This window comes from Cyrtonyx montezumae, unplaced genomic scaffold (assembly GCF_038088225.1).
Source record: "Cyrtonyx montezumae isolate F1298 unplaced genomic scaffold, pur_monq_1.0 scaffold_12, whole genome shotgun sequence".
Taxonomy (NCBI): Eukaryota; Metazoa; Chordata; class Aves; order Galliformes; family Odontophoridae; genus Cyrtonyx; species Cyrtonyx montezumae.
In genome coordinates, this window is record NW_027071848.1 from 11,053,506 (window position 1) to 11,124,905 (window position 71,400).

At 41.7% G+C, this 71,400-nt stretch overlaps 3 protein-coding genes across 3 annotated transcripts; 1 reads left to right on the top strand and 2 right to left on the bottom strand.

The window, feature by feature from the left end:
- Nucleotides 1-5,468: 5,468 nt before the first annotated feature.
- Nucleotides 5,469-13,178, top strand: BIRC2 (baculoviral IAP repeat containing 2). Its single transcript, XM_065730024.1, has 8 exons — nt 5,469-6,818; nt 6,919-7,018; nt 8,168-8,246; nt 8,951-8,996; nt 9,849-10,091; nt 11,202-11,456; nt 11,588-11,629; nt 12,434-13,178. Exons 1-8 carry the CDS (start codon nt 5,945-5,947, stop codon nt 12,625-12,627), a joined length of 1,833 nt encoding a protein of 610 aa, XP_065586096.1. The 5' UTR covers nt 5,469-5,944; the 3' UTR covers nt 12,628-13,178.
- Nucleotides 13,179-19,295: 6,117 nt separating this feature from the next.
- Nucleotides 19,296-34,577, bottom strand: TMEM123 (transmembrane protein 123). The gene is made up of 6 exons (XM_065730032.1): nt 34,478-34,577; nt 30,527-30,598; nt 29,197-29,250; nt 24,597-24,782; nt 23,111-23,264; nt 19,296-21,186 (listed from the first exon to the last, which is right to left on the bottom strand). Exons 1-6 carry the CDS (start codon nt 34,545-34,547, stop codon nt 21,162-21,164), a joined length of 561 nt encoding a protein of 186 aa, XP_065586104.1. The 5' UTR covers nt 34,548-34,577; the 3' UTR covers nt 19,296-21,161.
- A 20,275-nt stretch (nt 34,578-54,852) lies between these two features.
- Nucleotides 54,853-59,303, bottom strand: MMP7 (matrix metallopeptidase 7). The gene is made up of 6 exons (XM_065730340.1): nt 59,176-59,303; nt 58,436-58,659; nt 58,182-58,330; nt 56,285-56,410; nt 55,595-55,756; nt 54,853-55,027 (listed from the first exon to the last, which is right to left on the bottom strand). The coding sequence occupies exons 1-6, from the start codon at nt 59,293-59,295 to the stop codon at nt 55,005-55,007; spliced, it is 804 nt and encodes a 267-aa protein (XP_065586412.1). The 5' UTR covers nt 59,296-59,303; the 3' UTR covers nt 54,853-55,004.
- Nucleotides 59,304-71,400: the final 12,097 nt, after the last annotated feature.

The following is a 71,400-nucleotide window of genomic DNA, read 5'->3' on the forward strand; positions in this document are numbered from 1 at the left end:
TCTGATGAACCACGTGTTCCAAAGAAAATTTGCTGTTTTTTTTTTTTTTTTTTTTTTCTGGCATGCTTATTTCCATCTTAGATCAATTTAACATGCAAAACCTCCCTCTGTACTGCTGGAAAGGGGTCGGTGCTACCGATGAACTGCAAGTAGCAGCTTCGGATTCTAAATTTAAAATAATTAGTATTAGCACAACTGATAGAACACACTGCACAGCAGCATTCGATACCTTTTGGAAGCTGAAAAATGTGAACATTAGCTAATAACAGCTCTTTTGATTTTTGAGAACAAGCACAGAGTTTTATAGGTATGTTTAGATTCACAGAAGAGCAGGCACAGGGGTCTCCGTTCCCTGGCTGGGTTGCGTGGCTTCCTGATGAAGTACTAGGAAGCTTTGGAGAACTGTTTTGTCTCTTGCTCCTAAAGCAGCTTGGAATTTAGATACTTTATGTAGTTTCTGTATAATGACATCCAAGGAGGCCATAAATACAATTGAAGTAATACATTTGAAGTTCTAGGGAGTATTTTTTCTTCACCTAATTGAATGTTTTCCCCTGTCATCCAGTATCACTCCTAAGAGATAATAGCAACTAGGGGTACATTCTTGGCTAGAATTACAGACCAGAGAGTATAACTGAAATTGCAGATTATGTTGTATCTTATCCTCAGCTGCACAGATATGATGAACTTGCTGCTTTCAGCTGCTTGTATCTCCAGAGAACATCTGAGATTAAAATCAATGTTAATATTTGCACATACAAGTGAGGGGTTTCCTGCCTCGCAGCCCAGTGAGTTTAGAAAGGATGAGCTTATGTAGTCTAATGTCCCAGCAGTCAGCCCTCCAGGCATAAAGGAACCTATTCTTCAGGATGTGCAGCCTCTTCAAGGACATCCCAAATGTCAGTGTAGGAAGAATTCTTCTGCATTCTTTGCAGCTGGCTGTGGGGCTAAGGTGGCATTTTCTTTGCTGCCCAGTGCGTGACAGACTGTGGGTTCACTTCCCCATTCCAGGGGATGGGTACATCGGTGTCCTGAATTGTGGCTCTTCATCAGGGTGGGCTGGGGTCCCACAGGAGGATTAGTGGCAGGGAAAGCCAGAGAATAGATAAATAGATTAAAGAGCCTGAATGTCAGAACCCTCCAGACAGGGGAAATGGGTAACAGAGGTCCTGTGATCCACTCTTCACAAAAGCGTCTTTGTTGCTTGGGATTCATGGTCCTAAAGGTTATTACCAAAGACTGAGGCTGGGGGTAAATGCCTGTTACTTAAATCAGTGACAATGATGCTTGATACAAAAAGGTGTTTTCCTCTTGCTCCGTCCATTTTCCAGCTTTCCTTCAACAAACAGGAATGTCAGGGAGAGCACTGGATCCCATAGAGTGTGCAGGTAAGTTTCTGTCTTGAGAATGGTTCAACAAGGCCAAGTGCAAGGTGCTGTACTTGGGCCGGGGCAATCTCTGACATGCGTACAGACTGGGAGAAGAATTTCATTGAGAGCAGCACTGCTGAGAAGGACCTGGGGATTCTGGTGGATGAACTGATGGACACGAGCCAGCAGTGTGCACTGGCAGCTCGGAAAGCCATCTCTATCCTGGGCTGAATCGAAAGAGGTAACCAGCAGGAAGAGGGAGGTGATCATCCCTTCAGCCCTCATGAGGCCCCATCTGGAGTAGTGCATCCAGATCTGGGGATCCCAGCACAGGAAGGATGCAGATCTGTTGGAGTGGGTCCAGAAGCTGGCCACGAAGATGATCAGAGGGCTGGAGCATCTCTCCTCTGAAGAAGGGCTGAGACAGCTAAACACGTTCAGCATGGAGAGGGCTCCAGAGAGACCACTTTGCAGCCTTCCAGTTCTTAAAGGGAAGATTTAATGTAACGGGGAGAAAAACAGTAGCAATGGGAAAAGCAAACAACACCACCTCTTCACCTTCTCTTCAGAGTTGTTAAGGGGTGTGTGACAGAGGCACCATTAAAGGAAGATGTCTTAGCGCTGTGGAAACAGTGCAAGTGAAGAACAGACCAGAGAAGAATCAAAGCATGGAGAGATTTACATTCATCAGGCTCCCTGATGAGAAGATTTCTGGATGTGCAGTTGTATCAGTTTCTTCTTGGGCTGTCTGGCCTGCTAACTCACATATGCTGCAGGGTCACTGTGTTCCACCTCCAGAAACCAGCTACATCGCCTACGCTATTTCAGTCAACACTGTCATTAGGTTTATTTTCGCAAGTGCTGGTAATGTGGCAGTCATGCTTTTACTGTCACTGTGACCTCTATGAGTGCATGCGACTTGCTCAGAAAGCAAAATCCTCTCCAGTTGAGAGCTTCATCAGTCTTTCTTTCCCTTCTCCGGAGCAAAGAATTCACAGAGTAAAGCATCTTGTTTATCAGTCCAACTGATTTTGAGGTCAAGCCTGTGATCTTTGAAGTCTGAGGCAGCAGGTGAAAGAGACAGCCTCACTGTTTCATGCCACAGACTCAGAACCAAAGTCCAAGCCTACTACTGTCAGCTTGTCATCTGAAGCACTGCTGTGCTTCTCTCCCTGCCTTGGAATTCCCTTGCCCAATGTGGAAGCCGGACTCAGAATGCTGCTGATAATGCATCACACCTCACAAATTCCAGTCCTAGGAATAAACCTTTAGTTATCTCTGATTTCATGGGGGAAGGACCATCCATCACCGCGGAGGCAGGAAAAGCCACCTCACCTCTTTCCCTTGTAAATACAAAGGAATTTCTGGAAAAGGAGAACTAGGGGAACTGCTGCTATCCTCATGAGTCAGAACAAGCAGAAGAAGGCTGGCAGCTCAGGACAGCTGCACTACTTCTGCTATATAAGTGTTTTAGCCTGCTTTTCCATTCCTCCCCTTCCCTTCTTCCTTATCACAACACTTGCCTAGCTTGCCTAGCAGAAAGGCAGAGCCTGAAACTGCTTGCCTGGAGGCCTGGGAGGGGAGGAAAGGGGAGTTTCTATTGCGGAATCTGGAGGAGGCCAAAGGGCACAGAGGAGCAAAGGGCAGGGATGTGGCTGGAGTGGCACAGGCCAGGAAACTGCAGGGTGGAGGGAATTAAGGAAGAACACTGAATTATTTTGCCTTGGGATAACATTTGGTTAAAAGTCAAGAAGCCTCCTGGAATGCACAGAAATAGATTTAGTATAACTTCTTCATTTGGGAATGCCTGCTTGAAGTACTGAAACTCAGGAGCATCACCACCTTGCTCCATGAAAGCAGGATTTAAGCCATACACACACACATACAGAGCTCAGTTCCTTATGTGATACTGAATTCCCTGAATCCAACACATGTGAAATCCCACACCCGATCTTCCTCTAGGAACAGCACTTCAGGAGCTAGCTCCATTCTTCCAGCAACAGCATTGTCTTCTGAACGTCAGAAGCTTCCTTAAGATGACACTTTGGGGATCTGACAAAAAAATCTACTTTTAAAAAGCTTTTTCTGAGTTAACTGCTGAAACAGGAAGTTCTCCTACAGTGGAGTTAAGTAAAATGTAGCTGTTTTAGCACTTCCTTATTGCAGTTGTATGTTCGAACTCTGACAGATTATTAATGCCAGCACACACGACAGGAAATTTGAACCCGTTTTAATAGAGACAAATGGTCCACAAATCCATCTTACTGGAACAGCTACAAGAGATTCCCCGTCAGCGTCATAACGCACCCTTCAGCAACGCCTGCTGACTTTCTAGGCTGCAGCTCTCGGTTACACTCACACCCTGCTACCATTCTGTCCCCACAGCACACAGCGGGGCTTTCTCATCTTCTGCCTTCTGTTTCTCTATAGGAAACGTCATACCACGATCAGGCGGCGGAAGTTTTTTACATTTCTGCGTGTGCTGACACACGCCGGTGGAAATTTGCACTCGGTTTGGCCTTCCTCCTCTTGCTCCCCCATTTCAGCGGCTGAAGCGCAGCCGCCACGCTCCCCATCCCACAGCAGCCTGCATCAGGCAGCGCTGCGAAGAAAAGGTTTAAAAGAAAGAAAGAAAAAAAAAAGGGTTAAAACACAAAAGCAGAAAGGCAGCTGCAGCCCCAGGGCAGAGCTCGGCGCACGTTGGCCGCGGTACGGCCCGGAAAGCCCCGCTCGGGGAAGCACGCTCCAGCCGGGGATCCCCGCACCGCCAGGAAAGCACCCGGCGTCCCGCCGAGCGGAACCGCTCCTCAAACGGGGACAGAGCGGCTCCTGAGGGGGTCCAGGAGTGGAGCGGGAGAGGAGAATCCTGCACCTGAGTGCAGAGAGGGAGGACGCGGACGGACAGGGACGGACAGGGACGACCGCAACAGGAGGGCCGGGCCAGGCCAGGCCGGGCCGGGCAGGAGGCACCGCCCGCTCGTCATGCCGCGCATGCGCAGAGCACACCGCGGGGCTTTCCGGCCCTGCCGCTCCCGCTCGGATTTCCCCGGGCAGGGGGCCGCCCCTCACCGCCCGGCGCATATAGAGCGCGGCCGGGGCACCCACAGCGAGCTGCGAGCGGAGGAAGGCGGTGAGTCGGCCTGGAGGGGGGGGAGTGTGGCGGGGACGGCCTGAGGGCGGCGGGGCGGGGTGAGGCGAGGCCCCTTGGGCTGCGCTGCTTCTGCCGCTCCAGTCGGCGCTTCGCGGGCCGGGGCCGAGCGGTCCGGGAGCGCTCTCCCTGTGCTGCGCGGGCTGACGCTTGCAAGGAGCTCGCGCCGCTGTTTCAGCGCTTCTGTTGGGAGCTTGCGCTTATCGCGCTGCTGCGCGCGCACCACGTCACGTGTGTTGAAGCGCTCCTCTCTTTTTTTCCTTTATAGGTTTTGTTCTTCACGAAAAGAGTCAATTGGAATTATAAACGTTTACAGTTTTTCCTTGTGGGCTGTCCGTACCAGTATGGAGGCGTAGGCACCTCGATCGGGACTTAAGTCTGGACTCTGGGAGGTAGTTCTGTGCACAAATAAAGAAACTGAGGCTTTTTTTCCCTCTTTTTATCCATTATTTCTGTTTGCTTTATCGACATGGCATACAGAAAATCCTTAATTTATCACTATAAAGCGTTATTATGTCCCAGCACAAAGCAGTTTATTTATGTTAAAGGTGATAACTGCATACTTGTAACTAAGGCACCAGGTTAAAAGCTGAAATGCTTTGTTCAGTCTGTGCCGTTATAGATAGAAGAGCCTGGGGCTGTTCAGGCTCACTAGTTAAGATAGCTCATCCATATCAGGGGCAGTGTATAGGACTTACTACAACTCATAGCTGAACTTAATATAAGTGAAGTTGAGTGTAAACTGGCTTCTGAAGTCTTAACAGTTCTTACAGCAATATTCATGTGTTAAGGATGTTTTTGGCAGTTCAGTAGTAGCAAATAGACTAGATCAATTCAGTGACGTCAGTTCAGGGGCTCTTGTGAGATTCCTAATGAGGCTTATAAACTGAAATTTAGTGTATGCATAGGGTACGTATTGATCCTCTGCCTAGGGTGCTATAGTTCTTAAGTCACTTGGCAGTGTTTTAAATTGGAAAATACTATGTGTTCTCCACCCACCCTTCTAGTTTCTTTATTAACAAAAGGATTTTGATAAACCCATTTGAGGTTCTCCCCTCCAGACCCCAACCCCACCTGCCTGACTGATCAGTACTGCTCTCCCCGATACACAGCACGAGGAAAGCACGCAGTGCAGTTGTGTAGCACAAGGGAAAGTCCTCTCTGGCATACCTGTATCTGTCAGTAGGATGGATCAGCTTTTGCACTGAAGGCAGTTGTGCAGACACAAGTATGAGAACTTGGCAGATGTTTAAAGGCCGTTAATCACATGGCTGATTCTATTCATGCATGCCTTCAAAGTTATATGTAAGTATTCAATTTCCAGGTTCTTACTTTGTATGGGCGGGGGTTATTCAGAATTGCCTTTAATGCACACAACTACCTCCCAGAGGAAGACTAGTCCCGTTTTTTCCAACAACAGTTCATTATGAACGTAATGGATAGTAGCCCTCTGTTGGCTAGTGTGATGAAGCAGAGTGCTCCATGCGGGGAACTGAAGTATGACTTATCTTGTGAGCTCTACAGGATGTCCACGTTTTCCACTTTCCCTGTTAATGTGCCGGTGTCAGAACGCAGGCTCGCCCGGGCAGGCTTTTATTACACCGGTGTCCAGGATAAAGTTAAGTGCTTCAGTTGTGGCTTAGTGCTGGACAACTGGCAGCCAGGAGATAACGCGATGGAGAAGCATAAACAGGTGTATCCTAGCTGCAGTTTTGTTCAAAACATGCTTTCATTTAACAATCTTGGACTGTCCACTCACTCTGCCTTTTCCCCTCCGGTCACAAGCAATCTGTCACCATCTCTGCGTTCCATGACACTTTCTCCAGGCTTTGAACAAGTTGGCTATTTCAGTGGCTCTTTTTCCAGTTTTCCTCAAGACCCAATAACGACTAGGGCTGCTGAAGACCTCTCACATTTGAGATCTAAGCTTCACAACCCTTCCATGAGCACAGAAGAAGCTAGGCTACGCACTTTCCATACGTGGCCCCTGATGTTTCTCTCACCCACCGATCTGGCGAAAGCTGGGCTTTATTACCTGGGGGCAGCAGACAAAGTTGCATGTTTCATGTGTGGTGGTCAGTTGAGTAACTGGGAACCAAAAGATAATGCCATGTCAGAGCATCGGAGACACTTTCCTAACTGCCCCTTTGTGGAAAGCCTCACACGAGACCAACCAAGCTTCAATGTTTCAAACGTGACCATGCAGACCCACGAAGCCCGTGTTAAAACATTCATTAATTGGCCAACTCGGATTCCAGTTCAGCCTGAACAGCTTGCAGATGCTGGTTTCTACTATGTAGGTAAGAAAACCCGATGTCTCTCTGTCTCTACTCGTATAGCAGTATGAATGACTTTAATGTGTGTAAATGGTTGCTACATATGTCACCTTGTATTTTAAAGGCCGCAACGATGATGTCAAGTGTTTTTGCTGTGATGGTGGGTTAAGGTGCTGGGAATCTGGAGATGATCCGTGGATTGAGCATGCAAAATGGTTTCCAAGGTAACTTAAAGTTCTTTTATCACAATTGGTTCACATCCTTACTGTTGAAATACTTTTTAATTCTGGCACATATGTGCCACACCAAATGTTTTGGGTTTTTTTTTACCATATAGTGTACAGATTAACTATCATTTGGCTGTATGTCATGTAAAAACTCTTCATGTGCTAAAGTGGATTTGAATCATTTCATGAAGCGTAATATTTAATGCTTTCCACTTCATAACTAAACTGTACACATTTCCTGAATCACTATTAGCAAGTAATGGTGCACTGGTAATGAACACAGCTTAGGTAAGGGAAGCAGTCAGAAAGCAGGTTGAAGAGAAAAGCTGCTCAGAAGTGAGGTGGAGAGGACTTTGAACTTTGGTCTAGTTCTGTACATGTGTTGAATGGTCTTGAACCTGCCTTTGAGCAAGTAGTTTGGTCTCCTAGGTACAGAAAGGACCCTGAAGGCTTCAGTGGCCGTGAACACATCTCTATTGGAAAAATGATAGAAGTAACTTGTGAATACATTCCCTGTAATGAAGTACTTGCATACTCAGTTGCTTCCTGTGCCTGTGGAAATCTCCACCTCCATTAATGACAGAAATAGCTTTCCTGAAATTGAGTGCAGCTAATAATAAGTCATTACACTCCAGATCTCCAGCTCATCTTTCATTTACTTGCTCCTATTGGTCTACAGGATGCATATATAATTGACACCTTTTGTTTCTGTACTTGAGATAAAACCCTGAATTCTTGAAGCAGATCTGGCTTTGATAGTGGAGCTGAGTTCTGTGAACTTCTGAATGATTTGAGTAGGAGATGAGAATGATGAGATGTGGTTAGAAACAGCTCATCACTGCATTTGCAATAGAACTGACACACTGTCATATCTCATGAAGTCCTATTTTGACTAAAAGTAGAGCACGTGTAGAGCTGCTGTATTTATATACCTAATCCTGACTGCTGAACATCATGGAAGAGCCTTATCAAAGCGTGACCAGATACTATATCAAGCTTACAGTTTAGAGAATTCTTCACCCAGTGAAAAGGAAGAGGAACATGCATTTAAGTTATGCTGTGCTGTTGTAGGTGGTTTCATTCTTCTGTGTTTTTATTTTTTGTTCCCACTGGGAAATCGAATATCTTTTTTTGCCGATGTTTCAGGTGTGAGTATCTGCTCCGTGTGAAAGGAGGAGAGTTTGTAAGTCAAGTTCAGGCCAGATTTCCTCATCTTCTTGAACAGGTACACCTTACAGTTCTGTAACTGCTTTTTCCTTTGCTGGATAGTGCTGTGCTGATCTGGAGTCCAATACCTCCTTCTGCCTTACTTTTGTATATATTTCTACTGTGTTTATAGCGTGGTAAATGCTCTTTAAGAGTACAGAACAACAAAATTAGTGCTGAACCATGGGTAATGGGATTGAGTGGTTAGAACTTACCCTGTACAGGCTTATTCAAGGAAGGAGTGTCATTAGAAATCATAAAGTAGGCGGTATAATGTTATAGTACTAATTCAAGGTTACCACACTCTGTCATTTACAGACAATCCTTTGCTACTTGTTATGAGGCAATTAGATCCTTTGAACCTCTGTGTCAGGAGAAGGAAGTTCTGATTATGCAAGTTCTGGCGAATAATGCAAATCAGCAACTGTTGTTTGAGAAACAGGTCACGGGCAGTTCTAATGGTCTGTGCTGCTCCTTACACATCAGTTACATTTACCTCCTGTTTTTCTAACAAGAGCAAGCTGTGTTCTTCACAGAAGTGATCAGCACTGACTTTGTATTGGTTATCTATAAAGTCAGGCTTGTGTAACCACATGTAAAATACTTAATGGGTGCCATTCTGTTAAAATGCTTAGCATGACTAATGAGAGACTGCTGTGTGGGTGGGAATGTAGAGGGAAAAGCACTGCTGGGATATTAATGTAATTCCATTGTGTTCCACAGCTCCTGTCGACTTCTGAAACACCTGTAGATGAAAACATGGATCCAGGTATGTATATCATGGAAAGCACATGGTCAGAGTTCTTCACCACTTTGTGTACTTAATGACTGGATCTCTAAAACTAATTTGGTAGCAATTCTTAGACTTTCTTTGGGAACAGGGATATTATAGTTGTCTATATCTTTAGAGAAGTTACTTGTGGAGATCTGAACTTGGTGGAGCAGTTGCTAGAAGGTGTCGTGAGGTTGTGCAGTTCCATTTTTAGGCATGTAGCTGGTTAAGTAGGGGAGTGGGCAGCAATGACCAGGGAAAGGGCAGGACAAGCTGATAAAGTGAAGTCTTTGAGTTCCATTGTGAGTGGAACTCCAGTTATGGTGGCAATAAACTCCTGCCATAGAGGTGAGGAGATAATGTCTTAGTTCCTGCTAGTTGAGGACAAAGAGGCAGTCCCATGTGTCTGGTGCTTAGCTGAATGGAAAATATTTGTCAAGAGCTGAAATAGCATATGCTGCAAATAATTGGTCTCTGAATTTTGGAGTTTCCAGCTTCTCAAGGCTGAAGTTAGAGATGACTAAGTATAAAAAGCCCTGCAAACCAACAGGCACTCAAAAAAAAAAAAAAATCCTAAGTCACAGTGAGATTCTCTGTACTTTCTCTAGATTACCTTAGATAATTTAGTGAAGACCTGACATGGTTCAGAGTTGGTCATGGATTCAGTCCAAATGGATGTAAATGACTTGTTTTAAAAATTAAAACTAATTGCTGAAAATCCTTTGGAAAAGCCTAACCATTGAAATATTAACTTCCCTAATGTTTAGGTATTGTGTGTCAGTAATGTTGATGACTTGTTGGATGCATGAGTATTCTGTTCTTGATAAACCTGACTTTCTGTTCAATTAGTTATTCATTTTGAACCGGGGGAGAGTCCTTCAGAAGATGCAATCATGATGAACACTCCTGTAGTTAAAGCTGCCCTGGAGATGGGATTCAGTAGACGGCTGATAAGGCAAACAGTGCAGAGTAAAATCCTGGCCACTGAAGAGAACTACAAGACTGTTAATGATCTTGTGTCTGATCTGCTGACTGCTGAAGATGAGAAGAGGGAGGAAGAGAAAGAGAGACAGTTGGAAGAAGTGGCATCAGGTATGCATAGGGTGAATAAAAATGAAAGCGTAAGTTGTTTGCGTTCTGCTTTCTGGCCTGGCTTTTATAGTTTTTAATTCACCAAGTAATTTAATTTAACTTGCTGTTAGAATCAACTTCTGTGGAAGCATTGTTTGGCTGTCTATATAGCAGTATCAGTTAGTTCTTTCCCTTCCAGGAGTATGGTTTGTGCAGGTACCCCGGAGTTCAGAATTGCCTTATTCTCTCCACGAGAACAAAGCCGTACTTTATCAAATTTGTGTTTTTATAGTGCTGTTAATCAAATTTAACCAAAATACTTCATTCTTTTCTTCCTGTCTCCCTCTTCCAAATTATTATGCATTTTATTGGCAAATCAGCATAGCCACTTTCCAGAAGAGGACGTAAACTCTTACAGATTTATATCCTGTAACTGTCAGAGGTCAGCTTTGGTGTCCAACTCAACCATGTTGGTCAGCTATTGAACAGTGCTTATTTGATGCACCACTAACATTCCCTGTTGTTTCTTGAATGTGTAAATTTATTTGAAGAAAAAACCCCTCCTATTTTAGAGTCTGTGAAACAGTAAATTAAATTTCTCAATTGTAAGTTGAAATAAAATGGTTTCTTGCCTGTTTGCATATTCTGTCACAAAAGCAGAGTTGGCTTCAGCCATTGAATCTTTATGGGAATGACATGGGTTGTATGTGATAGAATATTTAAAAAAACAAAATTCTCAAGTCTAGTTGTGCTATACTTCTCATTTTTTTGTTTATAATTTCTGTCGGGTAACTCCTAAGAAAGCTTGATCCCATCTACATGTCAGCCTATGTGTTCTCAGCTTTGGTGTTATGCAGAGGATGATTCTTGCTAGTGTGAAATTAGATGGAATACCCTGAAACATTATCATCCAGAGGTAGGAGCAGGAGGTTTCCTTGGTGGAAAAACTTCAACTGTTTGTTTGTGGCTTTCTTAAGCCTGTTCTTTGTGTGATACTGCTAAAACTTTGAGGTCTTTTTTGATGGTCTGTATGAAATGAATATTTTGAGTAGAGTCGAAGAATGTGTTGGTTTAATGTGCACTTTGGACTACTGTATTCCTAACATGCATGAAATCCTTTTTATGTTCCAGATGATTTGTCCTTGATCCGGAAGAATCGGATGGCTTTATTCCAGCGTTTAACCTGTGTACTTCCAATCCTTGAGAGTTTACTTTCAGCTAAAGTGATAACAGAACTAGAGCACGATGTGATTAAGCAGAAGACTCAGACAGCCTTGCAAGCAAGGGAACTGATCGATACAGTTCTGGTGAAAGGCAATGCAGCAGCCAGCATATTCAGAAGCTGTCTAAAAGATTGTGACCCTGTACTTTACAAAGATTTATTTGGTATGTCATTTTTTTTTCTTAAAGATTGTCAGTTTTTCAAAGGCTAATCAAAGAAAGCTGTCTTAACAGTATAAAAATCATGTGCTGTTGGAATATAGTGAAATAACTTGAATGTTTTCCTCTTATTTCAGTGGAGAAAAGCATGAAGTATTTTCCCACAGAAGATGTTTCAGGTATTTTGAATTCTGCTTTCTTAATTTGAAGGCTGTTGTGGGACACATAGTTAATATCCTCAAAAGAGAAAAACTTTGTTTAGGGAAATGGGTTTTATTCTGTACCCTTTTCCCTATTTCCTCTAGTAAGATACTCTTATCTGGAAGTGAAGTGGAAGCTAGTCTGTCTGCCTGAAGCTGTACGTTGTCTTACACATGTACTTTTGCACTAGGAGGAAGAGTTTCCTGGAGCTTGAGAATTCAGGCATTTGGTAGAAATTAGGCAGTGAATTGTAGGTTAGCAGTTCACAGCTGATATCATGATTTCTGCTTTTTCATAGTGGGTTATAGCTGTTGTAAGATCTAATTTGGCCAACAGATGGATAGATGAGTTCATCAGGCATGAGTTAGTTTGTTCTAGTTCTTACTCCTGTAGTTCAGATGTTAAGCATTTAATGTTAATAGGTTGCAGTGAAGTATACAAGTCTGAGCATAGCTCACTTCCACCAGTCACTGTACACTGTGCTTCAAATTTCTAAACATGAAGAGTACAGCATATGCTGAAATATAAACAAAGGGCTCAAGAAGTAGAGCTGGACACCAATCCCTTGAACTGTTTGTTGTATCACAGAAATGGAAAGTACAGACTAGCTGGATCCTTGCATGCCAGTTTCTGAGCTCTGGGAGCTGTACTTCTTTCCCTACATACACTTGCCATTCAGTGAATACAGATAATCACATTCCATTTCACTCCTTATTTCCATACTTTCTAATCAGAATTCATTTCCATTTGGGCTTTTTAACAGTACATTTTTTTTCCCCCAGGTTTACCTATGGAAGAACAACTGAGGAGACTGCAAGAAGAGAGAACATGTAAAGTTTGCATGGACAAAGAAGTTTCTATTGTTTTTATTCCTTGTGGTCACTTAGTGGTATGCAAAGAATGTGCACCATCCCTTAGAAAATGCCCTATTTGCAGGGGAACAATAAAGGGTACAGTTCGGACATTTCTTTCATAAGGAGGGGAACTTGCAAAATGTCTTTGCCTGACAGATGCCAGGAACACTGATGCTCAAACAAGAAATGTCTTCAGAATGTGAAAATTGTGTTAGAGAAGGTGATTAATCAGCTACCTGACACAGCTCTCTAACAACAGTGGAGTGTATCAATATAATGAATATTCTGGTTCTTCCTTGCCAGAGAGAATTTCTATTTATAGTGCTGACTTTGGCTAAGTTAATGTTTCCTTTGTAAGGAAAGCAGTTCCAGTAGTATGCTGTTATCTGAATAATAAAACAAAACCTCTCTGGTCAAGTTTCAAAAATGGAGCTCTGCATAGCTCTTTGTCACACGTTTCTTCCTTGTGGATGGCGTGGTGGGCTAACATTGCCATCTTGTTCCTTAGCAAGGTGGGGCAAGAAAATAGGATGGGAAAGCATGTGGGTCAAGATAAAGAGTGGGAGATGGCTCAAGAATCCCTGTCATAGGCAAAATAGACGTGCCAGTGTGAGGGTGAATTTAACTAATTGATAGTAACTGTAGGATAGTGAGAACTTGAACAAACCACCTTTTTTCCCCACCTCTCCCGCCTTCTCATGCTCAGCTTCACTCCTGACTCTTCTGCATCCTTCCTGCCCACAATGTGCTTTTTATTCCATTTGTAACTGCCTTGCTGCTGCTTTGTCTTCATACTTCTCAGCTGCTTCAGTTCCAAGAACTGAATACTCCAATATAGAACTGCTTCTGTGACAGACTGCTCTGGTGTGCACAGTCCCTGCCAAAAGCCTGCTCTACAGGGCTGCTCTCTGGAGCCAGTTCCTGGTAGGAGCCTGCTCTGCAGGAGCTCCATATCCACCCCCTGCCAGGACATCCTCTGTGAGCTGTAGGTTGGGTTTGTGCTCTGCCATGATCCTCTGTGTGCAGGGCAGCCTGCTCTGATGCCAGGAGGTGCTCTTGCCCTCCTCCTGCATTGGTGGCTGTTTCACTCACTTTCTCACTTGCCCCTGTCCCAGCTGCGCTTGCCTAGATGTGTTTACTCTTTCATAAATGTGCAGCAGATGTAACCAGCATTGCTTTTTGCATTATTCTTGGCCAGCAGTGAGTCCCTGCTGGACCTGGGTGGCTCTGTCAGCCTGTGGTCTCTTCTCACAGAGGCAGCCCCTGTAAGCCCCCTCTGCCTACGCAGTCTTGCTGTGTGAAGCCAGTAAAGGATGTGAGGAAATACTTGAGGAGTGTTCTTTGATAGTAAACTTCAGGTATTCTTGTTCTGTTTCGGCTTGTAGACATGGGGGAGAAAATAGGCTAGCTGTTGCAGGAACAGCAAGACTTTCTGAAGTTTTGATTGTGTTTAGATATTTGTGTATTAATCATGGTTTATATGAAGAATGAATTAAAGGATTTGTACTTAGCAAACGAGTTCTTGTTTATTCTGTTCCCACTGGTGGCTTTTCTCTGCAGTCACTAAACTTCCTGTGAGGAGTTTGACCTTTCTTTAATTCTGTGGTCCTTGGTGATTCACTCTGCTGAAGTGGGGGATTCAGGCATCTGACATTATTACTATTATTATTATTTAGTTTAATAAAACAGCATCTGGCACTTCTTTCTGTCTCAATTTTTCAAAGAACAGTAACGCTGGCCAGCAATGGATCTAAAGGCCTTGGAGGTTAAATGAAGGTTAGCTGTGCAGCAGTGTAACCTTAATGTTGAAAAATTGAAATGTAAACTCTGTATTTAGAAGTTCACAGTGACTGTGAACAATTTAATAGCAAGATCTCCCTCCTTGGAAGTCTTGGGGTTGTTCTGTAAGCTGGTAATCCCATGGCTCCTATTTCCTTAATGATTGGCTCTTTTCCTTTTCCTGCTCCATATCCCTGCACTTGCACAGTACACACTCACCCCTATGGGGGAAAAGTTTTCATGGATTTTTTTCAGGGACTTAACATCAAATTTTAGGGGAAGAATATGCAGGGATAACTGCATCAAATCCTGCAGCATTGCCAGTTTGTCAGACTTCATCTTTCCGAGTTCAGTGTTAATGTTAAGTGTATGTAAGGCTTCTCAGTTTTCAGACCTGCATGTAACAACAGTATTTCAGTGGCCTTTGCTGTAGTGTGATAAGAAAATGCTGTTTCTCAGGTTCTGGGATGGTGGCGTTTGCAAGGTCTGTGTGTGTAACAGGCCCCCACTGCTTCTTGTATAGATCTCACACGTACACATCTTTTGTAGAAAGCACTCCACGTGCACGAAGGTAGCAAAGGCTGTGCAGCTTTTGCCTCGTTGCAGTGACTTGGTGTCAGTGACACGGCTGCTTAGTGTTTAGAGCAAGACCTGCATTGTGCAGGGAAATGCTTGTCACTAGCGAACTGCCATTCGTACATAAGGATGTTACCTGCGTGGCGTTTGTATCTATCTTTCCTGTTCTAAGTCTGAACTGTAGATTAACAGAAGCTTCCTTGTCTGAGTCTGCCAAGGAAACCTCTGGGTCTCCTGGCTTAACCACCTGCCACATAGGGGAATCCGTCCACTGGGTTCCAGCATGGGCTGAACTGTGTGTTGTGTTTCTAGCAAAATGTCAGCCATGCCCTTCTGAGGGTACCTGGACGCAGGCTGGACTGGTGGGCTGAGGCCAATGGGAAGAAGTTCAACGAGACCAAGTGCCAGGTCCTGTACTTTGGCCACAACAACCCCAGGCAATGCTACAGGCTTGGGGCAGAGTGGTTGTAAAGCTGTGTGGAGGAAAAGGATCTGGGGGTGTTGGTTGATGCTCAGCTGAACGTGAGCCAGCAGTGTGCCCAGGTGGCCAAGAAGGCCAACGGCATCCTGGTTTGTACCAGAAATAATATTGCCAGCAGGAGGAGGGAGGGGATCATCCCTCTGTACTCGGCTCTGGTGAGACTGCACCTCGAGTGCTGGGTTTGGTTTTGGGCCTTTCGGTGCAAGAAAGACATTGAGGCCCTGGAGTGTGTCCAGAGAAGCAATGAAGCTGGTGAGGGGTCTGGAGACCTTACTGCTCACAATAACTGCCTGAAAGGAAATCGTGGTTAGGTGGGGACGGCCTCTTCTCCAAGGTGGCAGTGATAGGATGAGTGCAAATGGCCTCAAGTTACACCAGGAGACATTCAGATTGGATATTAGGAAAAACTCAGAGAGTGGTGAGGTATTGAAACAGGCCGCCCAGGAGGGTGGTGGAGTCACTGCTGCTGAAGATGTTTAAGGGAAATGTAGATGCAGTACTGGGACCAGCTGTACTTTCTACTGATGGAGGTGGAGTCTGCAAGGGGAACAGGAGCCAGGTGAACACCAAGCGCTGCTGTGGGAGTCCTGCTTCTGAACGGGCAGATGGGGAAGATGGTAGGGCAAAGCAATAGCAGGCAAACAATTAAAGCAATGTGTTTTTCTTTACACTTATATGGGGCCAGCGTTTTTCAGTCACCAGTACCTGCATACAGTTCAGACATCGGGATACAAAAAGCTTTAGGAACAAATTCAGCATTTGTGATGCCTGAGGGTAGCTCAGGCCCTGCCGCATTGGCCCTGCTGGCTGAGTGTTTTCGAAGTCCCGGGCCTCTCACAGTACCACTGGGACCAGAGCAGCATTCTGAGAAGTGGGAGAAGTTAATTTAGAAAGCAGAGGGTGAAGTTCTTTGACCCAGTTTTGGCAGGAAGGCTGATCTAGGTTACAGCTTTCTGCCCCTCCCTGCTTTGATGGCTGCGGTTGCCCTGCTTGGTAACGCTGTGCAACAGAGCAGTTATGCTCAGTGCTATTCCAAGAAAGCGGTGTAAAATCAGTCTGTAGCACTTCATAAACAGAACCCTAGGAAAATGTTAAACCATAGAGAAGGCAATCTGCGTAGTGTTCAGTAATGTTTGGAGAGGATCAGTAATTTGTTACTTGTGAACCTGTTTCTTTCTATGCTCATCTTCTTTGAAAGCATTTTTGCAGAGACCTTACTGGGAAGGCTCAAGAGCTGTGTAAGTTTTGCGGTGCCAGTGCAGTGCAGGTCCCATGACTGTTGTGCAGGTCTTCCTGCAGTCAGCCCTTCCAGCCCCAATTTCTGCACAGCTCTGCTGACCCCACAACTCGTGCTCTCTCCAGGGAGACCTCGTTTTGGCCTTCCAGTATTTGAGGGGAACTTACAGGCAGAAGGGAGACTTTTTACACAGTCTGATAGTGACAGGACAAGGAGGAATGGCTTTGAACTAATAGAGGGGATATTCAGGTTAGACATTGGGTGGAAATTCTTCACTCCGATGGGAGTGAGGCCATGGAAACTGTGGTGCCCCATTTCTGGAGGTGCTCAAGGTCAGGCTGGGTGGGCCCCTGGGCAGCCTGAGCTGGTGGGGGGCAGCCTGCTCATGGCAGGGGTTGGGGCTGGGTGGGCTTCCAGATCCCTTCCAGCCCAAACCATTCTATGCTTTCTACCATCAAGACTGACAGCAGGCACTGTGACAGAGCACTGCTCTCACCTGCTGAAATGGACGGTCATACATGGAATATCTAGGAACAACAGAAGCATGGTCTAGGAAAAATCTTTATATTGCTGCTTCTTGAGTCCTTTAACGGTTGTTTAGTAATGTAGTGAGACTGCCTCAGGACTTAGTTCTTGCAGTCTTCCAGCCTGCCCTCACAGGACATCAGGAGAGCCATGTGGAATTACAGTGTTCATCCGCCTTTAACACTGTCTTGTGGTAAGTGTTGCATGGTGAGCCCTGGGCAGACACTATCGTGCCTAACATATCAGATGGGCCAAGCCCACACCTTCAGTTTTCTTGCTAGTCAAGTCCTAAATGACCTACCTCTGGTGTATGAATTCAGGCAGGAGACATATTCTGAAAATGCAGAATTCTCTGCTTTGTTTAACTATTTGCTGTTGGTTTTTCTCGCTCCAGGAGTTACTAGTGCAGGAAAGAAGCTTCTTAAGAAAATACAACATCTTCAGTACTCAGTTACTGAGAATCCAGCCCAGCTCCCTTGCTGACCATTGTTGGCTTGGGACCCATCAAGTCAGGACACTGGGGTATTGTATATATCCTGTACATGAAAAGAAGAATTTCAAACAGTAGATCCTGCCGTTCTATTTTCAAAAGAGAAAAAGTCAGGTTTTTTTTTTTTTTTTTCCCTATGAGAAGGTCAAAATAGCACAAAATTTGCTAAAACACAGCATGAAGTCATTTGTGTGACAAGGTGTGTTTTATAAGTGGCCTTCACATTTAGTTTTGGCCTGGTGCTTTTTTTTATTTTTAGAAGAAACTTATGCACTCACGTGACTTCCATTAGTGGATAAGCGTCTTCAAAACAAATGTCTCTTCCTTTCCAATGTACACAGCTTGCCTTACTGATGCTCTACTCTTTTCACAGAGAAAAATGAAATACTGGATGCTTATGGAGAACAGGTATTAGTTAGCATTGTGACCTGGAAGGTAGCTTCAATTGATAGGGAAGAGTGAAGTTTTCTGAACTGTCAAATATGCAACAATGGTAATAGGAAACCATCCAACTTGCACAGACACTTGCTGCTTTTCTTGCATTACGAACACTATTTGTAACTTCAACTCTTTAGAAGCATCCTCCACTTCAGTGCTGGCTGGGTGCAACACCATGGTTTCTGAGTTGCTTTAAACTTTCCATGGATATGGTCTGAACAAATAGTAGGCAAATTCGTTCGAGTATCAGTGAGAGAAACCCTGCTGCTCTTCTAAAAACGACGAATAAGAGCCTCCAGAACTTAGGCCCTTTTTATGCCAGTTTTCAGCTACTGGACTTGACATTTTGAAGCATAGCAATAACCTGACACTGATAAATACTTATTGTGTCAGTCTTCAAAGTGCTTCATAGTGAAGCAAACACTAAGCTCTAATGCAAGATAAAGTCTAGACACTGTAGGATGAACACGAGGAATCCACAGTCCTCACATCTACTGTGTGCCAACAGTCACATGCAAATACCTGAAGTCATTTAACTTTCCTGCCTTTAACACTGCCTGCCTCTGTTAGAGCTAAATAGCTGAGCGCCGGCTACAGAACAAGTTCATATTCTGCAGAGGTCTGCTGAGGCCCTGAGACTTTTTATTTATTATCAGCAATATTTCATTTTTTATTACTTAGGCAGAACAAAAGTAACATTCTGGATCTGTGACCAAAAGCAGCTCTGCCCTGCAGTCAGAGGATGACTTCCCAAGATCGCATTAGTAAGTGAAATAATATTTAATATGGGAATATAAAAATGTGAATTTTAGTAATTAAAAATGACTGTCTGGGTTGTGTGAAAGAGTGAAGAGACATCAGCTGACTGTGGGTGTTTTAAGCCATGACACTGTAAATGCAGTTCAGTGACACCAGAGGGATTCCTAACAAAAAGGGAGAGCTATGAACAGCACTGCTCAGGCACCAGCAGTATTGAAACTAGTCAGCTATGGCACCCTGCTGGGTGCATGGACTATAAACAGTACTGAATAATCTTCACCATGTAAATAAAGCCTCGTTTAGTTAAGGAACAATTGAAATATGGCACCCCCATGTAAGTATACTACACATGACAGAGCTGGGCAAAGTGCCGTGCTTCTGGTATTCCATCACTGAAAAGTACATAGAGTGAACACTTACTCACTTGTTATGGCTGTGGAAATGGCTGAAGGGCTTATAAGAGCATTTAATAACATTAAAATACAATTGAAATTGATACATTAACTCCAAAGATTCAGTGTCCTTTATTCATCTGCACAACAGAGGTGAGGCAATCCCAATAATGGGGTTGCGCTGAATTCTCTTAATTTTTACAAAGAATTGCAATGCTATGTAACAATCAGCAAATTAAAAAAATAACAATCACCAAACAAGGCAATTAATTAAGAAAAAAAGAAATAACCATACACACAATAAAACAAAACTAGAAAAATCACTTCAAGTTACCGCTCCTCCCTATTTTAGTCTCAATAAAAGAACAGTCTTACAAACCCCATTCCAAATGTGTAGCTGGTGTTTCTTCAGGTCATGATTTGTTGGACTTACGTGTGCCACAGACAAAGCTTTATTACGCTCCATGAAAAAGGAAAAGAAGATTCACACACCCATTTTAATACTGTAGGAAAGCACACGTAAGAATAAACAAAATAACAGATCTGTGCCAGAGCTGTAGTTCTGCTCCCCCTGATGCTCTGCCCCTGAGCACTGGCAGGCCCGAGCAGAAGCTCCAGGACCTTCCCCCAGTGTCACCACCTCCCCTCTGTGCACTGCCTGAGGGGGATGTGCCACCACCAGACACTGATCACCGGGGAGTGGCCTACAAACAGAGCCTCATGATTTCTTGGTGCTCCAGAGAAGCATTTTCTGCTTCTCATTCTGCTTTTCCCTACACCAGTGTAAATCACGTGCCTATCTGCTGAAAGCAGCAACTCTACCTCAGTATAAATGCAAAATATGGAAGCAGTGTCAGCCATCCTACAGAGGAATGGTGCACTTGGGCCTTAATCCTACAGCTTTCTAGGAGATGCCCTGTTGCCTTCTGAAGATTTTTGTCTGAGCAAACACAAAAATCCAGGTTATATTCCTCTACAATGATATCCTACAGATTTTCAACCTCCCTGTGTAACTTCCAATGCTTATCAAATGCTGCTAAAATGTTGCATGCAGTTTCCTCATAATAAAAAAAAGCAAAACCAAACACAAGTGATTGCCACATTCAACTTAAAATACAATTTTAGCAGTGATATTCATATTTATGAGGGGAAAATTTTGACTTCATCTTCAGCGGAACAGTGGGACATACTATAAAGAAAAGCAGCTATGCACTGCCTAGTCTGTTCTATTTTTATATTTTTTAACAGGACCCATTTAGAAAACAGGGTTGTGGATGGATACCTCCACACTGTCCGTGGTTCCTGCAGCTTGTTTCATTGTGCAGCCTATTAAGTAAAGTCTCTAGAGGTCTCTGGTGAGCTAATGACCAAGGTAACAGTACTTCTTATCGCCTGTACAGTTAGCAAGTCTGGCCCCTTCACTATCCTAATAGAAATTAATGAATTGTTCAAGCCCACAAGTTTCTAAATTAGAGTTCACATCAAACATCAAAATAAATACAATTTAATACAAAACATTTGAAAAAAAAACAACTTTACTTGTAAAAACTTATGCTTGGTCTCAAAGGTCATCTATCCTATCTAACCTATAATACCCATTATGGCACATGCTGGATTTATGGGGACACGCGAGAAATAGTTGAACTTCAAATTATAATGATGTGGTCTTGTGTCTTGCAGCTACCTGTTTTAGAGCCTTGTGTGTCCAGCTTCAAACAACTTAATATGTGGTTTCTTTAAATTTGATTACAAATATTGGAAAAAGAAAATAATCTCTCAGAAAAGTGCCAAGTTCTTCTTGCTCTTATCAAAACTAATGCAAAAAAACAAATCAGGACACATAGGAGAGTCTCATAATTTTGCAGATCACACCTACAAACAGCCCAAGAGACTGCAATCATGAAAAGAACGTTTTCCAGAAGCAAGTTAAAACAGCTGTGACAGGATGGGTTTCCACTATTGTCTTTCCTGAAGTCTCTTTAAATGATGGCATCATGTTCATCACTGTAATAGAAACAAAGTTATTAACATTCTGAAGTACAACCATCAGTCAGTATAAGAAACAGCCACCTAGCTGCTGCAAAGGTTATTCTGTGAACAAAGGCCATCTTGCTGAGCAGGGCCAAGCACACATTATCCTGGGAGCTGCAGGCCTCCCTAAGTCTGGGGACATCACCTCAGCTAAAAGAAACTTCTTCAACTGAGATGGATGATGCTGGGAAAAGCAACCTAGTTTTAAGAATTCCCAGTGCTTAAACTAAGGCTGGGACAAGGAGGCAAGCTCGGGAGAAAACTGAGTAAAGCTGGGTATAAATGGCAAATAAGTTCTGCAAGTCAATAGTAAGGTAAAAAGCAAATAATTTTTCTTAATCACTATATGCCAATAAGGTTCCATCAAAATGTTAGCATTAATTACAAAAAGGTGAGATAGATACAGTATGAAATCATAATTATAAACCCGCTTTCTCTCAGAAGCAAATGCTTCTGAGGAGAGAGGGAAAGAGAAGCTCAACAAGGACAAACCATGCCGAAGACAAGATGGCCCCCCAAACAGTCTGGAAGAGGCAGTTGAGATACCCTTTATTTTGTCCACCTGGGAAAACTCCTAGAGCAAATGTTTAAGTGTGGTTTTTCCACTTGCAGTCTGTACGCTGTGTGCAGCTCACAGACAACTTCTAAAGGATCTTGAAATGATAACCAAGAAAAGAAAGCTTACTGTCAGCAGGTTTGTAACTGCTGTGTGGGACCTACACTCCACAGCATGCTGCAGCTCACAGAAGGCTCAAAGTCATTGGTGTACACACAACAAACAAACGACTGTAGGTGGGAGCCAACCAATACCTTTTCACATGTGCTTCTCTACAGAACAGTCTTGGTTGCCCTCAATGGCTGAATACAAAGATACATGGGCAAGCTGATTCATCTAACAGATTCTAAGTGTGTATTTTAGGGTGGTAGAAATGATACAACTAGTTTAGATGTAGATGTCTATCTTCTGTTAAATGAACTCTACCTCATTTTACAAACTCATGAGGAGTAGTTGAAGAATATTCAGTGCATACAATTTTATGGAACAAAGTAACATCAAAAAAGAAATGTTAGAAATCAACCAGCTGCCCTGTAGACATTGCAAAGTGGTACAAAGACCTGGAGGTATGTTAGAAGTGATATGGAAGAGAGATGGAAAAAGAGTTCCAATAAAATGTCATCTCAATAATAGGAACAATGGGCTGGGGGAGGGAGTGAGGGTGAAGAGTGAACCCACAAATGTATCTAGGAAAACAATGTCAGAAGAGTCAGATTCCTAGCAAATATACGAACACCTCACAAATATGGTCATAAACAATCAGTGCATAAAGGGAACAGAAAATGGCAGACACATTTACAGCTATCAAATTAGGACATGTATGTATACATGCATTTGTAAGAAATACTTCTGGCATTCATTTAAGCAAATACCAGCCACAAAAAACATCCAGTACGTATCATGCAGAGCAGAGGTCTAAAAGGCACCTCAGCTGTGGAAGAATTCTTTTACACTTTTGTTATACAGAAGAAAATGTCATCCATGGGACTCAGTCACAGCTGGTATGGATGAAGGCTGAGTCTTGTAATGGATAGGGTAAGAGAAGGAAAACGAACCAGAAAATGAAGAACACGAGTAAAAAGCACAGTGACTTAAATTGAAATAGCTGACAGAGAAGGGTCTCTTAAAAATATTTATATACTAGGTCACAGGAAAAAAAATTAAAACACACAAAGGAGAGGCACAAGACTAATGAGGAGAAGCAGAAGGGATGAAAGGAATTACCATAGTTAAAGCTCTTAATAATGTTATCTTCGTGAAAATTTATTTGAGTTTACTTCCCTCAAGAAATTCACTATGTAAGTGATAAATTGACTATGTGATAGTGCCTCTGAAACTTACATGGTTCTGTACTGAATTCCTCTTCTGGAGTGGTACGTTTTGCACCCAATGTAGAGAATAACTAGAACGCAAAGTGTCAGCACAATGCCACCTACAAAACTGCCCACGTCAAATCTGGAGGCTTTGGCTACGACAGTCTCAGATTTTGATGTGGCTGAAAGAAGAAAACAAAGGCAGTTTTTACAAGATTTGTTTCAAGGGACTCCTTTGTATTCTGCCCTCCCCAGATGACTCACGTGTCATCTAAAGACAGCTGGACACATTTTACAAAGATCAACTGGCAAGATACCAACCAAGCACACTGAAACTTTAGAGTTCCACACTGTGGTGACGTGGGAGCAGCTGATCCATCTGCTTGCTCTCTCTGAAAAACTGACTGCCACTTCTCCTTTCCACCTTCCTCTTTCCCTTGTTTTCCCCCTGCTCTCTCCTTCTACATCTGTTGCCCTTCTTACACCAGGTCTCATGTTTTTCAGATCCTCCAATATAACTCACTAAGTTTGGTCTGAAATGACCCAGCAGAAAAGGAAGCTGCTTTGACTCAGATGAACACAGCAGGTCAGCTTACTGAGGGTCCAACAACCACCAAGTCAGCCAGCACAGGTAAGCAACGAGAGTAAAAGACTTCTGGTGGTGATAGTTGCTGGTTGCTCTAGTGTACGCACCCTCAATCTGCAGGTAAAAGCAGCTAGACTGAGCTCAGCTCTGCAGCCCAACACAAGTGTCCCCCAGAGATCAAATACTGACATAGATACATATTGACTTTAGATAAAACCTAGTAGTTTCCATGTGAAAACTGGTTTCATCTGCCACAAGATGACCCAGTTTGTGCCTGTTTGTACCTGCCACAAGGTGAGTTGTATGGCCAACTAAAAGTTCTGCTGACCTACCCAGTAAGGTTTTACTTGCAAGGAAAATCTGAATTCTATAGTTACTGTTTTTGTACTCAAGAGTACTGTCAAACTGTATCTGACAACTTTACACAAAGTGCAAACCATCCACAGTCATACTCTACATTAGGAATAAAATTACTACATTGCTACAAATGGGGCAAACAGAGCTCTGCCTTGCTACCAAATCAGTCACCTTGAAAGCCCCAGGGTAGCTGAGAGAGAGGAAGTAGTAAACGTGTTCATATACACTGTACAAAGGGGGAATGGAAGATGCAATGAAGTTGTACTCAAAAACCTACTGCCAAGTCTTTTAATGAGCAGGTTAACAACCTCCTAACATAATTAACCTTCTAGCTGGTGGCTGCCAGTTCACACTACTTGCATTTGTATTTTTTCTTAAATATTTCAGGTGGCTCACGTTAAATGAAGCCTTGCTAAGTACGTGGAGCGCTCAGAAGAACATTACTGCGGCCAACTAAAAAACATGCTCTTGCTTTTCAGCATGTAAATATATTACTACACTACTGTAAAAATAGGCTAGTATGTGGAATTGTACAACAGGTGTCTGTCTACATGTGGAAGTGTGAGCCTACCTGTAACAGACGTGGAAGAAATCTTGGAAGTGGTCACTGTGACATTAACTTGTGATGATGTGACTGATGAAGCCGTAGTTGATCCTGTCTGCTTGGCTTCAGTGGGCTGAGCAGGAATGGTGGAAGATGCAAGAGTGCTGGTGGGATGGCTGGTGCTGGTGGGATGGCTGGCACTGGTGGGAGTACCTGGGAAATTTTTCGTTTGACATCATTCAGAAAAACAGATAAAAATAATCAACTGCATAACAAAACGATTGTCATACCCACACAGAAAGACAGAATAACAACAAAAAACAAAAAACCTGTACTGATACTTAGGTTTGCACACGAACTCTTCTCCTGCTCACTTCCTTTGGAAAGACCTAACTCCCATTTCTGGGGCTCAAAGTGAGGAGCAGCTTTAAGGAAAGGCTGCAGATAAAACCTGGATCATATCCAGTAATTTTTAGAAGTATCAAATCCTTTGGTAACGCTGTCCAAGCCCATAGAATCACTCCTGACAGAATATTTTGAAATGTGATAAAATTCTGAACCAACAGTAGATTTCCAACTTTTCATGTAACTAAGCTTTTCCAATAAGAACAGATTTTATAGGAAAACACCCCAAATTTTAGCAATAATTTAATCTTCAATTTACTTTTGGACGACAGATTCAATTAAGGTTGTGTGTATTTTAAACTTAGGTATGTTCAACTCAAAAGACAAAATGCTGAATTTTCACCATGTGTGAAAAACTACATATTAAGTCTGCTATCTTGTATCATTTATTTTGTAGCAGACTATTGCTGAGGCTAAAGCAGAAGACTGGAATGTTGTTTCACAGGTTTGGCTGATATCTAACATTTTTAACTTCTCTTCTGCTTTTACCTAACACTTCCTCTTTCCTCCCCACTTAAAGAAGCAATGAACTGTTCAGAATAAAAGTATCATGAGACAAAATGCAAGAGTAACAACAGAGGAAATTGATATTTATAGCACAATACTAATAGCTTTAGTAGAAGGCAGCCAGCTAGAATAATCGTAAGAAAATTACCTATTTTTTAAGGAACTAATGAGAATCATGAGCACCTTATGAAACCTCTCTAAGCAGATAATAGGAGGCAAACAGCTTTTACACATGAAATCATTTTACAGTGAAAAAGGTCCCTTTGCACTGTCTGCTGCTGTGTTATTTCTATAGCCTCATACAATTGGATTCATCTTTAGACACCATCCAAGCTCTTCATTATGTGGGCTCAAATGCCCCATTATACTTGTGTTTTCTTGAAACTGTCTAAAACTTAGAACACTTGCATAAAGGAGTGTTTCACCTGTCTAAAACTTAGAACACTTGCATAAAGGAGTGTTTCACCTGTCTAAAACTTAGAACACTTGCATAAAGGAGTGTTTCACCTCAACTCCATAGTAAAGCTGATGTTCAGTTTCTGTTTTTCTGTACGACACTCCCAAACTCCTGTAACTTTGGTCTAAAGGTAGGAAGCCACACACAGAACGCTGTCCTTGCTAAGACTTTGATTTCACAGACACAGACACCAAAGACATAAAAAAGCAAACACTGAGGCAACGTAAATGTTCAGAAAGGGAAGACCTACAAGCCATTTTTTTGTGTCATTTAACATTAAAAATGCTGAAACAGCCCAATGCCCTCCCCCAGAGTAAATATGATTTATCTTCCTCTTTGATGTTATCCTTGTACTTTGCTCTAGGTGACACCAGGAAATGAACATTCATTGGATGGGACAGATGGAAGACCATGTTCACTGTGCTTACCTTGTTACAATTAGGAAATTGAGTTCCTCTATGAAGCATGTGTAAGATACATCAGATAAAGTTCAGGGAACATTTTAATACTGGCAGACAAACTCCCAAAATATACAACCATTCATAAATTTCAAACAGTTCCTCACTGTACAAAATATAAGTCTAAATGGCGGCCAACTACAGTCATGAGATGAAATCACACTTACCCACTATATTCTTTATGTAAAAATGACATCAACCAGGAGAAAAGGCAAATCTGAATGCAACTGTCAACCAAGCACAGGTGGCTTTTTAGTTTGTTGGGATGTTTTAAATTAATTATTACTTTCATTACTTTGCTGTGCTTTTTGAACCACCATTGCTGAGTGTCACATTTCACGGCAATACAGTGGCTGATGGGTCCAGGTGTATCACTATTAGATTATAATGTTCAAAGATGGTATTTACTCTGTGAGTACTAAACTACCCTTAGGAAAACACGTCAGCAAAAAAGAAAAAATCCAAGCAAGCAGCTATCATGAGGAATTTCAGCAAATCTGCACATTACTTTCTCCCCGACTGTCTCATAAAGAAGGAAAAAAAAAGGATCACTGAAAGGATTACAGCACTTGGTAATATAACACATACTAAAAGCAAAATCTGGCTAATCTTCTACAGACGTAGTTTTGTGATATATTTAGTGCCAGTCATTTCAGAACACTAGTGGGAGGTTTTCAGAGGCATGTGGGAAATTTGGGAAGTTGACATGAATTGGGCACCAATCCCTTCTTCTTTGCCTCTGAAAAAACTTGCTCATACTGTTGTACCAACAGAGTTCATATGAAAGAACATTTGCTAGGAACATCTGTCCTTTTATCTTCTATTTCCCTAATCACTTTTCCCCAAAAGACAGCTGTGCTTCACTGAGCATCATGCTAAACAAACCCAGACTGCATGTGTTAATTTTTCTACCTACAAAGGACGTGTGCTGGGAGTGTTGTTCAGGTTTATGACAATTTTTAAGAGACAGTTATCCTCTTTTGTAAACTGCCTTCGCTACCTTAGATCTGTTCAAGCTACATATACAGTGTAATGATAACTGTTAGCACCATGTAATACTCTTTGTATAACTAACCTCTCAAACTGCACAAGCACTGTGCTAGCATACAAAATTATTACTGAACGCTCTTCATAAAATAAAAACTCTCCTTTTCACAGAAAATGATCTTCCTACAGAATAGATTTTCATTCTTGCCATGAAAAGCAGAGACTAAGCAAAATTAGCCAGCTGTATACATCCAGCAATAAAACTGCTAATCTTTATTCTGAAGAGAGTATCAAAATGGATGCAGACTATCTTAACGTCTATGAAGTTTCTAACACCAAAATTAAAAAATGAAGGATGTGACCTGTAAACTGGGTGAAGTAAGGCACAGCTATCTGTTAGGTTGGTAGTGTATGGGCTCAGACCTCTGCAAGAAGCCCACAGTCAGGGCTGGAGCACAGGGTGGATTGAAGCCTGTGTTTTACAGTGGCTTTGCACACGAGGAAGATCTTAAGGCAACAAAGGAATTACCAAAATCTCTCTAAGTAAGACATGCCTAAACTGGTATATACCTCAGGCAATGGAATGAGAAACTGCACCACTTCCTTGCTATACAAAGGTCTTTGCAAAGTTTGTTTTTTTTTTTCCTCTACTGATGAGTGTTTGATTCTTAATGGAATTGCAAGCAAATCAGGGTAGCTCATGTTATCAGATGGCAGAGGCACAAAGTGAGAGCAGTACTGGCAATGCAATGACTTACCCAGGACTTAGGATCAGAATAAAATTCCACAAATACACAAAATATCTTAGGGTAGGCACAGCATTTCTGCCCTGCTTTCATGGGGCTTTTGGCACAAAGGGGACCCAATTAATGCGTAGAACCTGTTTTTCTTCTCACAAAACCATCCTTTTGTCTGTGCATCACAGACTGACTGCACAACATTAATTCTTACCCAGCCTTTGCTGCTGTGGTTAAATATGCCTGCATAAGCTCTCCCAGAAAATCATTTTCTTAAAATTTTCCTTAAAAAAAAAATAATAATCTCACATCAACATAGCCAAGGGCTGGAAAGCTGCAAATCCAGGTGGATAACCTGCTGCTTTGTGTCTCAGGTCAAAAACCTGCTTTCAAGCTCTACCAGCTGCTGTGTCAAAGAAGTTTCTTCTTTCAACAAAGATGTGTTTTGTAAACACATTACTTATGTCAGAGCATCACAACTGCAACAGTACTGCCTCAAGAAATCATTTTCACCCACAGTTGTTTTTTTTTTTTTTTTGTAAAGGCATGAAGGTAAGATACTAGAACAATGCAAAAATAACCATGACAGATTGTTCCAGATCTGTTGCTCATGTCACACCTGAACTGCAATGTTTTGTGCTATGAGATCTAGAAAGACTATTTTCTACTGTATAAGCTGCCCTGAACTTTACCTAAAGGAAACAGTTATTCTTGAAACTCAAGTCCCAGTGCTTTCATTATACTCTAAATCTATTTACTGTGAAATATAATTAAATAGATATGTGGTGTTTACACAACAACACATTCAGCTGTATTCCATGAAAATAGGAGAGAAAGAATGAACATTAATGACAACTCCACTTCTTTTGAATTATTTTCTGAAGCTTTATTTTTTTATTCTTGTTCCTCTATGGCACTCTATGGCATCTCATAGCATTATTTTATGTTGCATCTCTATCTCCTGAAAGGATAAAGCCTCTCTCAAAAAAACACTTATCATGGAAATTTCTTTAGAATTTGGTATGAGGGTCATTTTGGAGCTAGGTTCATAACAGCAGGCAGATGAACATACGTACCTGCTGCAGACTGTGTGGATGGCACGGCAGAGAAATTGGATGAAGTACCATTTTCTTCAAGGAAAAAAGAAAACAAGAAAAGAAATACTCACTTTCACTTTAACTTACTAACTTATAAAGTACCAACAGCAGAACTCCAGAACAGTTTTGTCAACCCTCCTTGCAATTTTGCCTCCTTGCAATCCTTTGCACAGGTTAAAAACAAGCTCAGATGTAAGAACCAATATAACATTTGTATAATCACCAAAAATAGGGGGAAGGAGGGGGAAACATTTTTTTTAAAGTATAATTATAGCCAACTAGCTCCAGTGTTGAGTACTAAACACACAACTTTTATACCAATACCTGAGATGCTAAGTTACAGATGTAATTGACTTTAAGAAATGGTCTGTGATTCTACAATGACAAATACATTCTTCCTTGGACACACTGCTTTTTATATCAGTATAAGCCACAGATACACTTGGGGTTAAACCTTTCCCACACTGGCCCTGTGCTGTAGCTACACAGCTTTGGGTTTTCCTCAGGTTCTGAGTTCTTGCTTCTGCAACCTTGGGAACACATCTGGACGTGGACTGCATGCTCATACAGGTGAGAGGAAGCCACGCACACTGCTTGGAATTTGGGTGTGAGTCACTGATGCAATCAGCACAATGACGAAGTGAGTCAATGAGCAGAGCATTGGCTCTTCATCCCATTTCTTGGCCAAGGGAAAATGAGATGAGCAAAGGAATACAGAGTAAAAGTGACTCAGGGAAAATCCCTTCTGCATGGGTGGCTTAAACCCCATGCATTGCTTAAAGGCGTGCACCTCAATGCAGTCAAAATGAGATCACACTGCAACAGATTTGTGCTTTAACACTTTGTAACATGCTCAAGCTCAGGGGACCTGGAATACGTTTTGATATTAAGAATACTCAAATGAACAAGTGCCCTGCCTTTTCCTCAGCAGCACTGAAATCAACAGCCTGGCAGGCTTTCTACTTGGTTCTCTTTTTAACTGTAAATTGATGTTGGCAGATATTTCTAGTTCTACACATAAAGCTTTCTCATTGTATTCCACCTCTCTGGTGAGGATTAACATCCCATTGCTCTGAGGGCACCTAAGGGCATGAGAAATGACTTGGTTTATGCTGCTCATCAGTTTTTCTTAAATATCTTTAGTTGTCAGGAAATCAATGTGACAATCAGAATACCTCCATACTGCCCTACAGCTGTTGGTGAATCAGTAAAAGATAAACCATTACTGGGCAGTTTAAGGCATGCAGTAATATGCATTACTTTTCTCAGTGCTACTAAAACACAGAAAAAGAAGTACCAGGAGTATTACCTTGCACTGTGGGGTGTGGAGTTGGATTAGATGTTGTGTTGGTGATGCTCACCTCTGCAAAGGCATTTCCAGCTTAAAAAAAAATAATAATAAAATATATATATATACACATATATATATATATATATAAAGGAAAAGATACTTTAGTTTAGGTGCTTTAGTTCCACTAGGAGAAAAAAGACAGTTAGTATAGCAACCACCATTTTGAGTATCAACATGACTAAGGTACCATGGGCAGGAATTAGGTAACGATGCTATAGAAGTACAATACCACAACAGCCTGCCCTCAGTACATCACAAATGCTAACAGTCACACTACCCAACCACCACATGAGCTGGAACTCCTTCCCATTCCCTACTTTATCTTCTTCATCAACACCAAGTTCTCTTCCTTGCGACGTAAAGAGACTGAAAGAAGAAGCAGAACTCAGCCATCCTCCTTCAGTAATTATATATGACTCACATCATTTTCAGCAGAAGGCAGAGAACCTCTCACATAAATTTTTTCCTGGAAGGCCTTTGCAGGTAGGGGTGTCCTTGCTCTGTTCCTACATGAACACCATACTGATGACTATTAGAGGTCTGATGTCTGTCCTCGGGCCTGGTCCTGCAATGAATGCAAAGCCTGGCACTCACACACCTGCAAGAGGATCGGTTGTGGATCCTATCTTTGTCCAGCAGTGTTTAGTTCAGATCACTTGGGACAGCATTCCATTACAGGAAAGCAAGTAACCTGAACTAAAAGTCTCAGAAACCTGGCACCTTCTCAGTACTTACAAGAAAGATCTCAGACTGGTAAACTTGTAAATACAAATGAGAACATGCAATGCCCTTTCCTGCTCAGTCAGCAGAAAGGACTCCATGGAGAATGACATGAAAGTTAGAGAGGATTGAGACCTCATCCAGCTTCAAAGATATCCTTATTATTATGATTTTTAAACCAAAACCGCAAAGTTCCTTTTAATTTGGTTCACAGTTACTCCAGCAGACAAAGACATCCTAATAAGGGGTAGTGTATGAGCACATGCCATGTCAGAACGTGTGGCAGTGAATAGGACAGGTGAGAAAGAGAATCTGAACCCACCACCATTTCCAAACTGTTCTCCATCCCCAAACAGTGGTTTTGGTATCCAATATGTGTATACCACTCACTGGGGAGACCAGGAGGAAACTGGAAGGATACCCTGGGTCACAGCAAAGGGAGAAGGATCATACCCTTCTGCATAGCCATGGCAGCAAGGAAACTCTGTGCATGAGCAGAGGTACAGCTTTTGAAGCCACAGGATGAGCTGAAATGTTGAGGTGTGAAATCCTGGGTGAAGAAAATCTGCTGACGCTTGCTCGCACTGTGATTCAGAGGAGAAAAAACATCTTTGTGTTCATTCTTCACGACGAAACAGACCTGAACCAAGGAAATGCCTAGTTCCAACAATGCACCAAAGCTCCAGATACCAGAAAAGGACAGAGAAAGGGGACAAGCAGCCTTTTCATCAGACAGCTTCATGCCTTCCTCTCTTCAAAGCCAAGCAGAGGTGCAGCTACAAACAGCAGTGCCTGGGATGGGCTGGGGTGTGCTGCAGGCAGGCGTGCTTCCTGCCAGATCCCACAGCACAGCTGCTTGCAGTAAGCACTTTCAGGGCCTCTCTGTGGTTTTGGTGGTCTGATGCATAAGAAGTTGTAAGCTTGAGACAATTTGAATACACAAACTTCCAGAAGGGTAGAATCCAGCTTTATGGCTGGACAACAGCTTCCAGGAGCACAGTTCAGACACAGAGATAGATGTGAGTGCTGAAAATAAACAGGATGTAATTCTAAATGGACATAATCTCACCGTATCCTGTAAAAAACAACGCAGTGGGTAACTGCCACAAGCCCTTAATGTTAGAAATGTGCAGTCTCCAACTGAGGCACACTCTGAATTGCAGCTCCCTGCAGGTGCAGCCTGGCAGGAGACTCACACACCAATAGTGGCACAACTCAGGCAGCTCCCAGTGTGAGATGGGGTGGTTTGCTGACTCCCACGCTCACAGAAAAGATAAGCACATCCCCGAGCACTCGCAGGCTTTGTACCCACACTTAACTAAACCCAGTGCTCCAGAAAGATGCTGGAATAGGACTCATGTTTTCTTCTAAGTGCAGCTTTACATATTCATTTTGTGGACATTTCAAAGGTCATCCAATCCGCACCTGGGCACCTTCACTTTTCAAGTTTGATGCAAAGCAGGTAGGGAGGTAGGCCTGTCTCCAAGCTGTTCTGCTTCTGTTAGTTTAAATATAACAACAACAAAGTAGGGAAGCACTGACAGCACGAAGATCTAGCCTCTGATCAATCCAAATGCATACAAGCCTCAGCGCTGGAGTGGTAACAGCAGCAACAGGAACACCTCTGCCGCCTCCAGCACACTCCTTCTTCCAGTGGGAATGGATTAAACTCAAATTCTGGAGATTAAAACATGAACTACCCACTGGACCTAAATCCACTGCAATGCTGACAAACTGTAAATCCCAAGACCTGCTATTCAGAAGCTCTGTATTTCTTTTTCCCTTGACTCAACAAGATTCTGATACCTACTTTTGAAGTGGCCTTGAGCTAACAGGTTTGTTGCATGAGCCCAGCACGGAGATCAGGCAGGATTATCCATGCAGCAATTTGGACAGGGTGCCATGCCTCAGCACTGTGAAATCCATCTCACAAGCTTGCAAAAGAAACCTTTACGCAGATTCTTATGAAAACAGCAGGGATCAAAGTAACTGATCGTCAGCCTCAGTCAGTTTGAGACTGAAACATGACTACACCTGCTGCCACCCAAGGATTTAAACGAAGTACAGAGACGTACTGCATCCAAAACACACACTCGTCAGGCCTGGAGACACTGCTGCTGCTTCTTCCTGGTCTTGGTGGGCAGCTCTGTGCAGGTGGGCTCACAGGAGGTGCTGTAGCTGTCTTCCAAATAAGCAGGATAGGGTGGGCTGCTTTGTGGCAGCATCACCTCTCCTCGCTCTCTAAGGTCACAGAACCACAGAATGGTTTGTGTTGGAAGGGACCTTAAAGATCACTCAGTCCCAACTCCTGCCACGGGCTGGCTGCACCTCACCAGCTCAGGCTGCCCAGGGCCCCATCCAACCTGGCCTTCAGCACCTTCAGGGATGGGGCGTCACAGCTCTCTGGGTAGTCTGTACCAGGGCCTTGCTGCCCTCTGAGTAATGAATTGCTTCCTAATATCTATCCTAAATCTCCCCTTTTAGCTTAAGCCATTAATGCCATTAATGACTTAAGACATTCCCCCTGTCCTATCACTATAAGGACATGTAAAAAGTCAGTTCCCTCCTGCTTGTAAGTACTTGAAAGGATATCTTCATGGAACCAACTGGATTTTATAGAACCATAATATTTTGGTAAGTGTTTCTTTCACTGACCTGACACAGAAATGAACTTTCAGGCAGAGTAGAAGATCAGCATTATATGGAAATCACCAGTTGCCCTTAAAATCTTAACAGGAGCGAGGGCAAACGTGCTGTCACCTTCACGTTTTGTAACCCGCACTATTTTTTGTTGGGTTTCACACTTTCTCGGGCAGTGCTCCAAGCGGAGCACGGTGACTGCTGCAGAAACCAACAGAAACTTCGACCTCTTGAACAAGTGGAGCCCGACCGAACGCAGCCGTGTTCTAACCACGCACACCCAAACACGCTGAAAACCTGAGAGACTTCTGTGGGACTCCGTGTCCCGCCCTACAGCTGTACCTCCGTAGGCACACTGAGCCTGGAAAGGCCGGCGCAGCCCGCGCGGCTCAGCTCCCGCCACGCTGCTGCAATTCGGAACGCGGGCGGAACCAAACCGAGCCCACCCCGGCGCACCGAGGGCCCCGAGCCGCAGCGCTCAGCACTCCCAGCGCCGGCGGACGTCCCCCCGCGGCCCGCCCGTCCCTCTCGGCCGCTACTCACGGGAGCCGAGGCCGAGAAGCAGCAGCAGTGCGACCGCCCGCAGCGCGCAGGCAGCACCCGGAACGAAGAAGCGCATGGCCGCGGAGAAAGCCGCGCGGCGCCGGGACGGCTGCAGCACGCCGGGCGCTGCGGTCCGCGGGGCGGGGCGGGGCGGGGCTGAGGGGCGGCCATGGCGGCGTGGCGCGCGCTCGGCCCCGGGGAGTGAGGTGGTGCGGATCGTCAGGGCGGCAATTGCTTTCAGTTTTCTTGCGTGATTCTGACTTAAAATTGATGTTGGAAACTAAAGGGAGGTTTAGATTAGACGTTGGGGAAACGTTTCACTCAGAGGGTTTTCAGGCGCTGGCAGTGCTTCCCCGAGCCGTGCTGCCCCATCCCTGGAAGTGCTCAGGGCTGTGTTGGGTGGCCCTGGGCAGTCTGAGCTGGTGGGGGGAGCCAGCCCAGGGCAGGGCTTGGGGCTGGGTGGGCTTTAAGGTCCCTTCCAACCCAAACCATTCTTGATTGTATGTTCTTATGAATTCAAACAGATAGAAAGGAAGGCGAAGTAAGTGCATATGCTTCTACAGCAGCACTTTTAATGTGGGTCTTCATCAAAGTCACAATAGGATGTTTAACACAGCACCTCCAGTTTGCTGTAGTGCAGACATATTTGCATGCCAAGCACAGTGATAAAGGCACAGAAGAAGGGCCTGGCCCCAGAGCAGGCACAGCTGTGAAACTGAGTTGAGCTACTGCTCAAGCCCTGGATCATCTTCTAAGTCACCCTGCTAAGCACATTTGCTCTGTAAGTCTCATAGAGCAGTGAACTATATATAATTCTGAGCAAAGGTTTTGCATTTGGTGGAAATAGGTAATGTGTGTTACACCTATAGGATTTTCTTATGCCTCTGTTCTTTGCTTCCTACCCAGTTCTCCTGAGTAAGGTTCATGAAGACCAATATGCACCTTTGTCCTGTGAATTTTCTGAAATGATCCTCCAAAGCTTCTCTCTATGATGGCAGTTGGAATCTCTGTAGCTAGGCTAACTCCTTAAAGCTAAAATTACCTCTGTTATTAAGTATAAAGGCTTCTAGTTGTAAGAGCAAAGCTGCAAGGAGAGAGTTTTTTTTATTGAGATAAGCATTTAGAGAACAAAGTATTAATTAGGCAAGTCCTTCAGCTCTTTCAACTCTAGCAGGCATCAGGCTTAGAACAGACTGGAAACAATTTTGGGGCTAGCCTAATTAACATTGCTCAACTTGTATATCTTCTGGAGATATACAAACTATGCAGAGCAAGGAAGTCGTGGGAGATACGTACCTAAGTCCAATAGAAGTGATGAGTTGGTAGGAACTGAGATGTGTTGAAAATCAGTATGGGCTCTTTACTGAGTAGAGACAGATGCTGGAAAATTTGGTGCTTATTGTTTTGGCATGATCTCATTCCACTTGGTGCTCATAGCCCTGCGGGATGGGAGTCTTGGACAATTATACCTGGGGGTGGAAGGGAGTTGTTCATATGCTGAGAAGAAGAAGACGTGCTGGGAAAATCTAGTGGAAGTTACCATTTCCTTCTGGGACACAGTCTAATTAACAATTCCCCATCAAGATTCCCTAATAAAAATAGGGTTGTTGAGCATTTTCTTTTTTTCTTTCCAGTCTTGCATATGGTATTCTGTGTCAGGGAGCAGCAAGAATGCGGCTACCCCTGGAGCAGATGATGGTGTGCCAGGGGTGACAGCAGCACAGGCAGGAGCTCAGTGACCAGGGTGTCCCAGAGCAGAGGAGTGGTAAATACAGGGTGGGCAGCCAACAGCCTCAGACAGCAGTTTCTCCTCAAAGATCAAAGCACCTAATGGAAATCAAGTGCGGCGGACTCCTTATTTTAACTTCAGTTTATAGTGAAAGCTCTCAGGCACTTCCATGATGAGTGGGAGGGAGTTTAAGGTAGCTAAGTTCTTGCTGTTGGGCTGTGACAAGAATGGGGTTGCTGGCTAAGTGCAATTGTAGCCACTTTATAGAGGTGCCACAACTGTTTGAAACAGTATAGAAAAATGTGGACTCAGTAATTACGCAGTGAAAGTTTCAACCTCTAGTTTTCCTACATCTCATCAATGAGTCTGTCATGTCTCCCCACTGACATACTTTATCAGCTATCTTCCTTTCTCACAGTGCTTGAGTAATGTTAGCTTAGGTTACACCCAGATCAGAAATTCACAGCCTGTATTTAGTTTGATGTCTGCCATGTCTAGATCCATCTTGTAAAAGTTTTTATTGCCCACTCCAAAGGTCTTATTCCAAACATAATAGATGACTTGTTCTATAAATCCTGTTGCATTTATATTCTGAGATGTCAGAGTTAAAGCAACACTGCTACCTCAGCTAAGTGCTTCTGTTCAGGAAAAGACAGGAACTTGCAACATTTTTTGCTGAAATACTGATGAGAGTAACTTGAATTCATGCTTCTTGGTGTTGCACATTTAACACTTAGGCTTTGTAGAAACCTGTCCTTGAGTGAGATGAGAACCAATGCTGACCAAACTGGCAGTCTGTTTAGTCAGTGTTAACTGATCTGCATTTGTTTTCTGTGATAGGAAAACAAACAAACAAAAACCAAAAGTGAGATAAAACCTCAGCTCTCCTCAAGCTGAACGAGGACATTTCTGATGGCATCTGAGTCAATGAAAAAACTGAAAATCAGTCAAAGTTCCTTTTTGCTGAATGGATTTCATAATTTTGGGAAGTCTAGTAAGTCATAGTTTCCTCTTCACATGAGTGAAAGATCTGTGTGGAAGTTCTTTCTCTTCCCTGAAGCAGACTCACTGACACTACATTACCCTTTAGAAAAGAAATGGGAAGGGGAGGGAATATGGTACTTTTGATTGTAGTGAAGTATGTTAGAATGGACAAAAAAAGTTCCATGTAAATGCTTTACAATGTGGAGTAAAAAAATCAGGAAGTGTTGTTTTTATTATCAGTAGGATGGGATCAATTGTATTTCATGTCATCAGGATTCAATCCAGGATGACTTTCATAAATATCACTGAAGAACTTCTGGACTTACCCTGATGTGATTCAGAGATGAATTTGTCTGTCTCCATTTCATTCAGATGGTTTCTATTTGGTACTCTCAGGAAACATAATTGTTTCCTTCTCTCATTGTAGGCTAATCTCGTGATACATATGACCCTTGTGGTCTCTGTGGGTCTTGTGTGAATGCTGCAGTTGCAAGTGTATTTAGCTCTCTTGTATTTGCACTGGCGTTGGGGCTCCCAGCCCAGGTGTGCCTGCTTGTGCTCAGCAATTCATTTTTGGCTGCTTCTGTGAGGAGGATGCTAGTGCTCTCCTTGTTCCCATCACACATTAGTTCAGGCCTATTATGATCATGGCATTGTTACAATAATTTTTATGAAATGAATGTTCCAGAAAGATAAATATGATCACCATGTAAAACTAAACATGTGAGGAGATCCTGGTTCCAGAAACAATAACCTGACTTCATAGCAATTTCACTGAGTAGAAATCTCAAGATTAAAAATGAAATAGAGCATAGTTTGAAATGGAGACGGAATATGCAGAACATGCTTCAATAAATGTTCAGTTTTTTAATATTTCTGTGTATGTTGTATTCTGTAAAACATACTTTTTTTTCCACAGCTGAACAGTCTGCTGATGATGGCAAAGATTTCTAGCTTTTCTTGTTTTGAGCAATTGTGTAAAGAAAAGTTGAAGAAATAGTGAATAATAAAACATTAAATAGATTGTAATAAAGGTTTTTATAATGTTTAATAAAGAAGTGAGGCAAGTACCTTTCACTGATGTCAGAGCCTGGAGAAGCAGGCTGCCTGCAAATGGGTGTGCTGTACTGCTGAGCTGGTCACAGTTTCTTTGGGGTGCTCTTTGTTAATATGGCAGAGTCCCCCTGCTGCTGCATCTGTCTCTTTTGGTACTCATCCTAGTGACCTAAATCCTGATCCCAAACTAATTAGGTCCAGGCTTCTTGTTATCTCAAGCTTGCTATTAACTGCAGCATGCATCATCTTACAAGCTGGCAGGCCTTTCCAATTAAAGTGTGAAAAGAGAAAGTGTTTCAAAGTACAGTTTTGAAACATAATTCATGTTTATCTTGATAGATTCTTTTATAAAAATATTTTACATTAAACATATTTTTTCTTGACTCTTTGAATAGCATGAGGATGTCATACTTGGCTTTGCAAAACATGACTTCTGTGGACTTCCTTTATAAGCATTTCTGGGAGAGGCCTGGCTCAAAAATCAGAACAGAGGGAGTGGAGACAAGGGCACAGGTTTTCAACTGCCAGTCAGTTTAAAGCTCTGGGTCTCATCTAGATAGTATTTTAATTCTGTACATTAGTTCAAAATATAACAAAAAAAAAAAAAAGAATGATGGAAGGGTGGTAAATGAGATTCCATTCCATGGGAATTAAAAAAGCACACGTTGTAGAGGTGTTTGAATCAAAAAAATCGCTTATGTACATTGGTAAAACAAAGATTCTGCCATGATTTTGAGGTGTTACTAAGGTGTCATTACAACACCAGGACAGTATTATTATTATTAGTGACTTAGTCTTACAATTTTTCTGTGAAAGTGAGTATTCAAAAAAACCCAATAACTACGAAAAGCCAATAACTATGAAATGTTGGGAAAAACCTTTAGTAAAAGTCTGCCCTGGAATTGGATAGAATACATGGCAATATTTCAATAAATAAATAAATTCAGAATATCCGTCACATGCATCTTCATGTGAATGTGTGAGGAATTCCATAGGTAATGGATGATATCTAAGGAAAACAATAGGAGAATTAGTTGCTTTTCTTTAATGAAGTTTACCGGAGACAGCACAGAGCACTCCAGGTGTGCTGTTGACAACAGAAGTCCTTGTGGTGTGGAGCCCACATACGGGGTCAGTATAGCAGTGTCTCTGCCTCTTAGCATGCTGATCTACGAATGAGGCTCTTAGGTTACACAGGACATTCCTATACTGCTCTCTGATGAGCTGGTTGTCATGTTTTGACACTTGCACCCATGTGATCTCAGAGTGTCCTCTGATCTGCTTGATCTATACTGTGGCCTTCTGTAACGGAGTGACACCATCAATGGACAATAGAAGGGCAACTGATGTCCTCTACCTGGACTTTGTGCAAGGCCTTTGGTGGTCCCACACCCCATTCCTATCTATAAACTGCAGAGAGATGGATTTGAGGACTGGACTATTTGGTGGGTAGAGTGTACCCTTAGCAAGTTTGCTGATAACACACTGCTTTGTGAGGCTCCCTCTGGTGTACTATATCCAGGCCTGGGGTCCCTAGTATAGTAAAGATGTGCATCTGTTGGACTGGGTCCAGAGGAGGCCCATGAAGATCATCAGAGGGCTGGAGCACCTCTCCTGTGAAGAAAGGCTTGGTGAGCTGGGCTTATTTAGTTTGGATGGGGAGATTTCTTTGAAACCTTCCACTACTTGAGGGGACCTTATAAACTCCAGGGAGACTAACTTTTTCCACAATCTGATAGTGATAGGGCAAAAGGGAATGGCTTTAAACTAAAAGAGAGGAGATTTTGGTTGGATGTTAGGCAGATATTCTTTACTCACAGGACAGTGAGGCCCAAACACAAGCTGCCCAGAGAAGCTGCAGATGCCTCATTCCTGTAGGTGTTCAAGGCTGGGTTGGATGGGGCCCTGGGCAGTTTGGTCTGGTGGAAAGCAACCCTGTCTGCAGTAGGAGGTTTGGGGCTGCATGGACTTTAGGTCAAATGTGTGGTGCACTTCATATACTCCTGGCCCCAAAAAGCCACATCAGGGGCCTCTGATAGGTCCTGTGTCAGGTATGGCATCTCTGTGGCAAAGGACAATGAAGCTGAGCCTGGAAAAAGAGAGAGTGATGGGAAGAAGGCGTTTAGTTAGTTTTTGTTTCTCACTATTCAAGCCTATTTTATCTGCAAAAAAAATATTTTTTCCCAACTCAAGTCTGTTTTGCCCATGACAATAACTTGTAACTGATCTTCCTGTCAGCATCCCAACCCATGAGCATTTGCATCCAATTAACCCTTGTCTTGCTGAGGACGGACAGTGATTACTGGCTACTGGGCATCTTGCAGCTGGCTGAGGTCACCTCTCTGCAGCATGTAGTGCACTGCAGTAATGCTGTTGGAAGACTATGTATTGTAGCTACAGTCCTTTTTGTCATTTCAGCTTATGAACTCTTCTGCTATGCAGTTCTAAAATGGTTAGTGTTTGTAATCCTGTAATGATTTCAGCACACATACAAGCCTGTTTGCTTCCATTTCATTGGTTGTATCCCACTGGGAAAATGCAAAAATAGTTGGACCAGAAATAAAGGAAATGGCATAAACTCTCCAAAGAGAACATCTTCACAGTATTAATGAGGTTTTATGGGAAAACTGAGAACAGGGCTCTCTCTTTTGTTGGGAATTTATGCCTTTTGCCCATGGATACATGCTATGCTTAGTGGACTGATAGCTCTTAAACTGTGTGGAACTAATGCTCACCATTTTTTTTTGGTGTTGCAAATATGCAATAGAAACAACGTAAGACACATTAGTAAGGAGGAATGCAACACTGGCTTTCATCCTATACTGTGAGAAACTCAGGCAATCAATTAAGACAAACTTCTGGCCGCTCATCTCTAATCCCATGTTGCATATCCTGGCCATGTCTGTTGCATTTGTGGGAATTGTGCTGTGCATCAGATCAGTTTAATTAATCCCATCCGTCTCAAAGAGGCAGATTCAGTGTTGTTGCACTGGGAATGCCTAAAGATGCCATTGCCTCTCAATTCCCTCTGCCCATAGAAACGTGAAATCAGATAATGTGTGATTCAGATAAGCTTGAGGAGACTTAATCACAAAGCTGAAGAATCCACGAATGAAATAAATAAAATGGGTAAAAACTCAGAAGCAGATTTGATGATTGACACATATGACAATGATTGGACTACTGTAGGGGAAGAACAACTTGATGAGAAAAGATAAAGAGTGTCTGAAATCAAATGCTATTCCTCCTTTCTTTTTAGTGACTATATGCTTACTAAGTGACTTTTTAAAGTATTGCTATGCAGATATTCCAATAGAGATTTTGAAAATAAATTTCTTTTCCAATATACATTTTTCTCCTGCAATATTCAAACAATCAGCCTGTTCATTTGTAATGACAGCAAGTTGTCACAGAAGCAATTAGTGGTTTCTGTTTTACAGCATTTTCAAAGGTCTCAGCCCATTTTACAGCAGTTCGTAGCACCATAGGTGTTTTATTTGGTTAAAATTTAATGTTTATTGTATTAAAGAGAAATGGAAGTAATAAAAATAATGATAAATGCTTATTTAAAAGACATTACACAGTTGTGTCATGCATTTTCAGAGCAGTCGTATCATCTTCTAACATATCACACTCAGGTTGGGAAAGAAGTTACCATGTGTATAGAGAAAGATCCAAACACTGCTATCAGATCATTTGTAGGTAAGTACATTTGTTTTTCTATGCAATACATTTAGACACATACCAGTGCCTAAAATTCACAATCTCCTATTTTTAGGAGATATTTGAAAATTTTAACAAATCCTCACATCAATTGTTTTGTACATCCAATAAATTATTCAGAGCCCTTTGTAATAAACATGCTTTGCATTCCTTTGGCTTTGTGCATAAAATGCTTGCAGATCCATTTCTATTTTTAAAGAGCCAAGTTTTCTAGATCAGTTACAGAGAACTCTTTTCTTCTGACTTTATTAATGTAGAGACTAATACCCTGTGACTGAACATTTTAATGAAGATGGTGTTCAGCAGTTTTCTTCAGTTAGTCACAGATACCAAGTTTTATTCCATTCTTTTGTTTAGATGTTACTGAGTATCTTGACATGTGATGGCTTTTCTAGTACAGCACATGTATTTCATGTTTATTCTGATCTTTGTTAATGAAAAACAGTCAGGGCACTGTTGCAGAAAATACAAACCATACCATTTCTAAGAGCAAGAAATACTATTTGTGATTTAGCAACAGAAAAATTTACAAATGTTGTCTGTCATACAGGCCAACACTTTCACTACTAATGGTCTTTAAATGCTTTCACCCACTTTAGCAGGCACTGTTTCCAGATTCTAATTATGCTAATATCTTCTAAGTAACCACTAATGATATGTCTGCTGTTGCTATGAAAATGCACACAAAGTAGGTCAGTGCTGCAATATGCTAGAAGCTAACTCTTCATCTTGTAAATGTTTTTGATTCCAGAGGCTTCTGCTTCTGTTTCTCCCAAAACTGGCGTGAAAACTAATATAGAATATTTATGCTATAGTTAATTTAGTTAGACAGTCATTTTTGTTTGGTAAATTGGGTCATCTTCTGGCAAATTTACCGTCTGTGAGCTGTGAACTCACATGCAGCTTTGATACACTGAGTGTATCAAAATAGTGTATCAAAACTTGTGCCAGTATTATAACAATACTGCAAAGGAACTGGATAAAAACTCATAAACCAACAAGGGCAAAAAACTTATGTCAGGTTTTGATCCTGAACTAAAACAAATATTTTAAAACTCAGAAGATGAAAACAGAATCACAGAAACTATTTTCAATCAGTAATTTGTGACATTCTGAAAAAGCTTTACCAAATATCTGGAATTTTTACTATGAGTGCATATGCACTTACATTGTCTTTATTTGATTTCACAAAATCACAAAATCAATACTTTTGGAAAAGACCTCTAAGATCAACAAGTCCAACCACCAACCCATTCCCAAATTCCTTCATTTAAGTCATTTGCTGTCAGAAATTCCTGGGAATTATGTGGTGCACATCAGTTTGTGAATTCATGTTCAGGTTGGGATAGATTTGCATGAAGTTTAAAGCGATTACAAAAATGATTTTTTTTTCTGTTTTATAGACATAGTCTACAAGTGAGGTACATACAATAGCTAACATTATATTTAATGACCTTTCTGAGAGCAGAATTTACCATAAACAGAAATGTTTTCCTTATGTTAAACAAAAGCATTTTGAAATAAAGGTCTCTTAACAGAAAGTTTTCAAGTTTCAGTGTTTGAGTTATAATATCTGCAAAGATGACATTTCTGCTTCAACCCTTTAAATGGGAATGCGTTTAGGCACTTAGTTTGATTTATAAAACTGCTGTTTACTCTGCTTAGGTTCTTTGCATTGTTTACTTGGTGAGAGTAGAACTTTTTAAGTTTACAAGTTATATTTTTCTTTCTGATTTTCATGGAAACTCTTGGGGATGTTACCTCATCTTTCTCATCTCAGAAGTGCGCTTTAAGACAAGTGGGGTTGAAGGCATGAAAGAGCAGTGGTATTCTGAGAATCAATAAGTAGAATCTTTTATGTACCAAAACACTCCAGGCAGAAGTTAAAGCTGCCTAGAGGAATGTCAGAAAAAGACTCCAGACATGGGATCCTTGCTGAAGCAGTGTGTTTGTTCTGATATGGCACTTGCAGGGTGTTCACACAAAACTACTTACCAGGTATTTTTTCTCTGTTCTTCATATAGGTTGTTAAACAAAATAGTGCTAAGATGCTACCTGGGATAGCTTAGCTGTCACCTAGATGTCTAGAGATGTTTATCTGTGAGAACTTTGACCTGAAGTCTGTAGCATTTATCTCTGAGTTATAAGCAGAAGTATCATTACCATTTATCTAAGTGATTCTGTGCATCAACTCTAGCATGTAGATGATTGGGGGAGAGGATATTATTTTATACCACTACCTCTTCTGTAATTATGAGAAGGCCAAACACACTTGACTGGGGGACAGTTGTCTGATATACTGCATAAACAGGATGCAAACATCATTAACAGCTGAAATATTTTACAACACAAAACTAAGAGGTAAGAGCGTAATAAAACTCTCAGAAAAGTAGGAAGCAAAGGTTAGGACTGTTGCATAAGAAGCAGGTGTTCAGGATCCTTAAGCACTGTGGAGAGTTTAGGAAAAAACAGTAGAAATGGTTAAGCCAAAATGTGAAGATGGATAATGTAATAGGTGGCAGAACTTGTGTTGGGATTGTCTAATACTTCATGATTGTTTGAGGAACATGGGGAAATGGTGATCATATTCCTCAGCTTATGTATGTGTACTTATGCTAAGCATCCAACATCTAAAGTGCTTCTATGTGCTGTACTGTGTGAGCAAATAGCTCAGTGAAAGCACTGGCCAGTGTTTATCAATCTCTGTGACCATGATGTGCAGTCTGTGTTAACTTTGAACTGTTTGAACAAGCCTGAGAGTAATGTGGTATCAACTGTCTGCTTTGTAACCACAGCAAGCACAACTAAGAGAAGGAAATGATTTCTTCCTTGATTATTTGAGACTCTTACAAAAACTAGCATCTTCCTTATTACTGTACAGTGTTCTACTTACTGCTAAATAAAAGTCAGATCTTTTTACATCAGTACTGGATCATTTTCTAATGGTTTGTAAAGTGATTAGGTTTTATTTGCAAACCTAAGGCACATTTAAGTGTATTGTGCTGTTATTAGTGCACTTAGCTCACAGAAATTCTGCTCAGATTATTACCTATCCTCTCATTTTCAGGAGGTATAACTTTGACTTGGAATTCCTATGTCTGGCTTCAAAAGTAGGAAAGGAAGCAAGAATATGTTTAGAAACAAAAAGCTGCACCATTTCTTCATCGCAGTATGATTCTTCCCTAACTCTTTGACCACTCTTTCCATCCACGTTCATAGAATCATACAGTCATTAAGGTTGGAAAAGGCCTCTAAGGTCATCTAGTCCAACCATCAACCCATGACAACCTTACCCACTAACCATGTCCCTCAGGGCCCAATCTACATGTTTCAGAAGGAAGCTTGCACCAAAAAATTTTCAATAATCCCAGTTGATGACAAAACTATTGTTCTCATAGATGTCAGCTGTTCATTAAATAACGTCAGTTCACACAGCATATTTCACCAAGTATTCCACGAATGCAACAGTATTGGAAGCTTTAAAGTTACAGGAGACTTAATGTATTTTACAGTAATTTTTTTTCATCTCCATCTTGTAGTCATAACAACCATGAGAAAGGAAGACACTGCTAGCCATAAATAGTATGAATACTCATTCCATTTGCATGAATTTGCACAAATTAATGTTTCTTGGGATTGTGCAATGGTTTGTAAACTAAGGGAATTCTCCCCCAGTCTTGTGTTCCAAATCTCACAAATTCTTTGTTAAAGGAGGGCAAACAGTTGATAATTCACATCTCTGTAGTAACCAGAGTACAAATATCGCTTTCATTCTCCTCTCTATGCCTTCTCTGATTTGAAACAGACATTTTGTAGATATTTGTGCTATGGCTTAACTGCTCTTTTTCAGCTCTGATTTAGTTGATTAGTAGACATTTAATGGTCAGTTTACTAACTCTCTTTTTTACATCATACTGTATGGATGTTTTTGTGGATCTCAGAGTCAAAGCCTGGAATAATGTGAATTGTCTCCCTATTGAAACTGTGGCTAATAAACTTACTACATGTCACAAAAGCTGCATTTATCTTCAGAATGTTTGTACAATCAGAAGTTTTTCAATTAATGTCTGAACTGAGTAGATTGTTTTGCTCTGATGTGTTGAATGCAGCCTGTTCTTTGTACACTACCTCACTTTTGCCCTCATGTATCTCTGCTTTGAGTACAAAGCTCCATCTAGAGAAAGCCCAGAGTAATACCATGTGTCATTTTCACCCGGACACGACTTTTAGAGCAGGATGGTGTTGGCGTTGCATGGTGGGACACTAATTCTGAGAAGGATTTCACACAATTCTGGGCACTCTATTCTAGTTGTCCCTGCTTGAGTGGATGCAGGATGGATCAGATGGACCCAGAGTTACATTTCAACCTAAACCATTATGCAGCTTTTCAATTCTGTGACTTGTAAGACATGCTAGATAGCTAGTTGCATATGATCTTCCAGAGTGAGGCAGTAATTAAAATATTTATTTAATACATTCATTATATCAATAACTAATGATGTCTCAGAAAGGCACAGGAGAGGTTGATGGAGATCTTCTATTTGCTTTCATTGACACAGTAAATGATCACTTGAATATATTCATTTTTGGTGCATACAGTTTAAAAAAATATACTGATGTTGACTCAGCAGACTGAGTAGAAAACTGGAATGTGTACTAAACAATTTGTTTTGTTTAGCTCAACAAAAGGCAGACTGTAGAGTGAAGAGAGAATGAAACCTAACACCTAACTGTAACTCTTCCTTGGGACTGACACCAAGAGCTGCAGAATCCAGAGCAGCCAAGGAAGGTGAGCACAAAATTAGAGAAAGGGATAAACAGTGTGAAGTGAATGCTAAATATGTTGGCTATATCAATATTGAGGCTTCTTCCACATTAGTATTTTCTTTCGTTTACTTTCTTCCTTTTTTTTTTTCTCTCTATAACAATTAGATCTGGAACAATAGTAATTCTTTGATTTGGCTGTTAAGAATTCTTGTCTTTTCAGACAAGATGTTTCCTTTCTATAGCAAGATTTGCAGTGCTAACAAAACTGGTAAATTTTGATTGATTCTTCCTTTGGTAATCAATAAGACAACGAGTCACCATTTCCCTCCAGGCCTTCAGATCCAAAAGATCTCATTCTACATAAATATTTCTGAACCTTCCAGAATCCATTTGTAATCTGAGCATCCACATTCAGTAAATATCTTGTATTAGTGAATTCCACAACTGAGATAATGTTTGCTTAATAAAATAAAGGACATCTTCATTTAAGATCTCTTCAAAACAAAGCATTTAATTGGGAGTACTTTAATTTCTGGGATACCAGAAACTATGAACATCTGCACTACACTTAGCATATCAGCTGTATCAAATTCATTCATGTGACCAAACTGAAGACCTTCAGTGTTTTCAGGTGGTTTTTTTTTGTTACAGATGGATGTCTGCATTTTCCTATATCTCTGACCAGACCTCTTGCTTTTCTCTACGCTTTTTGTTTTATTATCTCTGAACTTTATTTTTACAGCTGTTAGAAAACAGTACAGATTTCCACTCCCAAATAATTTTCCTTTGTCATTTCCAACAAGCAGTGATTATCTGCAGCTCTCTGGCTTGTGATGGTTCCTGACATAACTATAACCAAAACAGATAATATTTTCTCTAGTCCTTTGCTAACATTTACTCTTACAGATAAATCCAAACTAATTCCATTGACGTCAGTGGCTCTACTTCAGACTGACATAGCTGAAACTGAAAACATAAATACAATAACATTAAGAACACCCTGCTTGAAGCAGGTTTTGTTGAAGATGTAATTTTATAAAAACAGAAAAAAATGTGTCTTCAGATAGGAAGAAATCTGCAGTTAATACTGTTGAGGAAAATTCAAGAGAATGGTTGTGTGACAGGCCATAGTTCTTAATTCTGTGGCTCATCAAGTGTTTCCCATCATGTATCTATGAGCCTTTAACCTGTAGCAGCGTTAATGTACATTGCTGAGGCTGGAATTATTGCCATTAATGTCATCAAATTTATACTCCAGATATTTAATTCCCCTGTCAATAATAGTGGCCCTCATCTAGAGTATGTAGCAATTCAGTCTCGTTACAGAATTAAAAGCTGAAACAACAGGAACTGTTATGAAAGCCAAGCTGCATGCAGAGCTGGGCTGGGAGCTCAGCTGTCAGACAGCTCGCTTTTCCCTGGATCTGAGCGCATCACAGGCGACAGAGTTCTGAGGTCAACACCCAAAAAGGCAAATAAATACTTCCATTATTCATCTGAGAAGGAAAAGAGGCCCTGGATGGAATTGCATATACATGAAGATTGAAATGGAGAACTATTCAGGAAGCAATGCAGTAGATGAAGATGTGGAGAACTGGGATGGCAAAACAGGCTTATGAAAGAAGTGTAAGAGCATTTGGGGAGATTGCAAAGAAGCTTGGAAAAAGCAGATTAGATTTAAGGATATTTCCTACAGAGAGGAAATAAAAAGAGCCAAACAAATGAGTGGCTGGACTTAGTACAGCACAGAAAAGATTTGTGTAGTTCAGAGTCTGGTCCATCTGCATAAGCATGTATTAACAGGACAAACATACAGTAGTAATTCCTCATGGCAGAGAATGTAGAGACTCTGTGCACACAGTAACACAAATGCAATATAAGACAGATCAAGCAGACCCTTTATTAACTATGACAGTAGTGAGAGCCCATTTGGGTAGCAGCTCCAACTCTGCTCCCTGTTCTTTGCCAAGTGAATGCAGAGACCCCACGTACATACTACTTCAAAGAAAAGGAGGAGGTGAAGGGAAATCATTCCAATGCAGGTGCACATCCTATGGCAGTATGGTTCTTGGTGGAGCCTGTAGGAGTGGCACATGCAGCATTATCTTGTCTGAGAAGTGTCTGGGTTGGAAACTGTCTGACCACGAGTTTTTAGTCAGAAGGAATGTGCTTTTAGTCAGGATAAACTTCTTAGCAACACCTCTCAAATCTTAGGTGATAATAATTTTAGCACCACAGAATAATGTCTTATGGCTTATTAATTTGTGAATGAGTGGGTTGTACTGACTTGTTCAATATTTCTTTGTGGGTGTGTTCTTTTTTCTTCCCCTCCAGGAATTTCTTCAGGCAGTATTTGTTCCATGTGAGCTCACATCCCTGTGAAGTACTCAGATTATAGAATAAAGAGAATTCCTGGATCTTTTATCACTTTCTTCCATCTCATTTCCATGTCTTCTCTGAATTAGCAAAAGACCATAGATACTGTTACATTTTAGGGGACAATGGAGTAATAACAATTTGTTTTCTTTTAATCCATAGTTTAAGATGAACCCTGGACTGATTCAAAAACTGCAAATACTGAAGACAGTGTGTCAGTAGGTACAGATTGATTTATATGAGATGGTTATATATAAAACTATTCGTAAAAAGAAAGAAAAATAGTGAATGGTAAATTCATCCAAACATACATTTTGCCTTTAATTTTTGAGAGACAACATATTCTATTTGTAATGAAATGGAATCACTAATGCAGTGTGAATTTATTTTTTTTCCTACATACTCTATGCATGTGATTCCTATCACAAGCACATCAGCTTTGGTCTCTCAGAACACCACCCTGCATTTGATGAAGTCAGCTCAGGTTACCTGAAGAAGTTGGCAATGATGATAATATGAAGCTACGAAGCAGAGAGTAATGGTGAACACACCAGAGGGCTGTGCTGCCTTTCAGCGGGACCTGGACAGGCAGACGAGTTGGGTGGATGAAGTTCAGCAAGGGCACATTTGGAGTCCTACACCTGGGGAGGAATATCTGTATGCACCAGTACAGCCTAGGGATGACCTGCTGGAAAGGAACTCTGTGGAGAAGGAACTGGGTGTCCTGATGGACAACAAGTTGGCCATGAGCCAGCACAGTGTGCCCTGGTGGCCAAGAAGGTCAATGGGATCCCGGGGTGCATTAAAAAGAGCGTAGCCAGCAGATTGAGGGAGGTGATCCTTCCCCTCTACTCTGCCCTGGTGAGGCCACATCTGGACTCCTCAGTTCAAAATAGACAGAAAACTTCCTGAGTGAGTCAAGCAGAGGGCCACAAAGATGACTGGGGGCCTGGAGCATCTTCTGTATGAGGAAAGCCTGAGAGAGCTGGGACTCTGAAGTCCAAGAGAAAACAGAGAAGAATGAGAGGTGATCTGATCTCTGTTCATAAATATATGAAGTGTGGGAGTCAAGTCCATGGGGGCAGACTCTTTTTGGTGGCAGGTAGCAATAGAATAAAGGGCAACGGCAGAAGCTGGAACACAAGAAGTTCCATACAAACACAAGGAAGAACTTCTTTCCTCTAAGAGTGACAGAGCACTGGTACAGGCTACCCAGAAAGATTGTGGAGCCTGTCTCTAGAAAAATTCAAGATTTTCCTGGATGCCTACCTGTGTGACCTGCTCTAAGATACCTGGTTTAGCAGGGGTGTTGGACTTGATGATCTCTAGAGTTCCTTACAACCCCTGCGATTCTGTAATTCTGTGTGAAGTCCCAGTAAGAGTTTCTCTAGGGTAGGAACATTTCCACAGGAGTAGGGCTTATCCTTCATATGTGGATAGTCAAAGGACTCATAACTGTAAATACTTCTCTTGTAAATACTTCTCTAAATACTTCCTGTAAATACTTCTCTAAATGCAGAGGTAATTTGCTGATCACTGTAGAGCAAAGCTGCATTTAAATATCTTTTTATGCATTTAACAGAAAATTGCAGGCAAATGAAACTTCAACTCCCTAATGAAACAAAATCTCATGTAGTTACTCATTTCTTCTTCTGCATGGCAGAGGAGGGAGCAGATGACATTTAAATAAAAAATGAACTCACATCCTGTCCTCAGGAGAACAGTGAAGAAATCATATAAGAATTTACACAGTAGAACAAAGTGAAGAAGGAAGAAGCAGCAGCCCCTTGCTAAAATTGTTATTCTCTCTGATTTTCCTGAGTTGTACTCTAACTTCTGTGGGCTGATGAGCAGGCTACATACACTTTACAACAGGGTGTAAACCAGTGCAGAGTTTGCCGAGCTGTACCACTAGGTGGAGGCAGATGTTGTACAGTTCAGATCTGATAGGCAGGATGAGAACCAGACTGAATGTGAGGTGAGCCATTGGCAGCTGTGCTCCCCAAAGCAGATGTCCTGTTACATGAATGGAACCACAAGAGCTTGGCAGGAGATGAGATACTGCTGGCTGCTTGTCAAGTGTTGCCTTCACCATCTTTAAGGCAGAAGGTCCTGGTTCTTAATGGATTTCAGATGCTGTAGATGTGTTAGGCATGAATTCCTACCTCTTGCAGAGATTCCTATTTGAAGATAAAAGAGTGCTCAGTCCTATCTTGCGCTGGCTCTGTTGCATGGCAGACAGTTTGTGTGCTTGCTGGAAGAGGTCTTTAGATGTGTCCTGTGGTCAGGATGGTCTTCCTAGGAGTACACCTCTGGAGTTTTTCATCTCAGTTCACATGGGAAGTAACTGCACAGTGGAAAACATCTATTTTCAGTCAAGTCTTTTTTCTCATGCCTTCCTCCTTTATCAGCACAGTGGCTTCCCGAGCATGGTACATTAACTGACCCATGAGTCCTTAGGCACGATTCTTTTTAGCAACTTGCAGTTTCCTCTGATGAAACCCGTCTCCTATGACTGTTCTCACTGCTCGAAAGAGGTGATTCTCCCACTATATTTAGCAATTGTGCAGCCTCATCTTAACTATTGTGTACAATTCTGGGCCCCACAATATAAAAAGGATGTTAATATACTTGAAAGCATCTAGAAGAGAGGAGCAAAGCTGGTGCCAGGTCTGGAGATGCTATCCAGAAAGGCTGAGGACACCTAGGTTGTGCAGTCCAAAGGAGGCCAAGAGGCAACCTCACTGCTCTCTTCAGCTCCCCGAGGAGCAGAAGCAAGGGGAGGTGCTGAGCTCTGGTCCTGGATGGCAGGATGGGAACAGCATAGAGCTGTGTCAGGGGAGGATCAGACTGGGCATTAGGAAACATTTCTTTATTGTGAAGATAGTCAACACTGGAACGGGCTTCCTACAGTTGTAGTTGATGCCCTATGCCTATGAGTGTTCAAGAGACATTTGTACAATGTCCTCATTAATGTGCTTTAACTTCTGGTTAGTCTTGAAGTGATCAGGAATTTAGACTCGCTGAAGTGAAGACTCACTCTCTTTGAAGATTCTTTCTAAATGAACTGAATGGAACCATTCCATTCCATTCCATTCCATTCCATTCCATTCCATTCCATTCCATTCCATTCCATTCCATTCCATTTGAAATACCCAGGAACTGCTTGAGCTCAACAAAGAGCATGATTTGTCTCTGTTCTGTGCTCTATATCCTGTGGGACCTGGGTCAAGAGAACAGGGCAGTTTCTGTCAGAACTGAACCTTTTCAAAGGATCCCTGAGGTCAGTATCCACAGTGATGGGCATTTCTTTCCTTCAGCCCTTCCCTTTTTCTTCAGCTGAAATGATTTTTTTTTTCTTTTTAACTAACTTTAACTAACTTCAGCAATGCAGCTGCCATGCTGCTTTTGGATGGAGTTATGAATATAGTGTTCATCTTTCTTCCTATGTGATATTGGTGTGTGAAAAGAAGTGGTTGAGGCTATTGGGGCAGTGTTTTGACAGCACTGAATCCCTATGTAGCCCACCTCAGTGGGGCCCAGAGGACAGATACTGCTGAAGGCCCTACTTTAGAAGATCTATCTTGAAGGGTAGAGGGGCCCAGGAAGGCTGGATGGCCCTCAAGTAGGAGGTATTGAAGGCACAGAAGCAGGATGTCCCTGGGTCCTATAAAATGAGGTAGAGGATGAGATCTGGATAAACAGGAAATTTTGCTGAGATTCTGGGAGAAAAAGAGAGCTTACCTCCTGTGAAAGAAAGGACAAGCAACTTGGGAAGAGTATGAAGATGTTTGTATGATGTGCACGGAGAAAATTAGAAAGGCAAAAGCCCAGCTTGACCTCAACCTGGCTACTGTAGTAAAAGATGACATCGTTTTTCTTTACATATATGTTAACAGTAAGAAGGGGTCTAAGGAGAATTTCCATCTTTTATTGGATGTGGTGGGATACATGACCACTGAGGATAAGGAAAAGGCTGAAATTCTCAGTGCCTTCTTTACATCTGTCTTTAATAGTCAGACTGGTTATACTTGGAGTACTCTACCCCCTGCCCTCAATGTCTGGGATGTGGAGCAGAATAAACCCTCCATGATACAGGAGAAGACAGAGACCCAATGCTCCACCAGCTTTGGTTCAGTTGCCAGCTGGATTTAACAAGACTAAGTCTGCCCAGTAATGCCTCCTATATTATGGTGTTGGCGTTGGATGTCAGAGGTAGATGATATGGCAGTTGCATTACATTTTTTGGCTATGTGACAGATGGCAGCAGAGGGGCAGTCTGATAGAATGGCATCTGACATGGAAGTCCTTTGAAGCAAAGGTATTTCTTTAAATTCCCTTCATATGGTAAGAATTGTACCTGCTAACATTTCTTGATGCCTGCTGAACATTTATGGATATCAAGCAGTGGGTGTGAGCACAGTGAGGTGGTGGATGGTATGTTTCAGCACTGGTGACAGTGACATGAGAGATAAGCCACATTCATACAGCCGTGCAGATTTTTACAAACACGACGTGTGCTCTTGTTCACCACTGGTGAAAATCATACCTAATTGTATTGATTATGTTGAGAAATAGTCTTCTGTAGATGAGAATTTGCTCAAGCAAATAATATTATTGTGGTCTCTGTAGCTGTAGTATCCCTGGAAATAAATTGGAGTCATTAATTTCCGAGCAACTGACATACTTCCTGTCTTTCCCTTTGGTGTTATGGAAACAGCATAGTTGGTCAAGCATCCACGTTGTCTGTGGAGTTCACTAGTTCCTTTCTTCAGTCTTTAACACAGTCTGGGATCTGACATTAGTCTGGATCTTTCCTTTTTTCTCTTACATGGAGACCTGTGCCTTCAGCAGAATGTCCTAGATACTTCATCTTCGAGCTTCAGGTGTAAGAAATGTCTGGTAACAGATAGGAGTGCTTTCAAACTTCTGACTTACCAGAGTTGAGAAGCCTCTCTGAGGGAAAAGTGCCTCAAGGAAAATGTTTCAAAGCCTATGTTTATATCATCTTGACACTCTAGACGTCTCAGTGACCTACTTCAGCCATTACTTTTGGGTATATATTGGGAAATGCTGTCACTTTGCAAAGGTGCTGAAGTAGAAGCAGCTTTCTCTCCACAAGAGGGAACACAAGAACTCCTATTGGAAAGAGTATTCATCTTGTAACATTTTGCCATGCTGAATGGGGAAAAGATAGCTTAAGTGTTTGTACATCAGTGCCTGCGTGCAAAGCTGTACTTGTAGAACCCTTTCCATCTCATCCTGTGACCAAACCCAGTGGAGACTTTGAGATTTCTCAGGTGGTGCTTTGCTCAAGGAGCCAGAGAGCTGTGGCCATTTTGTCCTGGATTTTGAGAGACACTGACACATCTCCCTGTGTCACATCTCCCACACTGCATCATAGAGCAGCTCAGGTGCCCAGGACAACAGCTCTGGCAGAGAGGAGGTGTTTCCAGGCTTCTGTGTGAGCCATAAAGTAAAAACGTTGTGATTCTGAGAAGTCAGCAGCAGTGACTGAGAAGGGACAGGACATGTTCGGGAACTGGAAGTGAGCCAGCAGAAGGGCTTGTAACTCCAGCAGAAGATGCACAAAGACTCTTTAGGTACCTACACCTCTATTCAGGAGAGTATTTTTCTGTCTAGTGTACATGTAGGAGTTATTCAATACACCAGTGAAATGCCAGAAGAGAAAAAACAACAGCAAGCATTAGACAACAAAGTATACAAGATGTTTGATTTTTTTTAATTGTCGTGTGAAATCGGATAATGTGTAAACAAATCATGAAAAGTTCAAGAAAGAAGGTGGCACTTAGGTGTGTAATTATCCAGAGCATTTAAGTGGTTTTGGAATACCAAAGCTCTCAGGTCTGAATTCTTTGTCTTTTTGAAACACCTTCTTCAAGAGTTTGCTGACTTTCTCCCTGTGGGAATAAAACACAAGATGTTGAGACTATGCTGGAAATAGAGAACACAAACTACTCTTTTATTTCCAGTGTTCCTCTAGAATGCCCTGATGAAAATGGTGCCTAAAGGAAATGGCAAAGTTTATCCCACGAGGTCTGTTCCAGCTATGCTGCACTATTACTTCTGAGTAGTTGTTGCTTTCACTAATCTGCCCCATTGACTTGGTTATTAGGATGGTATCATTTTCCTGGGGAGCAATATCCAAAACTCAGCCAATATCCCCACTTGCTGAAATAGCTCATTTACAGAGTAAGGTCCATGGGATGTGTCAGGTAAGGCACAGGTGTGCAGGAAGACAGTGTGACAGGCCGCTGCACTGCCTCTCCGTCAGCTTTTGGTTGCAATGAGGACATGCTATGGAACAGAAATAGTGGATGGTGTATCCAGGAATGTGTTTTATTTATTTATTTATTTTCTGAGATTTACTCCTTTCTTTTTGGCAGTACAAGGAAGCCCCTGCAGTCAGGGAGAGTAGTGAAACCTATACACTGTTAAGTTTTATCATGAAAATCAAATGAATTTACCATATAACTTCTGAATTCCTTGCCTATCATCCTGAGGAAGTGTGAAGGTTTCTGGGTTCACATACGAGTAGAGAGGGTACATCAGGGCTCCACGGACATTTGAATGAGCAAGTCCCAGAGAATGGCCAAATTCATGAGCAGCAACAAGGAATAAATTAACTCCTGCAGCATAAAGGCATGGAAAAGTATGTTAAAGGTTGCGCATTTCTTTTTAACATGTAAAGAATCCAAGAAGCAGGACATTTAGTGTCTTTCATTCAGTTGAACTGAAGCACTGGTGTTTTGATTACTTCATAATGAACTTTCTCATTTAACTGTAATATTTTAATAAAAATATTGTTTTCCCTTGGGTACACACATAGAGACTCCGAGTCTCTTTCTCCCTCTTATTTCAATCAACCCTACTCCTACAAGCAAGTCACATCTTTTCATACTTCATGTAGAAAACAGAGGATCATGATCCTTGCGTGGCCTGTGAAAGTTGCTTTGAAATCCAGACAGACCAAGCATTATGTAACTGCTAATAATGAGGAAGCACAAGGACTTCAGTAGTTGAAAAGAAGGAAAGGTTGATACTGAAGTGGTACTGAAGCATGAAGTGTTATTGAAAACATTTCCTATGGCTGTGTTCTTGTGACACAAATATGCAAGATTTGCTCTTCCCCCTTCACAAACACAAATGAATTTTACCTTGATTGTATTTTGACCACCTTTCATCATCATCAAAATGAGCATCTCCACCTAGCCCCTCTCCAGGTTCAAAAGCATGAGCTAATGTGCCACTTCTTCCGTCAAAAGGATATCCGTCACCATGCGCTGCATTTGAGAAGGAAGAATTGTCATCAGATAGAATGAGCTCTAATTCCTACACTCAGCAAACTGAAGCATGTTGCTTGTTTGTGCTACTTTTTTTCATTATTCTTTAAAAAACAATCCTATTTATAACAGCAAATTTGTGGAAATGGAGAGCAAGGCTTTAAGAAACCTTTTCCAAATTCAAGACTTAGATCCAAAAATGAGACTCAAAAATTGGAACTTCTGCGTGCTTCAGAGGCAGCTGAGCCTCTGCCAGAAACCTGTTTCTGAGGCAGCATTTAGTGTTTATTTCAGAATAAATCCTTAATGCTAGACGTTATAAGCCCCTGAATGTTTTCACTGTAGATCAGTGCTGTGCAGTTTTAGACCCTCACTTGTACTGACTGTAGTGGAAGCCAATTGTTTGGGGTACAGAAAACTGTATTTGAATAGCTAAGTTCTTTTCTCCCCAGTCTTAGTATGGTCTATTACCTACTGCTACCACAGTGCTTTTGGGTGCTACCAGTCCCTACATGGAGATACAGGATATTTGAACCAAATCAGAAAATTTTCCCCTCCCACTGAGAGATCTTCAACTTGACTGAGAATTTCTGAGGTACTGAATACCCGTATTTGTCCTTTTCCTCAGACCATGGGGATGGACCCTGAGGCAGAGCTAGCACAGGCAGAGAGACCTAGTCCTGCTGCATGACAAGGGGTTAAAACCCATTCTGGCTTGGAGAATCCTTTCTCTCTTTGACTGGAACAATAATGGACTCTTCCTAGCAACATGCTTCCCAGGATCAAAGCAGGAGCTCAGCATGTTTTGGTGATTATATGCTGTTATGTGTGATGTAAACCAGGAGTCTGATCTTCACTTCCCATTGCTGGAGGTCTAGTAAATATCATTAATGGGTCTAGAGAGCAAGTCAGCTGACCTTAAAGTAGGCATTCAGTTTGGCTATGCTGAGTCAGTTTGGGTGCCAGACTTAAGTAAAAGACATGCCTACGTTCACTTATTAGCCTGAATCACAAGTGAGCATCTGAAATGACCCTAATGATCATCCCTATTTATCATCCTCTGTCTCTAAGACCTTGCAGTCTTAGGGTCCACCAGTGAGATTACTTCTAGGAGAAAATCAATGAGAAGATCCTCTCTGTGACTAACTCAGAGAGCTTGGAACAGGCTACCCAGGGAGGCTGTGGATTCTTCTTCCATGGAGATATTTAAAAGCCACCAGAATGCCTACCTGTGCAGCCTGCTGTAGGGAGCTGCTTCGCATGGGGGCTGGACTCGATCTCTGGAGGTCCCTTCCAACCCCTACAACTCTGTGATTCTGTGAACCTTAATGCACCCCAGCTTTGCAAAAGATGCTCAGTCCAGATAACCAAATTGGAGCTAGTCCAAACTGAAGCTGCCTGAGCCTGTCTGAATTCAGCTTTGTGGATGCTGGATCTTCAGCACAGCTGTTTTCCTCTACAGACCTATTCTCTTTTATTTGGTTTGCACTGCTTTTCAGATGGACAGATGGACACCAGAGCATCTAAAATTGGTGCTCTGCCCCAGTTTGGAGTTGAATTCTCCCTCCCTTTCACAACTGTAACTCCTAATGGATTTTCTAATGGTTACATAGGATTTAAACTGATTCATGTTATATAAAACTGATGGCAAACTCTAAGCAAAGATATTGGTAATTCCAAACTTGTTATTCTTTCTTAAGCCTCTGGCTATAAGAGCACATGCTGTAAGTCAGACAAGGAGCACTGCATTTTAAAAATCATATAGTCTCACCACGGCGTGCAAATTTAATCACGATGTCTGCAGGTCCCCTGGTAACTTTTTTGAAGTGCAATGGAGTCACATCACTCCATACCATCAAAGCCCTTCTAATTGCATAATCCACATATTCTCGGGGTAGATCAGGTGTGTAATTAACAATCCTAACAGCAAAAGGAAACAGATAAATGACATTTAAGCTGTGAAGGAAACCTGCATAGTTAATCTCAAAACTACTCCTTTCTCTATAAATCTAAAACACCACTAACTTGTAGGTCAAGTATTTCTTCTTCCATCGTGGACTTCCAGAAAACGTTTGGTAGTTTGCTATATCAGGGATTCCGCATCTGGGCTGTTCCATTATGTTTTTTGTTTCTGCATTTAATTTTCCAGTTACAGTCAGGTGGAAAAACTTCTGCATTTCTTTAATCCTTTCTTCTAGGCTGATGACAGGGTGTTTTTCAAGAAGTGGAAAGAATTTGTTAAGATATGTCTGGAAGAGGAAAGGAAAACAAGAATTAGTATGTATACCCTCGTTCTTTCAGCAATTGCATTTTACATTTGATTGAACTGCTTCATTGTCCTGCAGTCATGGCTCACTTAGATGTATTTTTTTTTATCCCATTTCAGTTTAAAAAATGACATTTTTACTGTAGTACAGACCAACATACATGAAAAGAGTTGAACAGTAAAACATTGTTAGCAAGCAGTCCCTTCAAGTAAGTGCAGTTTAGTGAGTATTCAAATTCACAGAGCTCCAAAATAGTTTAAAAATATTATTGTGATGTTTTAAAAGCTGTATGCCCCCCACTATTTACCAGTTGCAACTCCATCTCTTTTTGCAAGTTTGACTTAGGCTGTTTAAGCCAATCAGCAAGTTTAAGTAGTTCTATGTCACCTCTGCAAAAATTAAGAGAAGATAATATAAACAGACAGGAAAGGAATGCAAAAGCTAATTAAAAAATCAGGCTATTCACAGTGCAGTTATGTTGTCTTCCTGGTAACGTACCTGTGCGATGTCTAAGTCTGTGTTGCTCCATAATGCTGGTTTATGCTGTACTGGAAAAGGAAGGCTCTGAGGTAGGAGAATGGCAGCACAAAGTAGGAGGTATTGCATAGTGACCAGCATTGCCAAGGAGCCTCACTGCTGCAGAGAATGTCTCCCAAGAGCAGAGCTTATATAGATCTTGCGAGCTCCATGCGGCAAGCATGTACGTGACTCAGTTTTCAGTGGTATTAATGCAGTGGCATGGCTACTCTAAGAAATAAATGAAAGCATGTTAAACAAATACTCCCTTTGACTTCCCTGTTGATGTCATGTCACGGCTAGCAGCCAGTTTTGGCTCTCTCTTTTCATATTATTTTAGAAGTGAAACCACAGGGTTGCAGAGTTCACTTTCTGTAACTTCACTGATATAGTCACCGTATAATCACCTCTTACTACATTTCCCCCAAGTTCCTTATACACAATTTTGCAGTACTTTGGTCTAACAACTTGCCTGTGTTGATGCAGGGGCAGAGATGAGATGGATGGGTGCTCTATCTCACCAGAGAAGAATATGTGAAAGCCTCCAAGAAAAAATAGAGTTTACCCTGACAAGTATGTAGTCATCTACTTCCACTTCTACCAGTGCAACCTGCTGGAGGACCATGGTGAAGGAAACCAATGCTGAGTGGACTTGCCTTGTCCCCTGAGACTAGCTCTTTCTCACCTGTACTTAGGTAAATCCCACTGGAAGTGATAGGTTTTGAGAAATGGAAACAGCAGTCTGCAAGCTGATTTGTGATTTTTTTTCAGACTGTGCATTTCTGTGACAGTGTCATCTCTAATTCAGAAGGAATTACACAGAAAAATACTGCTTCTCACAACAGGATAGCTCATGTGGGTGTAAGTGAACATCAGTGGATGAGTTTCTGGGTTACTGATTTAATTCATATACTTCTGACTGGTTAGAAAGACTTCTGATTTCAGGGAGAGATGATCCGTACCAAAAAAACTGCTGAATTATGCAGGAGAACTTCAGAAATAGTTGTCAAAGGACTGGCTCTTTGTATGATCACTTCTGTACATTTTTGGTAGGCCTACAGGAAACCTGTGAATTTTGAAACTGGGAAACGTGATGACAAAAGCTGATCAGCTAGAAGCAGGTTTGGCTTCTTCTTCTTCAGCAACTGGCTTTATATCTGATTGTGGCAGTCAAGTAGAATCTGGACCATGGTCTGGGTAGCAGGTGAGATGTGTTTAAGCCTCTTTGAGCTCTCTGAGTCTTGGGTGTGATACTGATTAATTCCTCACATACTTCATAAGAATTTGAAGCCCCACTACAATTGACAGACTATTGAGCAACTCCCTTGTATCTTTAACTGGGCCATGGACCCAGCTGAAAATGAGAGTTTAAGTGTGAGAGCTTGGTGAGAAAGGTCAGATTTTATGCTCTATTTTCTTTTCTCCTCAAAATTTGTCAAATCTCTTCCTTTTCCATAGAATCATAGAATCACCAAGACTGGAAAAGAGCTGCAAGATCATCCATTCCAACCATGTGCCTATCACTAATAGTTCTTTTTTTAATTTTTGTTTCAAAAAAGAGAGAAGATTTCAGTGAATGTGAATATTAAATTGAAACAAAAATCTTCCCATGAAAATGAATTTTCTGTTTTTCTTTTTCTTTTTTTTTCCTCAAAATCATTGGGAATAAATCTGATTATAATAAGAAGATCAATATCAAAAGGAAATTGATGTTATTTTTATGATATAACTGCATTAGTTTTACACAGTCTTTTTACCTTGGTTTTGAATGACAAAAAATGTTGTGGGTTGTGAAAAACCATTTCCTGCCCTATAATAGACACATCACTTACATTCAGCAGAGAACCTATGCCTATGCCAGACGGTAGAGGAAGTTCAAAGAGGCTGGAAGAAATAATGGCTGCAGTAACTGTAGCCACACAATTAAAATAGAAGTGCACCATGAAGTCAATTGAGGAGGGCTGGAATATTGCCACTGAAACCTTTACACCCTGATATTTTTTGAGGTGAGTAACTCTACTGTGAACAGGGGTACTCCATGAAATCATGTCCTTTGAAGAACCCCTTGATGAGCATCAGAGTCTTTTTGGCCTAGGGAAAATTATATACAGAGCTATAAAATCCTGAACCTCCTCTGGACAGGGGTGATTTAGTGCTCTGCAGTGGGATGAAAAAGTGAAGTAAAACTGAGTGATTCAGTGGTGAATCTCTGTTTCCTGGTCATTTGACTTGGACAGGAGGCTCAGCTGGATTCTGGCTAACCTGAGTGTGGCCAACACTGGGTTTGATGTGTGTCAAGAGTTGCTAAGTTGTCTTTGTGAATGCAGTGGGTCTGACTGCGATATGGTTAGTGTTATGTGTAGCAGACTACATGGTTTGGGGATTTGTGGTTAGAAGTGTTGATCAGTGCTTTATGTATTGGTGAGCAGTATTTGCACAAGAGCAAAGCTTTCTGTTTTCCCTATTGAATAGGATGAAGTTGGACAAAAAACTAGGAAAGGACAAAGCTAGGACAACTGATGTGAATTTGCCAAAGGGATATCTACATGATATTATGTCATGTTCAGAAATAAAATTGGGCTAGCAGAAGAAGAAGGAGGGAACATTCTGAGGTGGCAATTTTTTGGAGACTAGCTTGACATCAATGTGCTTGAGGGAGGTGATGAGAGATTGCCTTGACATAACTTCTTTCTTTTTTTTCCCCCTAGTTTCTTCACTTACTAATTTTTTTTTTTTTATCTCAATCAATGAGTTTCTTCGATTTTGCTCTTTCTACTAGTTCATGGATCCTACTGCAGATGGGGAGTGAGCTATCAGTTGTGTAGAGATCAGTTTTTGGCCATGGAAGAACAGGCAAAAGGAGTGGGCAAAAATTTCTGGGAAATGTTTTGTTTGGGTCACCTGTGAATTATGCAATATCACCTATAAGCTCTTAACAAACCGGATAGACCTGGATTTTTATGGTCTCTAGGACACTTGATACCTTTTGTTTTGTTATCTGGTTATTTAATAAGGCTAAAAAAAATATTTCAAACTTGCATTTGTGACCTGGCTGGTATTTTTCCGCAAAACAAAGCTTTGGTATCCTTGTCTCAGCTTTGCATGGTGCAGTCCTTCTGGATGCAGAACTACCTCTGAGCAACACAAATGCAGAGTCCCCTCATGGTTATTGATGGCCATTTTTCTTGACTAATTCTTGACTCTAGAGGGTGCCCCATTTTCATGGTGTCTGCAATCCACTTCCATAGGTATTAACCATGATGGGATTTCTTTGATAGTCCCTTGGCACAAGGAATCCAGGGATTCTTATCTCCTTTGTGTGAGAACAGACAACTGCAGTTACTGCTGCCCAGCCACTGAGGTCCTGCCTTGGCCTCTCACCATTGCCCATCCCCGGAGGGAGACAATCCAGTTCTTCCCTCTGTTCATCTGGATCAAGCTGCATTAAGCTATTTCTCAGCAGGATGTACCTCACACCCCATGGCTTTAGGGGAAGAAAGGCCTGAGGAAGGGATTATGTATTTGAGTTCAGCACAAACAACGTGACAAGATCTAACAGACTTAGCTTACAATTAATTAAGCAATCTCAGCTTGTGGATTTATGATCTTATTGTTGTTTAGAGTTGCTTTGTATTCAATGACTTTCTATTTAGAACAGTTTGTCTGGGTCATCATGTGGGAAAAGGACATAAATGTGGAGAAAAATTCTTACAATAAGCATCTTGCACAGCAAATCACAAAGGAAGTATCCCACCTGTGTTAGGTTTGACATCCTGTCTTGTTGAATTTGTTTGCTTCCTTGTTCAATGCCAAGGAAAAGAAGTTTCCAGGTAAGAGAAACATAGAGATCTCCCAAAATTTTCCTCATAATAATTTGCTTTATTCAATTTAAATTGAAGTCATAAGATATAACCCTTGGGTGAATGCAATCTTTCAGACAGAAAGAAGGGAAAAGGGCAGAAGGTCAACCAGCCGCATTTCACTGCAGTATGGATGCAAACCTTGCTGGCACAGGAGCTGGGGCATGACCTCCTAGATGCACTTTCATTTGTGAATTCTTTATTTGTAAGTCTGTCTCAATGCTGGAGTGGGCCAAGATGCAGTGCTTATATCTTGCCTTGATAAAGACATATAACTTAATGCAGGAAACCTTTAAGTTCACACTTGGCCTAAAGCAGCCTCAGATTTCTAGTAATGAAGCAAATCTCTGAGATAAGTAGCAGAGTCCCATTTAAAATGGACTGGTTGTGCAGTGGTGTTGCAGGGGCAGGCAGAATACGTTGAAGTAGTATGGAAAGATATACTGCACTCAGGTGTCCACACTAAATGTTACCCAAAATAAGGAGAAAAAAAAGCAAGTCATGCTGAGTTTTCTAGAATGCTGCATTTTGACCTTGACACCATTAAAAAGCAACACAAGCTTTACAAAGCTGCACAGCCCACTAAGAGCTGCTTGCACTCTAGTGGTGAAGACTGAGTCACAAAGCAGTCTTGCTAACTTCTGCACAGTTATTCACATAGCTGCTCACCAGCATGAGTGGTTGCTTAACCAGATCCCATGTGACTAACCAAATCAGAAATACAAGGAAAAGCAGGAGAAGAAATTTCAGAAAATTAGTTAAGTCTGTTCAGTCACATACCAGCAGAAGAGCAGAGATGGCTTAGCATTATAACCTTTTCCTTTAATATACTCATGTTCCTTAAGGCATCCATGTCCTTCTGCTGGGTTTTACACATCTGCCTGTTGTGCAGCAGTGCCAAATTCCACCCCTGTGAGGAAAGAGTAACTCTGAGGTTGGAATTCAATTTGATGTTTGCTTACGTCTGTACCCAGTGAGACAGTTAGGATGAAGCCACAGTAGTCCACCTGGATGTGAAGAAGCTCCAGCAGACATGGCAGAAATCCAGCATGAATGAACAGGCAACTCCAGAGTGAGCTCAAATGCAAAGAAGGGACTGACAGGAGATATACGTGGAGATGGGCTAGCTGAGGGGCATGCAGGGATGCATTCTGAGAAAACAGAAATGAGCTAGAACTGAAAGAAGTGATGGATGTGAAGGGCAATAAGTACATTGGCAGCAAAGGGGCTGTGGCAGACTACACTGGCAGACTATGGAAACTGTGGTTGCACGACTCAGCAGCCCAGGGAAATTAATGATTGAGGACATAAAAAGGCTGAAGTACTTACAGTTGCCTCTTCCTGTGTTGTTACTGGTGTCAGCTGCCCTCATGCTTCACAAACCCTGGAGGCTGGTGGCAGAGTGTGGCTACAGAGCAAGGCATTTCCCTATTTAGAAGGAGCTCCAAGCAGAGACCACATACAGAAATTGGTCCAAATATGTCCATGGGACTAAAGAGAGTTCACCCACAGGCGCTGAGAGAAACAGCTGATTTCTATCAAGGTCCATATTTTTTGGTCTAGATGACCTCTAATTATCCTTCCCAGATTTTTTTTCCAGTTTATTCAGTGAATTTAAAAATAAAAAAAGAAAAAAGAAATCTGAAATGTGGAACATTTTGCTGTTGGAAAGCTGAATTGATAAGACAATGTGATAAGTTTCTCTGATAGAAAAGTATACCATGAGAATAGAAAGACTTCTCAATGTTTCAGTTGTTCATTTGTTCTCCATCAAATAACTTTTGAAGATGACATAATTCTTGAGACTTTTTGAATGAAAATCTTGATTTTTTCAGTTCATACAGTGCAGCAGTAGCTGTGCCCTGAAGGAGCCTGCAACCCACGGAGAGCCCACAGAGCAGGACCTGGGCTGGGGCTGCTGAAGCCTGTGGAGAGCAGCCCACAGTGGGGCAGGAGAGCTGGAAGGAATGTGCACATGGGGATCCACACTGGAGCAGTTCATGAAGAACTGGAGCCCTTGGGAACAACAAAGACATTTGGTGAAAGTCTGTATGAGACTCAGACAAGAGCAGAAGAGTGTGTGGAGGAAGGGTCAACACGAAGTGTTATGAACTGACCACATCATTTTGTGCCCCTTGAGCTTGTAGGAGTGGCAGAAGAGTGAGGAGTGAAATAGTTTAACAGAGACTGGTAGAGAAGGTGATTTTAGTTTTGCCTTTATTTCTCACTGCTATATTTTTATTTGACAGTAAATAAAATTAATCTTCCCCAACCTTCATCATATTCTCTCCCCCAGTCCTGTTGAGGCAAGTAGCAAGAGACCAGCTGGATTGGCATCTGGCAGCATCAGGGTCAGCCCAGTACCTATAGAGCTTTCAGGGAAAAAAACGTGTTGGGGGAATTTCACATCACAGTCCAGTTATTGCTGAAAGTCTGCCTAGACTTCCCAGACACCAAAGTATATGTCTATATTATAGTTTAGATGTGGGAGCAAAATACTACCAGAGGTACACCCATCATCCTGGCCCTTTAAAATCAAGTTGTCATCACTACATTTCCTCTAGAAGCAATTATAACTGATATGTGGACATGGGTCAGGAATAAAAGGCTGCTGTGTATTTTAATCCTTTGTTTCTTTACAATAATGTGTAGCAAAGGAAGATTACACATTTAAGGAAGACACTCCCCAGTCTTGGTTCTGTGTCCCAAAACTACTGTAGGCTCATAGTTTGTGTACTTACGTAACACAAGTTTACATTTTTATAGAAGGTGGAAACTAACCTGGCTAACCTGCCTGATGACTGAAAAATAATGCAGCATTTTGCTACAAATAAGCAGGCTTTTACAGTTAGATTTAATTTGTGACTGCAACATGTATGAATATGACCTGCCCCAGCTGGATTTTTATCTGGTTTGCTCCAGAGGTAGTTGTCATTTACTGCTCTAAAAAGAGTGGAAGGACTGTGCCGACAGACTGCACTGGGAGATCGGTGACTATACTATTATAAGTTGAAAAATACCAAGCCCACCATGTGGTATTTTTTCTGTTGCTTAAAATTAGTGTATACTAATTGCAACAGAAAGATGTTAGCCTGCGTTGGCTGTTACAGATATTGCACTTTGGATTTTGATGGCTTCACAAATTCTGGGACAGAAAGTACTCACTTCAGTGATGTGAATGTTCCTCTCAAGCAGTGATGTCTTTTCCTGTGGTTAATATGAGCAATAGTCCCAGTCTTGAGTGAACAGATGCATCGTACACTTACTGACACCAGTGGTTTTAGAATTATTAGTCTTCTTTATGAAGTGTCATTCATTGCCTTACTACCATGGTTCCTTGAGAAAAAGCAAAATCTACATCTTGTTAGGCTTTTGTTCAGGATGTCTGATTGAAAATACTGAGGTCAGTTACATTAATTACATAGGTTACTCTGAAAGTAATGGCTCCTATTTATTCCCATGGGAACTACAACAAATACAAGGAGCACAGCAACACTATTTGATAGAGCACATTCTCAACTACGAAACATTGTTTTTCAGCATAGTCACCACCATGAGCTGCACACCTTCGCCACTGATGAACAAGAGCCGCATGTCACGCTTATAAAAATCTGCACCAGTGGAAGCCACACACTTTTTCACTGCTTCTTTGATGGTGTTGCTAGGAAAATGTTGCCCATGCAGTCTGTCTGTCATTGAAAAGAACAGATGCAAGTCAGGAGGCACTGAATCAGAGCTATACAGTGAGTGAGGTAGGAGAGTCTAGCCGAAATGGCAGTGTGATCCATGGTTTTCAAACTGGTAAGTTGGGTCTGGTGTTTTTGTGTTGCAAGAGTTTGGTTGTCTTCTTCTCTAACCTGACTCTGGAAGTTTGAGCCTTCACCTTAGTCATTGAAGCAGTCAGAATTGATGATTTTTCTGGTTTCCAGGAAATCCAGAAGGATCGCCCCTTTACTATCTTAAAAGACAGTGCTTATCACTTTACCTGCTGCGGATTGCAACTTTTCTTCCCTTTTCTTTGATGGGGAGTGCACATCACCACTCCATGCACAGCTGTTTTTACTTCTGCTTGTAGTGCTGACACCACATTTCATCACTGGTAATGATGTGATACAGGAAACTGCCACCTGCAGCCTCACATCTGTTCAGTGGGTCCTGACAAACATGCATACAGTGATTTTTCTGTTCCTGTGGGAGCCATTTGGGACAAACTTTGTGCTATTAAAGATTCTTTTCAGCTCTGTACACATTGCCCTGGTTGTAATCTACCAGTTCATGTGGATGAGCAAATTCAGACACTCTCCATTTCATGGTGTGACAAATGTACAAGGTCGTCCAGAACATGACTTGTCTTTCTTGTTGCTGTCACCTCTGCTGAGACACATCACCCGCCTCCCCACAATTTAAGGTATATTACTGTTTAACTATTATAGAGTACAACCCTTTGGGACTGGGGAAAAACAATTCTACAACAGTAGAGAAACATGATGCTGAGAGCTGGGACTGCTCAGCATGGAGAAGAAGAGACTCAGTGCGACCTCGTCAGTATCTGTAAATATGTGAGGAGAGGATGCAAAGAGAATGGAGCCTGACTCTGCTCAGTGGTGCCCAGTGCCAAAGGAAGAGATAATAATCACAAACTGACACACAGGAGCTTCCCTCTGAACACAAGAAGAATGTTATGCCGTGCAGTGACAGAGCACTGGCACAGGATGCCCAGAGGCTGTGAGGTCTCCTCCTGGGAGATTTCCCAAAGCTGCTTGGACATAGCCCTGGGCACTCTGCTCTGGGTGTCCCTACTGGAGGAGGGATTGGGCCAGAGGAACCCTGAAGTCTCTTCCAAACTCAGCCATCCTCTAATTCTGAGATTCTGAGACAGCTTAAGTCACACAGATGAAAGTGGACTGAATTGCCTTTAAAAGGGCCACAGACATAGAAGGAATGCTGCAAATTAACCTAGTGTTTCTGAGATGCTTAAAGTATCAAGTATTATAAAATCCAAAATTATAACAATAAATGAACCTGTGATTGTGGTGGAGAGAAGAAAATGACAGAAAAATCCTGTATCAATTCTGCCCTTAAAAGAATTGATGGAGTCATGTGAGGTGTGTGAAAGTTTGTTATGACTGATTTTATTAATTCTGTGTAATGACAGAAGGGATCACAAAACAATGATACCGACTCCTTAGATGTTGAAAAATCTAATTTTAGCAAACTGAGTAATCTAGTCAGTGTGAAATGTGGCAATATGGCCTTGAGACATAGGTTGGCAAAGCACGTGATAAAACATGGCGACATTCACTTCCTCCATGGGATCACATTGCCCATTACAGTTCAGCCTCAACACATGGCTCAGTTACTGATCATCCAGAGCACAGCTATGGTTCCTGGAGAAGTTACTGTAGTGCCAGACATCTCCTTCAGTGTTTTGACTTGATTTAGTGTCATAATTTTGACAGCTACTTTTACCTAATGCTGAAGTTCTCTTGTAAGCATTGTAGATAATGTTTAAAATGATCAGATGTGATTAATATTACACCTACCCATGCCACTCCATTTTAACAAAAGCCTAGCCAAGTTCCATCTGAACATGTTACTAAAAACTAGGATGTTACACATTAGTGTCTCATTCAAAGCAATTAGTTTTATTTCCTTAGAAAGAAATGTAGCTTCCTGTTATGGTTCTATGATTTTTGTTGTATTATTAATATTCCACATCATAACATCATGTTCTTTCTAACATCTTCTTCTTCTGCATGGAGTGAGAACATCTCATGTCAGCATCCTGCAGGTAACCCAAGTGAAGCTGATCACCAGCAAGAGCCAATGCTGTTTTGCTGGGGCTTTGTTATTAAGATATTCTTGATATATTCATACATGGAATAAACACAAGGACATATCAATTCCTAGTGTGCAATGTGAATGATTAATACTGGAAATAAGTATTCACACAGACATTAAAAACAAATGCTAGAAAGTGTTTTATGCGCTACAGTTAGGAAACAAAATCCACCACAGCCATTACCTGTTAACTAAGCATTTAATGTGAAGTACAGGTATTGTACTTCATACAGTGAAGACATATGCCAGTGAGCATATGTGTTTTGTTTTAAAGAGCTTGATCAGAAAACACCTGATTCTAGTGAGTTGTCTGTAGCTATACAGGCACCATTATTTATTAAATGATAAATAAAGGGATCATTATAATATTTACTCCATTTTTGTATTAAAACTATACCTAAAATTAAATGGACTCTATGGTTTGGATTCTTGATCCATGTGTTGCCAGGAACTTTCTTGCAGTGTTGTAAGGATTCCCCATCCCTGCATGCTGAAGCACTGGCTCTTGCAGGGAAGAACAGTGCACACATGGCCTGCAGAGCCAGACTGTGGGGATGTGAACAGCTTTGGGACTGACATGAAAGCCCACTTACAAAACCACCAGCTGGTGTTACAAATAAAAAAGAATCAGACAGAGCACACACACCTCTTTTTGTGAGTTTGGGTTACTGTTTGGGAGTAATTTGATCAAATGCAGAATATGGATATCTTTTCCTGTTAGATATTGTTCCATTTTAGGAGTTTCACCTTGTAGAGATGACATGTTGCTTGTCATACAATTTATTGAGCCATCTCTTCCTGGCAGTATATAACATGTTCCAGAAGGAAATTGTATTGCAGAAGAGAATATGAAGTTAATTAAATGGATATCAGTAAGGACACAGTGCAGTAGTCATAACAACAGGATTTATTTATTTATTTTTTTACTGGAAGTAAAATAGTGATATATACACTCTTCATTCTTCTGTGTTACAGATTTTTGTTCATTTTGTTACATATATTTGAAAGCAGTAGCTCTTTCAAAGAAGAAAGGTCAGACATTATTAAATTTGACAGAATTATTATGACTATTATTTTGCTAAAAGCTGCTATACTGTGTGGGAGACACAGCCTCTGGTAAAATGAGAAGTCTTTTCCTTTCAGGCATCACTCATCACTCTTCCTCTGTCTTTAAACACAGCAGATGCCTTCACATGGCTGGGCATCCTGGTGCCACAGCATTTTGTCACAATAGTTGTGATGCCAACTGTAATGGAAAGTGTTAAGGAATGTGTTAGAATATCCCCAGTAATTATCTTGCAATGAATAGTGTATTTTTTATTATTTTCATGTATTGAAAAAATGTTGCCTCATTCTTACGAGTTACTCCTCACTTCTCTCTCTCACCAGCTTCAAGAAAGAATGAAGGTTCCTCAGAAGCTTCTGGCAGAGTTATCTGTGTGCAATGTTATTCGATGGCTCACAGCAGTTCTGGGTAAACGTGTATGTCCTTGGTACCACAGCAGTGTAGGGCACCTTGCTTTTTTAAATGCCAGAATTGTACCTACAGTTTTGGATTTGCTTCAGAATGCTGGGCTTATGGAGCTGATTTTCCAAAGGACATACACGTTTTCTCCCAGTAGTCATAAGCATTTCTATGAAACTTTTTGAAAATGAAGACTAATATTGCTGAAGGACACTCATATATTCAATTTACCTATAACTATACTATTTTCTTCAGGTTGCAGATAATGGATCACCTTTTTTTTTTTAACCAGAATGTACATTACTGCGATGTGTCATTGTGCTCCATAGGAGAGGAGTGAAAATCACTGACATGGGCACCAATAAGATTATAAAAATAGGTAAAATATAAAACCACTTTTGAAATAAATGTCTTCAACTTCTGTCAATGAATTCCATTGTGCTTTTGTCTGCAGTTTCCTAGGTCACCAGCCCTGCAGGTATCTCCATGATAAAAGTCAAATTTGGCCTGCAATTGGAGAACATCTGGAGAAGGAATTGAGAAGAGAGACATGATTACAAGGTGAGCATTTCAAAATAAAGGTATATTTTTGGTCAGATTCAGCAGCACTGTGGATGGGGAGCTGAGAGGGGTAATGGACAACAGACAGAATATGCGCAGTAACCTTAAACCTTCCATGCAGTTACATCTGTGCCCAGCTAGAGCTATGAAATAGAAGGAAGCAGTTACAACCCTCCCTGAAAGGATTTTTGTAAACAGATTGTTCTTCAGCCCTTTGGCATGTATCAAAGTACAAAATCCTTGGTGGAAAAAAACAGGTTTGAGTGATGGTTGATGTGAATATGCCTGCTGAATTGCACAATTGTTAGCTGGGGCATGCAAGTGGTTTTGGATTTTCACACTTCCTGGTTTGCTGCAACATCATCCTGGTCAGGATCCAAAGTTCATGGAAATCAGCAACAAGATTTTGCTAGAGGAGGTAGATGACTGAGCAAAGGAACATGACCAACTGTGCAAAATTCCTCTTCTTCTCATTATCAC

Excerpts from the sequence above, each read along its gene's own strand:
- TMEM123 (XM_065730032.1), bottom strand. The coding sequence starts at position 34,547 with ATGCGCTTCTTCGTTCCGGGTGCTGCCTGCGCGCTGCGGGCGGTCGCA. Across the intron at positions 29,251-30,526 it reads TCCACACCCCACAGTGCAAG|AAAATGGTACTTCATCCAAT; the intron begins GTAATACTCCTG and ends TTTTCCTTGAAG. Across the intron at positions 24,783-29,196 it reads ATCCACACAGTCTGCAGCAG|GTACTCCCACCAGTGCCAGC; the intron begins GTACGTATGTTC and ends AAAATTTCCCAG.
- BIRC2 (XM_065730024.1), top strand. The coding sequence starts at position 5,945 with ATGAACGTAATGGATAGTAGCCCTCTGTTGGCTAGTGTGATGAAGCAG. Across the intron at positions 6,819-6,918 it reads TGCTGGTTTCTACTATGTAG|GCCGCAACGATGATGTCAAG; the intron begins GTAAGAAAACCC and ends TGTATTTTAAAG. Across the intron at positions 7,019-8,167 it reads CATGCAAAATGGTTTCCAAG|GTGTGAGTATCTGCTCCGTG; the intron begins GTAACTTAAAGT and ends CCGATGTTTCAG.
- MMP7 (XM_065730340.1), bottom strand. The coding sequence starts at position 59,295 with ATGCTGGTCACTATGCAATACCTCCTACTTTGTGCTGCCATTCTCCTA. Across the intron at positions 55,757-56,284 it reads GTGGTCAAAATACAATCAAG|GAGTTAATTTATTCCTTGTT; the intron begins GTAAAATTCATT and ends TTTATGCTGCAG. Across the intron at positions 55,028-55,594 it reads AGGAATTCAGAAGTTATATG|GGAGAAAGTCAGCAAACTCT; the intron begins GTAAATTCATTT and ends TTATTCCCACAG.